Below are 72,089 nucleotides of genomic sequence, written 5' to 3'. Positions count from 1 at the left end.
CACAATTTCTTAGGTTTTAAGAATTTCTTTTAATCGGACACCAAAATTTTAATTGATGTTTGCCCTTACGTCTTCAAGCTTTGTTTGTATTCAATTTAGGGTTTTCAATGCATAATCTATAAGATCGTGGCCAAGTTCAACACATAAATGCCCGGCCGTTCGATGCAAAGGCGGTTTCCTTCGATCGCGTGGGTGTGACATTCGAATGAGGCGTTCAGGCTGCTCTCGCTCTCTCCCACTTCTCGCTGCTCTCGCGCTCTCCCACTTTCTCACTCGCAATCTCGCTCTCTCCACTCTCTCTCTCTCCAACTTTCTCGCTCAAACTCTCGCTTTCTCCACTCTCGCTAAGGATCTTGTCTCTCCAGCCATCTCGCTAGCTTGGATCTCGGCAGTGTCGCTCTCTCCCATTCTCTCGCTCAGCCAGTCTCGCTCTCTCCCATTCTCTCGCTCAACCATTCTCGTAAGCTACTGTGAATGTGGTTTATCTTCGTGCAACTTCCACACGAATTTTCACAAATAATTTTCTATATTTTCCTCAGTTCTTCAATCCTTTCTTCACTATTCAGGATTTAAGTCTTCAAGGTTTTCTCTTCATTTTATCCTTTTAGGGTCTTCTCTACTCATACTCCAGGATCCAATATGGTTATCATATCTATAATACCTAACCATTATAGTTCACATTCACTCTTACTAATTGTTGATCCACAGAAGGTGACAATTATTATAGTTATTATGACAATTGTAAAATTATTAGATTATTTACATAACATAGGATTTAACTTTCTCCTAATTAAAAATGTGTTCCTCGTCATTAATATGTTTGCTCGCGGTAATTGTGACCTCTCGGGAGAATCGATGACTGCATCAAAGATGCACTTGCTAGTACTAGTACATCTGAGAATTCTTAATTGGCTAGTTGTAAATAGACCCAGACTGTGGAACAAAATCCCTACCTGATACATTTTCTCAAAATTTTGGCTGGCTGGTATATTTACATAACATAGGATTTAACTTTCTCCTAATTAACCCCTTAATCACTTACTTAAGTAGGAAAATGGAGATCTGGGTTTCACAGTGTCTGCTCAAAATATGATGTCCTTATTAAAATTACAAAATATGATTACATTTGAAAGCAAAATAATGACAAAATGAAAATAATATTTGTATAGAAATTGGGAGATATATAAACGTAAACCATAGATTTTTAAGAGATAGAGTAAGAATGAAACAACAAAAATATTACAATTAAAAAGAAACATTATTATCAAAGTTTGTGTCTTAACACAAATTATTAGAGTCCTTTGTAATGGGAAAGAGTCATGTTATTAGAGATAACAAAGGATTTTGGCTTGACAAAATAAGACTCTCTTAAATTATTTTAAGAATACATCTCTAAAACTCCAAATCAACATGCTACCAAGAGAAGGCCTTTATGGAGATGATCCTAGATTTGGGCCAAAAGAGACCGGTTACTTCATTCTAATTGTCAATGGAGGGCTTTCTAGAGATGTTGCAGGATTTAGGCCAGTTGGAACAAGCCGCTTTGTGCTTAAAATTAATGGAGGACTTTCAGGAGATGTTATTGGATTTGGACCAGTTGGGACAAGCCGTTTTGTGCCTAAAGTCAATGGAGGGCTTTCAGGAGATGTTGCTAGATTTGGGCCGGTTGGGACGAGTCGCTTTGTGCCTAAAGTCAATGGAGGGCTTTCAAGAGATGTTTCTGGATTTGGGCCGGTTGGGACGAGTCGCTTTGTGCCTAAAGTCAATGGAGGGCTTTCAGGAGATGTTGCTGGATTTGGGCCGGTTGGGACGAGTCGTTTTATGCCTAAAGTCAATGGAGGGCTTTCAGGAGATGTTGTTGGATTTGGGTCGTTTGGAACGAGCCTCTTGGTGCCCAAAGTCAATGGAGGACTTTCGGGAGATGTTGCTGGATTTGGACCGGTTGGGACAAACCGCTTTGTGCCTAAAGTCAATGGAGGATTTTCAAGAGATGTTGCTGGATTTGGACCGGTTGGAACGAGCCTTTTGGTGCTCAAAGATAATTGAGTACTTTCAAGGGATGTTGCTGGATTTGGTTCGGTTGGTACAAGTCTTTTAAGATCCAAGGAAATCACATCTCTAGTTTCATCCCTCTTTGCCTCACCTCTACTTAGATATGAAAGCACAAGAAGAAAAGAAAGCAACAATAATACACGAATCATATTGAAATTGAAAAGCAAACCCATTTTGATTTAAATAAAGTATTCTTACTACCAAGTCCCATGTAACGACCGGATCCTTACACATTATGATCCGACCGCTACGACATGCATACTTAGACTTTTCTATCACGAGATGAGTTTTGGTGAACATTTCAAAGAAACATATCTAAATTTTATTAATTAGATAGAAAAACTATATAAAAAGTTTATTTATCATAACACCAGGATCCATAAAACATTAGTGTGGTGGTACAAAATGCATATGCCTATAATAGTGAGTTTGATGGTTGGCCATTTGAGCGACGTCTAATTCTACCATCTACGCTGTGTCCTTACCTACAAAGTCTGTAAAAATATAGGATGAGTATATAATATACCCAGTAAGTAGTTCTCACGTAGGGTAGTGACCAAATGCACAATCACAAGTAACATGTCATGAAAACATATGGTTGAGACCAAAAACGTAATAACATTTGGGGTCGGTATGCTTCCAACATCTCTTTCCCTGATAGGAAGATGAGGACCTAAGCGAAAACTAACCCATACGATGATTAGCGGGTCATGCAGTCAGTAGGGCCAGAGTCGCATCCAACATCAACCATTAGCATAAACGTAATATTGGACTAGAGGGGTGCAACCATACATACCTTGCTAGTCCCTAGCATAAACATAACGTAAGATTAGGCCTGGAGGGGTGCAACCATACATGCCCTGCCAGCCCTGGAAGCATAAATTTCTCCGCCCTGATAGGAAGATGAGGACTTAAGCGGAAACTAACCCATCTGATGATTAACAGGTCATGCAGTCAGTAGGGCCAGAGTCGCATCCAACATCAACCATTAACATAAACGTAAGATTAGAATGGAAGCATAACTTACACCTAATTAAAACTTGATTTTAACGTAATCGTGAACAAACATAATGCCTGGGGTCCCTTGTAAAGAAACGTGTTCTAAACATGTAATGCAATATAACAATTAACATAACCATGCAACATAATAAAGGTACCTTACCATAGAACATTTAAAGAGAGGGTGAGATAAACTACTTACCGTGATCTAGTTATTCCTTATTATTCTTTATGATTTGATCAGTAAATCTTTCCCTTTTTAAATTAGAAGGAAATTTGGGCAACACCTTACCCGAGCTTTTCTCTTTTAACCTCATAGAACTTCCTCACTCACATTTACTTTTTCACACGATTCTTTGTTACTGAGATTTGTTTGAGAGTGGGTTAAATCTTTAGGCAAAGGGTCCTATTTATAGTAGTTTTCAACTTTTCTCAGTGTGACAAATCATCGTATAGGTGGCTTTTTTAAAATTACTTAGGGTTTAAGGATTCCTCTCCATAAGACACCTAATCTTAGCTAACGTTTTCCCTTACGTCATCATTCTTGGTTTGTATTCAATTTTAGGGTTTTTCCATGTATAATCTATAAGATCGTGGCCAAATTCAACGTATAATCCATGCTTCTGTCCAAATCTCGCTCTCTTTGTTCTCAGAATCTCACTGTCTTCAGCTTTCTCGCTAGTTTGGCTCTCGTGACTCTCGCTCTCGCTCTCACTCCCACTCCCGCATTCGCTCTCGCTTCCGCGCTCGCTCCCGCTCCCACTCTCTCCCATTGTCTCGTTGAGAATCTCGCTCTCTTTACTCTTGCTCTCTTCAATTTTCTCTCCAATCTCGTTCTCTCCACTCTCGCTCTCTTCAATTTTCTCTCCAATCTTGCTAGTTTTCACGTGTGGTTGCCTTCACTGCTTGTGGATTCCATTTCCTCTTTTTAACTCTTTCAAATTTTAAGAGTATATGGGCAATTAATTCACCTCCAATTCTTCCAATGAGCAGTGCCCAAACAAAAAGTTATCTACTACCCGTTGTATTCTGAATTAGCTAGCGTCCAACTTTTAATTAATCCTCCCTGATTATGCTTCATTATTTTTGGATAATGAATAAATTTCCTATTTTTCCCCTTCTAAATTTCCACCCAATTTTCCTATTAAATTTATATATTTTTCATTCTTAATTATATATTTTATTTGTTTTCCTGCTTTCTAAATTAGGGTTAGGGTATTACATTTACCATCCCTTTAAACAAAATTTCGTCCTGCTTAATATTTTAATTTCCTGTATGCTTACAAATCTGGGTCGTTACATTCTTCCCCCTTAAGAACTTTCGTCCTCGAAAGTTTCTTGGTTATTAAAAAGATAAGGGTATTTGTCATTCATCTCTTCTTCTTGTTCCCATATAGCTTCTTCCACTTGCTGATTTCTCCAGAGAACCTTCACTAAACTTATTTCCCGATTACGAAGCGACTTCTTCTCTCTTGCTAGGATGCAAACCGGAGTCTCCTCATATTCCAAGTTTTCACTTATTTGTAGAGGTTCATAATTTACTACGTGTGATGGGTCAAACACGTATTTTCGATACATGAAAGACATTATGTATTGTAGAAAGTGTGGGTGGTAATGCCAATCGGTAAGTTACTTGGCCAATACATTCTAATATTTCAAAGGGTCCAATGAAGCGAGGGCTAAGCTTGCCTTTTTGTCCGAAATGCATAATGCCCTTCATTGGTGCTACCTTTAGAAATACGTGATCCCCTACTTTGAATTCCAGCTCTTTTCGACGGTTATCAGCATAATTCTTCTGTCTACTTTGAGCTGTTCGTATTCTTTCCCAAATTAGCTTAATTGACTCTGATGTTTGCTGCATTGTCCCGGCCATTGTAGCACGTGTGTCGCCCAGGGCATAAGGGGCATGATGACTTGACGTCATCCTCACCTTCCTCCAGAATTCAGGTCCTATTAGTGTTCGCTCCCCGACTTCATCCCAGTGTACAGGGAATCTGCATTTCTTTCCGTATAAGGCTTCGAAGGGAGCCATACCAATTGTCGCCTGATAACTATTATTATAAGAAAATTCTATAAGATGTATCTGCGAATCCCATGCTCCAGTAAAATCCAAAGTACATGCCCTCAACATGTCTTCTAGGATTTGATTAACTCGTTCTGTTTGGCCATCAGTTAGTAGTGTTCGCTCCCCGACTTCAGTTTGTGCTGTGTACCCATTGCTTTCTGTAAACTTTTCCAAAATTTGGAGATGAAATGAGGGTCTCAATCTGAAACAATTGATACTGGGATTCCATGTAACCGGATGACCTCTTTTAAGTACATTTGAGCTAGTGCTTCCGTAGTGTGAGTAGTCTTACATGGTAGAAAGTGGGCCGATTTGGTGAGTCGATCTACAATCACCCAAATCATGTTGTGGCCTTTAACAGTTCTCGGGAGTCCTGAGATGAAGTCCATAGAAATATGTTCCCATTTCCATTCTGAAACATTTAGAGGCTGGAGGAGTCCTTGTGGTCGTTGCCGTAGAGCTTTCACCTATTGACAAACCAAACATTTACTTACATAGTCGGCTATATCCTTTTTCATGTTACCCCACCAGTAATATGCTTTCAACTCTCGATACATTTTGGTATTCCCAGGATGTATTGAAAAGCATGATTCATGAGCTTCCTTCAATAGTTCTTTCTTGATTTTTTCATCATCTGGTACACATAGACGTCCATGATAGGGTAGTGCAGAGTCTGGGGCTGTAGAGAATTGACTGGTTTCTCCATTCTTTGATTGCAGTTGTTTGTTTAGGTATTTATCTATTTGTTGTGCATCAATTATCCTTTGCCTTAATGCAGGTCTTGCAATTAACTGTGCTATTTGAGTTGTGAAGGTTTCTAGTATTAGTGAGATCTCAGCTCTTTCAAGATCATCTATTATGTGTTTGGAGATGGTACTTAGAGCTGCTGTATGAGCTTGACTTTCTGCTAAGAGCATCAGCAACAATGTTAGCTTTTCCTGGATGATAGAGGATCTCACAGTCATAGTCTTTGATAATTCTAACCATCTTCGTTGCCTCATATTTAACTCTTTCTGGGTAAAGAAGTACTTAGTGCTGGAGGAAAAAGGTACAGACTTAGTTCCAGAGGTTGAACCTTTCTAGAACTTTTTGGAAGATGAAGCAACATTTGCTTCACCCTTCTACTCCTTTCTTTCTAACAAGGATTGGAAAGTCTACAGCTCGTTGAGCAGGATAGTCAGGTTGTAGTCATTCCTATTCAGAACAGTATTGCTACGGAGGTGCAGGAAAATTTTAGGTATAGATTCCAGTATGATGCTAACCTGGCAGGCCTAATCGATGCTTGACCCGTTCATCTCCGCCACATTGAAATGGATCATCATGTTGAGAATGTTTTCCCGAATAGATGCCCCCTCTTACTTACGAGCATTGAAGATGTACTAAAGCGCGTCATGCCTGAATTGTGCGGACGGTTGTCCATGAAGGAACTCTTAACGAAGAGAATCCATGAGTTTATTCGGATCTTTTCGATTTCATTGTGACCGAAATACGACATATACATTCCAACATATAGTTATGCAAATTAACACTAATTAACGGCATGCTTCAAATAATAAAAATACAAGGGAGAGAGTTCTAATACTATTTGAAAATTCTCTTCAAACGTCGAACTCAGAAGTAGTGGAAGCACCTCTACATGAATTCTATCGCCTAACAAACTAGTCGGCTGCAACAGCATGGTCGTCTACACGAATGACAGCAACTTGAACAAGCACGCACAAGTAAATAGCAGGGACGACACCACCAATTGAAGCCCCTAGTATTCTTGGAGTGAGAATCCAAAGTATGGTCTTTGGTGAATTTGGTATAGGTCGAAGAAAAGACAAATCGTGTAGACGATAAGCAAGTGGGAGAGAAAGAGCTATCGTATAGCAAGGGTGCTTATCGTTTAGAAGAAACTACACGATCATGTAGGTTTTACTAAGTGATCATTTAATAAAAGGTAGATGATCATTTAGAAAATGCGACACGCTATGCGATCGTTTAGGAAAGCTAAGCGATTGTTTAGGGATAGGCGTGCGATCGTTTAGGCGTTGGTATGCGATCGTTTAGACGATGAGCAACTATCGTATAGTATCTCAAACTAAGTGATCGTTTACGTTTCCACATCGATTGCGATTTTTTCAAACCTTATTGCAAAATGAAACAAATTTTCATTTTATTCTTCGGTTACAATAATCGACTTTGGATTCTCCCACTCTCGCACGATCGAGAGAAGTTTTCGGCCAATTATCATATAATTAACCAATTTAATAATTAATGAATATAATCATATTATATTCTTACCCTATTGTTTGATATCACATATGTACTATAGTAGTTTCTCCTCCTTTTGATATAAATCATATTTATATTTAATTTTCTCCAAAATAAAGTATCTCATACATTTAGTAAATTATATCATATATGAACCCACCAAGAACGTATATGTAATTCATTGCAACAATGAAATTGGAATATCAGAACCTGGCTCTGATACCAATTGAAGGAACTCTTAACCAAGAGCATCCATGAGCGCATTCAGATCTTTCCGATTTCATTGTGATCGAAATACAACATATACATTCCAACGGATAGTTATCCAAATTAACACTAATTAACAACATGCTTCGAACAATAAAAATACAAGGGAAAGAGTTCTTATACCAGTTGAAGACTCTCTTCAAACGTCGAACTCAGAAGCAATGGAAGCACCTCTACGCGAATTCCATTGCCCAGCAAACCAATTGGATATAGCAGCACGGTTGTCTACACGAATGGCAGTAACTCGAACAAGCACGAACAAGTAAACAGCGTGGAGACACCACCAATTGGAGCCCTTGGTATTCTCTGAGTGAGAATCCAAAGTGTGGTCCTTGGTGAACTTGGTAGAGGTCGAAGAAAGAAAAATCATGTAGATAATAAGCAAGTGGGAGAGAAAGAGCTATCATATAGCAAGGGTGGTTATCGTTTAGAAGAAGCTACACAATTATGTAAGTTTTACTAAGCGGTCGTTTAATAAAAGGTAGACGATCATTTCAAAAACGCGGCAAGCTATGCGATCATTTAGGAAAGCTAAGCAATCGTTTAGGGACAGGGGTGCGATCGTTTAGGCGATGAGCAACTATCGTATAGGCTCTCAAACTAGCCAATTGTTTACATTTCCACACCGACTGCGAATTTTTTGAACCTTTTTGCAAAATGAAACAAATTTTCATTTTGTTCTTCGGTTACAATAACCGACTTCGGATTCTACCATTAATGCACGACCAAGAAAAGTTTTCGGCCAATTATCATATAATTAACCAATTTAATAATTAATGAACATAATCATATTATATTCTTACCCTATAGTTTGATATCACATATCTATCATAGTAATTTCTCCTTTACTTTATATAAATCATATTTATATCTAATTTCCTCTAAGTTAATGTATCTCATACATTTAGCCAATTATATCATATATAATTAACCAGTCCAATTATATCATATATAATTAAACTTCCTCTTTTCAATTTGAACATTTCAAATTAACCCAAACACTGGTTCTCGACTTTATCCAAGCTACCCAGGTGACCTAATGGACCTATGGCTCGAAGCTCCAACGGTACGTGAATAGCTGACTAAACTCTTTAGCCACAAGATCCACCATCCGTTAAAAGTCAAGCATTCTACTAAAGACCAACAGCTAAACTCTTCTTACCACAGATATATATCTGTGTCCATTGAATATAACCAACCATGAATACAATGACCCTTCACAGATGCTCATAAGTACAGTTGGGTCAATTTACCGTTTTACCCCTGTAGTTACATCTCACTCTTTAAGTACCACTGATTCCTCTAATGAACAATACAACATAGTCCAACTATGTGTGAACACCTTACGGGCCAAGAGAAAGTGTTTGGCGCCACATCATTCAAACCCTGGACTCAGCCCTTAAGGGAGCTATCTATCTACTTTTCCCTACTTCGGGGAATGGGTGAATTCCATCTTGTGTAGCTAAGTTCTCAGCTCCCAAATCGAACGAATCTCTAAAATAGTAGGTTTGAATCGACGACCTGGCCACTCGCACCCAGACAAATCAAAGAACCGCCCCCAATGGCAGTGAGTTCCCAACTCACTCAGGATTGAGGTCATGTTACCTATGGTCATCCTAACGAAGTGAGGTCTCTGTTATGAACGGTGTTATATAACGAGATGTTAACACTTCTTGGTTAGGTCTTATACAAACTCTTTGTATAGGACCCCCCTGCTCGCATGTCCCCAACACAAATGATCAGGATCAAACCATCTGTGCCAAGTCACAATACTTATGACCATTCCATAAAGCGGACCACATTCGTTACCAAGATAAGGTTTCCCTCCTAAATCCATATACTACAGACCATTTTGGTTATCACTCAAGACATAATCCACTTGCATATCATCACATACATGCTTAAGTTACATACAGATAACCAGGGATTTTATGTTTATTGGTTTGTGGTCAAGCAAATAAAACATAGAATTGAACAAAATCAAAATGTGAAGTAAATGTCATATATTATACAACACAAGCATTCGTACAAACAGTTTACAGACTAAAAAACACAAGACTTTAGGGCATCAACCCCAACAATCTCCCACTTGTCCTAAAGCGAAGTGGGGTGTACATGAAACTAGTACAAAACAAAAAACTAGGGCATAAAAGCACAGTACAAGGAAATCTTTCACTTTCCCTAGCCCAGCCACGGGCGAACCTATAGACCCATGCTTCGTAGGTGACTCTCAAACACTATAGCCCGTAGAGCCTTCATAAACGGGTCAGCAACATTGTGCTCTATAGAGATCTTTGTGATGATCACGTCCTCCCGATACACTATCTCACGGATTAGATGATACTTCCACTCTATGTGTTTGCCATGCCTGTGACTCCTCGGCTCCTTGGAGTTCACCACTACTCCACTATTATCACAATATAGAGTAATGGGCCTAGACATATCTGGAACAACTTCCAATTCTATCAAGAACTTCCTGAGCCAGATGGCTTCCTTGAAAGCTTCATAAGCCGCAACGTACTCTGCCTCCATAGTGGAGTCAGCGATGCAGCCCTACTTAGTGCTTCGCCACACTACAACCCCTTCATTAAGAGTAAAGACTGGCCTTAATGTGAACTTGCGAGATTCCTTATCAGTCTGAAAGTCAGAATTTGTGTATCCAGTAAGGATTAAATCCCTAGATCCATACACGAGCATGTAGTCCTTCGTTCTCTAAAGATACTTGAAGATGTTCTTTACTGCGGTCCAGTGACTTTGGCCTAGGTTAGACTGATACCTACTAACTATGCCCACAACACAGCAGATGTCTGGACGAGTACAGAGCATAGCGTACATCAAACTACCAACGACAGATGCATATGGGACCTCCTCAACCTCTTGAGGCGTCTTAGGACACATGTCCTTAGACAATGTAACTCCATGTCTAAACGGCAGTAGGCCCCTCTTGGAGTCCTGCATTGAGGACTTGAGCAACATCTTGTCAATGTACGATGCCTGAGACAATGCTAGCACTTTGTTCTTACGATTCCGAAAGATCTGTATACCTAGAACAAACTGAGCCTCTCCCAAATCTTTCATTTGGAATTGGGTCGCTAGCCAGTTCTTAACTACAGCCAGTAGACCTACATCATTCCCAATTAGTAGTATATTGTCTACATACAACACTAAGAAGACTACTGAAGCGTTAATGATCTTCTTATAGACACAAGATTCATCAACGTTTTGGTCAAAACCATACAACTTGATCAAAGTATCAAACCATATGTTCCAAGATCTAAATGCCTGTTTCAGCCCGTAAATGGACCAATTTAGCTTGCAAACATTTTGCTCTTGACCTTGGACTAAGAATCCCTCGGGTCGCACCATGTAAACGGTCTTCTTAAGATTGTCATTCAGAAAGGTCGTCTTAATGTCCATTTTCCAGATCTAATAATTATAATAAGTTGTAATGGACAGAAGGATGCGGATCGACTTTACATGGAAATAGGCGAGAAAGTCTCCTCATAGTCGACTCCCTCTGCCTGGGTATAACCCTTTGCCACAAGTCAAGCCTTAAAGATCTGTACCTTCCCATCAGCACCCCGTTTGCGCTTGTAGATCCATTTACAACCTATAGGTCTTACCCCATCAGGTTTATCTACAAGATCCCATACTGAGTTGAAGTACTTTGACTCCATCTCGAGATCCATGGTTTTGACCCATTCATCTCGGTCTACATCCTCCATGGCCTTCTGATAAGACAACGGATCCTCGACATCACCATCTGTTACCAAAGCAAAGATTTTCGTGAAAACTAGATAGCAAAGGGCAGGTTCGCAACCCTCCCAAAACGTCGAGGTTCCCTCAACTCTTGAGGTGGAACCGACCTACTAGATCAACTCCCATTAACAACTCTTGCTGATGTAGTAGGCTCTACAAAAACTCTTGTTGAAGTTTTAGTAGTTTCATTGGAAAGCTCATGCAACATGACTTTACTTCGAGGACTGTGCTCCGTTATATGATTCTCCTCCAGAAAAGTAGCGTTTGTTGAAACAAACACCCTATTTTCCATTAGATCATAAAAATAACCCCACCGTGTACCTTTGAAGTAGCCTACAAAGAGGCATAACCTCAACCGTGGTTCCAACTTCTTGGGATTATCCTCAAGCACATGTGCCGGGCAACCCTAAATGCGGAAGTGACATAAACTAACTCTACGTCCGTTCCACAACTGTAGAGGCGTTCTCCAATGCTCTTGGGGGGAACACAGTTGAGTATGCATACTGCAGTCTCCACTACGAAACCTCAAAACAAGTCCGATAAGAAAGTGTAACTCATCATTGAGCGAGCCATGTCCAACAAGGTCCTATTTCTCCTCTCCGTTACACAATTTTGCTGAGGCGTACCCGATGCTGAGAGTTGGAAAACGATTCCATGTTCTACCAAATAGTCCTAGAATGCGAGTCCAAAAACTCTCTACCTCGTTCCGATCGAATTGTTTTAATCCGTCTATCCAATGTGTTTTCAACTTTAGCCTTGAACTCTTTGAATTTTTCAAAGGATTCAAACTTCCATTGTATAAGATAAACATACCCGTACCTAGAGTAATCATTAGTAATACTGATGAAGTACTCATAGACACCTCGAGCTTGCACATTCATAGTACCACAAAGGTTAGAATAAGAGGATTCTTGGCTCTTTAACCTTTTCAAGTAAAAGGTCGTTTAGTCATCTTCTTCAAGGCAAGACTCACACACTGGTAAAGAATTTTCTTCTAACTCACTTAGAAATCCATTCTTCATCAATCTCTCGATCCTATTGAGATTGATGTACCCTAAACGAAGATGTCAAATATGAGCATTTTCTTTTGGAGAAATATGTCAACGTTTTGATTGAGTTACGACAGTTTTAAAAAATTATGTGTTATAGAAGGAATTAATGGCTAACGGCCTTAGCACATATAAATTAGATTCCATATTTGTTGTACAAATAATAATACCATCTTTATCGATAAACGATTTATCCACATTAAAAGAAATAGTGTATTTACATTGCAATAAACACTTTACAGAAATTAGGTTCATCTTAAGTTCGGGAACAATATATACATCATTCAAAACTAGAAACCCATGCTGTAAAGCTAACTGGAGCCCTCCCACTACCACAGCTGAGACGACGTGTCCGGTGCCTACTCGCATCGTCATCTCACCAGCCTCCAGCTGTCCCCAAGATCTAATCCCCTGAAAAGAAGAAAAAACGTGATTAGTGGCACCCAAATCAATTATCCAGGCAGAATAATCATTCTCCACTAAACAAGTTTCAAGTACAAGTAAATCATATTTACCCTTATCTACCTTGGCTTTAGCCTTGGTGGCCTTCCTCTCTTACAGATAGCGAGGACAGTTCCTCTTCTAGTGTCTATCCTGATTGCAGTGGAAACTTTTTCCCTTTTTAATCGGTGGATGCCTCCTTGGGGCGACAAGCTGTGGGTTAGCAGCCGCCTTCCCTTTTCCCTTACCACTCTTCTTCTTCTTCCTCTTTGCAAAATTAGAAGTAGAAGGTGAGACTTCGTCCCTGAGGTCGAACCTCTATGGAACGTCCTGGAGAATGAAACAATATTTGCCTCGCCTTTCTTCCTCTCCTTACTTTTCTGTAAAGATTGATAGGTATGCAACTCCTTGAGGAGAGTCGTAAGGTTATATTTCACTTTGTTAAGAGTCATATTGCTAACAAAGTGCAGAAAGCTCTCTGGCAAAAAATGCAGGATTATGTTAACCTGGCTGCCATCATCAATGGTAGACCCATTCAACTTCGCCAAATTAAAGTGGACCATCATGTTAAGCACATGTTCACGAACAGAGGTGCCTTCTTCCATTTGGGGGTTGAACATATATTTAAGAGCCTCATGTATAAGCTGTTTAGACGGTTGTCCAAACATCCCCCCACAGGGACTCCATGATCTCACACATTGAGACCATATACTCATGTTTCTTGGCCAAGACTTCAAAAAGACTTGCCAAGATGTAGGCTAGGGCCTTCTCATTTGCTCGTGTCCTTCGCCCGTATGCCTCCCGAACATTTCGAGTAGCATTTGGAGCTGGAATAGGAGGACAGACCCCATAAGGGCGAACATAAGATACTCGATGATTAGGATCGCCGTGATCACCATGTCAAAAAATTGTATCCAGTTAATTTTTCGACACTTAGCAAAGCTATCGTGGCTATTGCCATTCTGAAAAAGTTGTTGCTGAAAATATGAACAAAACTTTATTAGATTTTTGATAAACCATATTTAACAAATTAGATTTGCAAAATAGTTTCAAGTACCCTAAGTTAAAGACTTCTACTTTGCAATGATGCCCCAATGAGGCAGGACAAACGTCACCGGTGGGATGATCAGATGCCTCTTCGCTGGGATGAGACATTCTCAACCATTAGGCAGAACCAACTCTTGGAACTGAACCTAACAACCACCATTTTTCGGTCCAGAACTGTTAAACTTTAACAATTCCTCGTAAGTATGACTCCTCGCTTTCAGTTCCAGAGTTCCGCCCTAATGAGCCCACGTAGGGAAGAAACAGATTAGGACAAGAGACTAGGTTACCTTATCCTTTTACAAGAGATCAAATAAAGAAATGTGCAAAACTGTCATCCTTTAAGGGGACACTCCCAGGGTGCCTCGAGGGGATGTGCAGTAACTTTATTCAATCCAATGAGGGAGACCGTGGACTATGCTATCGCACTTCCTACTCCCACTTACTATGAACATTCTCTCCATCCACCTTGATATTGACCTACCCAAACACCATCCGTTAGGGGGACACACCAAAAGTTCCTCGAGGCCAAGGGTAGATCTCACGGTGTGGACTATTTAGGAGAAACGTGAAAGGTTTAAGTGAAGCATTTTATGCCCTAAGAACCTCCCACTGAATGTTCTATCTAGGGGTTCATTAACCTAGACAATCTGGCTACTGATTTTGGTCTAAGTCGTCTTTTTAATTCCTGCTCATAAACAACATTTGTCTATGAAATATGAACAAGTTCAAGTAGTCACATTTAAACAATGTAATGGGCTATCCTTAATTTTCATGCATGCATCAAATCTATCTAATTCACCTTTTCAGGTAAGTTCCTAGGTAGGGGTGTTACGTTTCCGTCAACTTAAATACCCAGTGTAGACAGAACCCACCTTAGACAAAAGGTCCCTTATAGATAGATTTATTACACTTTAACCTTTTATTAGTCAATTTAATCCTATTAAACTGATTAAAAGATAGCCTTAGGGTTGCTAATCATATTAGAACAAAGATCTTAGGTCTATGTGATCCAAGTTTTAAACACTTTAAAATCATGAATTAAACCTAAGTGAGCATGCATGTCTTTCTTATTTCTTTTAGTTCTATTTCTCTTTAACTTTTAAAAAGAAACAACTAAAAAACATTGCGCATAACTAGGTGTTTATAATGCTTATAAAGAAACTTATGTGTCATGTTTCATGCATTGTCCGGTCATTACTATACATAACTTTTATATACACGTTATAACCAAGCAAACATGCTTTTCATTCATCCTTATAATATAACAATTATAATATAAAGATGATGCATGTCAATGTTTCTTATGCATGCATAAATATAACTTTTATATTATATGATGCATGAGCATGCTCTTACATAATTAAATCATGCTTCTCTAAATTATAACACTTACAATAAAGAGATGATGCATGACAAATGCATAACCTAAGGTGGGATTTACTATATGTGCATAACATATGACATATAAAAAACATACATCGCATGTATTAAACTAAGGATTAATTGACCGGGATGAGCCTTTACAAAAAAACCAGAATGAAATAACCCTATCTATTACATTTTTCATCAAGCAAACCGATTCACAGCCGAACCGGGTCTTGAACCGCCGGGAGGACTATCGTGTAGTAAACGCCCAAGGTAGACAATCACCCAGCGCGTACTAGATGATAGGCGCAAAAGCTAAACGATCGTTTAGATGACAACGAGGCTGCGAAGCCTGATCATCTAGGCAATTGCTTAACGCGACGAAAGGCAAATGATTTACCATGCGTTGCTAAGCGATCATTTAGTCAGTTAATAAGTGATGAAGCTTGCTGAGCTAAACGATTGTCTAGTACATGCATGTGTTAAACGATACGTGAGCATCCCATCGTCTACATGACCCGATACTCAGCGATCGCTTACCCCATCGTCTACACGATCTGATCAACCCTTAATCATCTCCTTCCTCAAAGAACTGCAACCCTTGCTCCGATCTTCACAAACGACTCAAGACTCAAACAGACTTTCAATTACATACTCGATAACAATTATTAATGCCCGAAAAACACAGGGGCCTTTATAATCAACCAAAAATGTAAAAGAATTAAATTAAATCGAGGGTAACATCCACGAAAACATCCATTACTCCGCACATCCATAGCAATTTAACGATTAAATAGAGTAGATATACACCCACCAAGAACCTATATGTAATTCATTGCAACAATGAAATTGGAATATTAGAACCTGGCTCTGATACCAATTGAAAGAACTCTTAACGAAGAGCATCCATGAGCGAATTCAGATCTTTCCGATTTCATTGTGACCGAAATACAACATATACATTCCAACAGATAGTTATGTAAATTTACACTAATTAATAGAATGCTTCGAACAATAAAAATACAAGGGAAAGAGTTCTCATACCAGTTGAAGACTCTCTTCAAATGTCGAACTCAGAAGCAATGGAAGCACCTCTACGTGAATTCTATCACCCAACAAACTAGTTGGCTGCAGCAGCACGATCGTCTACACGAACGGAGAGAGTGAGAATTGTAGCGAGAAAGCTGAGAGTAGCGAGAGCGAAAGCGGGAGCGAGAGCGAGAGCAAGAGCACGACCGAAACCAGCGAGAGCGAGAGCGTGACCAGCGACAGCTAGAGCGAGAGCGGAAGTCGTGAGAGCCAAACCAGCGAGAAAGCTGGAGAGAGCGAGATTCTAAGAACAAAGAGAGCGAGATTTGGACAGAAGCGTGGATTATGCATTGAATTTGGCCACGATCTTATAGATTATACATAGAAAAACCCTAAAATTGAATACAAATAAAGAATGATGACGTAAAGGCAAATGTTAGCCAAGATTAGGTGTCTTATTGAGAGTAATTCTTAAACCCTAAGTAATTCTAAAGAAGCCACCTAAGATGATTTGTCACACTGAGAAGAGCTGGAAACTATTATAAATAGGACCCTTTGCCGAAGATTTAACCCATTCTCAACCAAATCTCAGTAACAAAGAATCGTGTGAAAAAAGTAAGTGTGAGTGAGGAAGTTCTGTGAGATTAAAAGAGAAAAGCTCGAGTAAGGTGCTGCCCAAATTTCTTCTTTTGATTTAAAAAGGGAAAGCTCTACTAATCAAATCATAAATAATAATAAGGAATAATTAGATCACAGTCAAGGTAAGTAGTTTATCTCACCCTCTCTTTAAGTGTTCTATGGTAGTGTACCTTTATTATGTTGCATAATTATGTTAATTGTTATATTGCATTACATGTTTAGAACACGTATCTCTACAAGGGACCCATGCATTATGTTTTCTCACGATTACGTTAAAATCAAGTTTTAATTAGGTGTAAGTTATGCTTCCAATCTAATCTTACGTTTATGTTAATGGTTGATGTTGGATGCGACCCTGGCCCTACTGACTGCATGACCCGCTAATCATCAGATGGGTTAGTTTTTGCTTAAGTCCTCATCTTCCTATCAGGGCGGAGAAATTTATGCTTCCAGGGCTGGCAGGGCATGTATGGTTGCACCCCTCCAAGTCTAGTCTTACGTTATGTTTATGCTAGGGACTAGCAGGGTATGTATGGTTGCACCTCTCTAGTCCAATATTATGTTTATGCTAATGGTTGATGTTGGATGCGACTCTGGCTCAACTGACTGCATGACCCGCTAATCATCAGATGGGTTAGTTTTCGCTTAGGTCCTCATCTTCCTATCAGGGCGGAGAGATTTATGTTGGAAGCATAACCGACTATCATATGTTATTTTACGTTTTCGGTCCCGATCATATGTTTTCATGACATGTTGCTTGTGATTGTGCATTTGGTCACTACCCTACGTAAGAACTACTTACTGGGTATATTATATACTCATCCTATATTTTTACAGACTTTGTAGGTAAGTACACAACGTAGATGGTAGAATTGGACGTCGCTCAAATGGCCAACCATCAAACTCACTATTATAGACATATGCATTTTGTACCACCACACTATTGTTTTATGGATCCTGGTGTTTTGATAAATCAACTTTTCATATAGTTTTTTTTATCTAATTAATAAAATTTAGATATGTTTTTTGAAATTTTCACCAGAACTCATCTCATGATAGAAAAGTCTAAGTATGTATGTCGTAGCGGTCGGATCATAATGTGTAAGGATCTGGGCGTTACAATTATATAATATATAATTAAACAGTCCAATTATATCATATATAATCAAACTCCCTCTTGTCAATTTGAACATTTCAAACTGACCCAAACACTTATTTTCGACTTTATCCAAGCTACCCAAGGAACCTAATGGACCTGTGGCTCGAAGCTCCAATGGTACGTGAATAGCTGACTAAACTCTTTAGCCACGAGATCTGCCATCCTTTAACTATCAAGCATTCCACTAAAGACCAACAGCTGAACTCTTCTTACCACAGATATATATCTGTGTCTATCGGATATAACCAATCATGAGTATGATGACCTTTCACATATGCTCATAAGTACAGTTGGGCCAATTTTCCATTTTGCCCCTATAGTTACAACTCACTCCTTAAGTACCATTGATTCCTCTAATGAACAATACAACATAGTCCAATTATGTGTGAACACCTTGCGGGCTAAGAGAAGGCATGTGGCGCCACATCGTTCAAGCCCTGGAATCAGCCCTTGAGGGAGCTATCTATTTACTTGCCCTTGCGTTGAGTTCCTAACTCCTAAATCAGACGAATCCCCAAAATGGTAGGTTTAAATCGGTGACCTGGCTACTCGCACCAATACAAATCAAAGGACCTGTGATTGAGGTCATGTTACCTATAGTCATCCTAGTGAAGTGAAGTCTCTGTCATGAACGGTGTTATATAACAAGACGTTAACACTTTGTGGTCAGGTCTTATACAAACTCTTTGTATAGGACGCCCCTGCTTGCATGTCTTTTACATGAATGATCAAGATCAGACCATCTGTGACAAGTCACAACACTTGTGACCATTCCACAAAGCGGGCCGCATTCGTAGCGTTACCAGGATTAGGTTTCCCTTCTATATCCATATACTACAGACCATTTTGGTTATCACTCAAGACATGATCCACTTGTATGTCACCACATACATGCTTAAGTTACATACAATAACCAGGGATTTTATGTTTATTGGTTTGTGGTAAAGAAAATAAAACATACAACTGAGCAAAATCAAAATGTGAAGTAAATATCATATATTATACAACACAAGCGTTCGTACAAACAGTTTACAAACTATAGGACACGAGACTATAGGGCATCAACCACAACAATCCGAACATTCCCATCAGGGAGTCCATGATCTCATCGACGGTGAGAATGGGCTCATACTTCTTGGTCAAGACTTCGTTAAGGCTTGCCAAGATATACGTTTGGGCCTTCTCGTTTATCCTTGTCCAACACTCGTATGCTTCCCGAACATTTTGAGGAGCATTAAGAGGTGGAATGAGAGGACACTCCTCCATCAGGATGAAACATAGGTCATTGATGATTAAAAGTGTGTTGATCGTATTTTTCCAACTAGCGTAGTTCTCGCCAGTTAATTTATCGACGCCATTTTAAATTTCTTAAAAAGAACAAACTTAATTTAGTCTACTTGCATTAAACCACTTTTAGAAAACCAATCACGTTTTAGCAAAATAGTCTAGTGTACCCTAAGTGACATCTATTTTGTAATGATGCTTCAGTGAGGCAGGACAAAAGTCACCATAGGGTGATCAAGTGCCCTTTCACTAAAATGAGACATTCTCAACCATTAAACTCCTTGTAACTGTAACTAATAACCACCATTGTTCGGTCCATAATTCATTAACATCTTTAACAATTTTGTGTATGTGTAACCCCTCATTTTAGGTTTTAGAGTCCCACCTAATGAGCCAACCTGAGTGTAAAACTGATTGGAACAAGAGACTAAAGCAACCCTATCCATTTCTGGAGATCAAATAAAGCATCATGCAATATTGCATCCTTTAGGGGAACACCCATGATGCCTCGAGGCCATTCATAAAACTTTATCCAACCTAATGAGAGAGATCAAGGGATATATTGTCACAAGTCCCACTCCCACTTACTATAAACACTCTTTTCATTCACCTTGGTATTGACCTACCCAAATGCCATCCGTAGTGGGACACCCATACCTCGAGGCCGAAAGTAGGTCTCACAGGGTGAACTTTTAGGGAGAAACATGTAGAGGTAAAACAGAGTATCATATACCCATTTTCCTCGAACTGAGCGATCTACCTAGGGTTAATTAACTTAGGAAAATTCGACTACTGATTTTATCTAAATGTTTGTTTAATTTGCTAAAAAAATAACTCTTATCTTTGATGATTAAACAAATTTGATTTATATCTCATTAAACTCTTTAATAGATTTTCATCAAACTTGCATGTCTGTAACAAATCTATCTAATTCAACTTTCCAAGTAGGTTCCCAGGTAGGGGTACGACATTTCCATCGACTTAAGTACCCTAGCCTAGCAAGAACCAGCCTTAGACAAAAGGTCCCTTATAGATACATTTGTTAGATATTTAATATTTTAGTAGGAATCAATTTCATCCTATTAAACTGATTTAAAAGATTAAACTTAGATTTTTAATCTCATTAGAAATGTGATCTTAGGTCTATCTCAATCATATTTTAAAAGAATTTTAAAAAATAATTATAGCGTAAGATTTGCTGCAACTCTTTATTATTGATTTTAATTTTAATTTCATTTATTATAACAATTATAAGTAAATAAAACAATTAAAACCAACAATTGCATGCTAGACATACATAAGTTATTTATAACATTTATAAATTAACCTAAGGTAATGTCATGTTTCATGCAATGTTTATTCATTACTAATATATAACTTTTATATAACTAAGTAATGAACCATGCTATAGCATACATTCCATACAACCATTCAATCTTATATTATAACACTTATAACATAAATGATCCATGGATATGCTATAATGCATGCATACATATACTATAACTCTTATATTATATGATGCATGAGCATGCTTTATGTAATTTAAATCATGCATACTAGTATATTATAACACTTATAATATAAAATGATGCATGAAAATAAATGCATAACCTATGGTAGGTTTTAAAACTATATGACATACATTATTGCATATAATATAAACATACATCACATGTATATTTAATCTAAAAAATTGATAGACCATGATAAAAACTCTCTAAACAAGAAAAACTAAGGCTAACACTTACAAATTTTTGAGTTCACCGATTTGGAACAAGTGAATCGAGGCTTAAACCACTTGCCACGAACCACTCCACAAAGAACCCTTGCAGCGGATCAAGTAGGAAACACCTAATTTTCGAGTAGTGAGGCGTCGAGTATATACGATTGTTTATATGCGATTACGTAGCTTATGATTATGCGATGAGCATGAAAGTCTACGTGATCGTGTAGTAAGCATATGTGCGTTTGAGTATCAAATACTATGTGATCGCCTAGCTAATGACTATGCGATAAGCATGATAGTCACACGATCGTGTAGCACGCAAACTTGTGTCGAGTATCCAATACCACACGATCGTCCACCGAGCGAGCACCTACACGATCATGCAGCCAACGCAATATGATCATGTAGCAAACTCTACACGATCGCATAACAAAAGCTATCTGATCATTTACCTCTAGCTACACGATGCGGTAACCTCTGTTTCGTCTTTTCCATCGAGACCACTCCACTACAACCCTTCTCTAAAGCCTCATGAGCGTCTCAAAACTTAATAAATTTATAGACTTGATAGCAATATAATGTCCAAAAACACAAGGGCCCTTACAAATTAACTTTGTAAAATAAAGCCTTAAAACTGAGATTTCTATCCCATAAAAATCCTTCAACAATACATCCACAAAAATTTATCACATAAACGTAATGCTGATTATAAAACCCACAATTACTATAAACAAATTCAATACAAGAATGGAATTTGGAATCAGAAACCAACAACCTGGCTCTAATACCAATTGAAGGAACTCGTTTGAGGAGAACCTTGCTCGGAAGCGGATCATCCAAACTCCATTAATTATTGAAAACAAAATTTACAGTAAACATACAATAAATATGCATTCAAAATAAATTACAGCATGCTTTTACAAAAAAAAGGGTTCAAGATACATTACCTTTGAAGATATTTTTCTTCACGAAACCTCCCTCGAACAGTCATGAACTAGTAACTTCTTGAAGATCTTCTTCAAGATTTTCTCAAACAAAAACCCGGACATGACCACAAAGAGTCGTTGGTATTCTTGGTGTGAGAACCTAGGAGTGGTGGGTTCTGACTATTTTGGTTAGGAGGGATAAGATTTGGTGGAGGAAGAAGTGTGAAACTCGGATTTCCATTTTTCCTACTTAAGCAGGAAATAAAAGAGATTAACTAAGTGAAAGTTAAATCCTATGTTGAAGTGAAGGAAATTTCTAAATGTTTAAATAGATTGTTAAGTAGCTTTGAAATAAGCTTTAGCTGGTGAAAATTTGACTAAGTGTTGTTCCATGCGTTGGCTGTGTTGGTGTTGTGCCATGCGTTTGCCATAAGTATTTGAGAGGTTATTTTGGCATTGAAAAAGGCTATAGTATGGCCGAGAGGAAAGGCTATGCATGGACAACATGTGGCAGCCTATGTTTGAGAGGGTAGGGTAGCATGCGGTAGCCTCAAGTTGTGCGGACATAGGCGTAAAGCATTGGAGACACGCATGCATTGATCGTGTATGCGGTGATGGTACGCACACACATTGTGTATGCGACGACTGTACTCGCAAGCATTGATCGTATATGCGGTGATGTTACGCGAGGGTATGTGGCGATGCTACGCGATGGATGCGGCAGTGCTATGGGATGGTATACGCCCGCATTGATCGTGTATGCGGCGATGCTAGACGATGGTATGCGGCGATGCTACATGATGGATGCGACAGATGCTACATATGGATGCTGCGATGCTACGCGATGGTGCTATACGACGGCCTTGCTAAAGGATGAGCTAGGCGATGAGACAAACCTGGTGAGTGCATGGTGAATTTTCTTTGCATTGCTAAGGTTTGCGGTAATAAGGTTTATGAGGTGGGTTGCGTTGGTCTTGAGCAAGAGACTAAGGACGTTGACAAGCAACTAAGACATACATACAATGGTCATGAGGAATGAGGCGTTGAGCTGAGACTTAGCTTGACTCAAGAGTTGACATGCGTTGGAGATGTGCTATATGCGTTTGACATCTAAGGCATGTGGACACATAAGACAAGGCTTGAGCAAGTAGTATGCATTGGAAAAGGATGGTCAAAATCCTAGTTGAGCACATGGGGCAAGGGTAAGCCATGCAGTAGAGGGCATGCAGCCAAGGATGAGCCTTGCAAGCATCTAGCATATGCAACCAAGTTGCATCAATAGGATGCACAAGGTAAGATTGCATTGATTGGAAATGGCACAATCGAGGTTAGATCGCATATGGGGAAATGTGCTAGGCGGCAATGGCTTGAAGGGTGTTATGTTAAGATTTAAAGACACTGCAAGGGCACAAGGTAAGATAGGATGAATGCATATGAAGTTAGATGGACGCATATGAAGGATGGACGCATATGAAGTTGGATGAACGCAATCAAAGTCGTCATCCGGACACGTGGCTTGTTAGGAAGAAATCTTAAGCCTTAAGCAAATGAGGTTGATGCACAAGAAGACATCAAAATGTGAGGGCTATGTGTTCGCTAAAGGAAGAGGAAGACACCTTGGGTTGCGATGATGTAAGATTGCGGTAATAGTGTAAGGAAAGGACACTTAGACATGCGGCCAAATAGGAGGTGTCGGCCTTAGAGAAATCTTGGATGCCTATAAATACGGCCAAGGACTTTAAATGAGAACTCAAATTCTCTTCAAAGGACATACAAAAGAGTGTATGAAGGCCAATTGGGAGGAGATTACGAGTTTATGGAAGAACGCATGTGTTGGTAGCAAGACCATGCGTCGGTCATGAAGTTCCAAAAGAAAGAGATGTTGTCGGACAGGAAGGTCGAGAAGTAGCATCAACTTAGGATGAGGAGTTCTCCCAGAATACTCGTACGTTTAGAGTGATTTTAAAGCCACCTGAAAGCTATGAGAGTCTAGTTTTCAAGATAGGGCTTCCAGATAAGAAGCTCCAAGGAATCGGGCTGGAGAATGAGGAAAAGACCAAAGGGTCGAGCTGTCGGGTAAGTTTGGGCCAGCCTTGATGTTTTGATGATTCCGAAAAAACCACAAGAATTTCTGAGCTAATATATTAATATAAGCTTCTTGGGACATTTTAGAACATTTTTGTAGAAGAAAGTAGCTCGAGATAAAGCTTAGAACTATGAGTAATCTGAGCTTTAATTTGAATATGGAATTTAGGGTTCAAAAGAGGAGCCCGGAAAGAGCAAGGAACTTCTAGGAAGGAAGATTCCTACCTTACCAAGGTGAGTGGTACTTTCCTTTAAAGTCTTAAAGCATATCTTTTAGAGTAAATTGTATATTCTTATGTTATGAATGAGTATCTAGCATGAGAATGAGATTATGGGATCGGGATGGTCAGGGGGTCAACAGACCTAGTTCCTGAGCCCGAATGCAAAACCTCACGGGATGGTCAGGGGACCGAGAGGTCTAGTTCCTGAGCCTGTGGGAGGATCCTCGTATGGAATTGTTAGAGGGCCGACAGGCCTAACTTCTAAGCCCATGAGCGGGGAGCTATGTGCACATAGGAGACATTGGGAACAAAAGGGAACTCAACAGGATAAGCGTTCATGATTAGTATTACTTAACTATCTACCATGTGTGTAGGTAGAGAATAGACTCATTCTAAAATCGTTATCATTTTAGTTATCTACCGTGCGTGTAGATAGAGTTGAGAAAAGACTCATTCAAACTAAGGTTTGAATGTAATCTCGTATTTGTGATATGCTTGTTTTTATGAGTTGAAATGAACTCTAGAAGTTGCTTACCACTCACTGAGCTTTATGAAGCTCATTCTTTTCTTTCATATCTTTCTTCCCAGGTAGCGAAAGGTGAGGAGTTCCAGGGTGCTGCTAAGGTCAAGGACTGCCACAAGCCACAATTACACTTCTGGAAGGTTTTACAGTTGTTGTTGTAAACTTTGTAATTAAGTCTTGGAGTTGTATAAACGTTATATTGTTGTAATATAAAATGGGCCTACTTAATCATTTGTTGTTATCTCCTTGACTTAAAGTTTAATGAGTGTAATGAAGAGGTTAAGTTGGACAGCAGGTATCACTAAAGGGTGGTATCTACAGTCCCTCACGCCTCTCCTCGGGCTCAGGATTGTGGGCTCAGGGAGGGGTGTGACATTTAGTTCCTGGAAAACATTGCAAGAGGGAGAATTGACTCTTTGAGTCAGTACTAGTGAGGTTGTTTCAGTTGTTGCTATAGCCAGGCTGAAGTTATTTTTTGACAAGTGATAACGGGTAGAAATGCACATTATCACAGTGCAAAGTTATAAAACAATGAAGGATTGCGATGGTAAAAATATATAAAATTGCATCCAAAAGCATTAAGTTTATAACATTGCGATCGCATGCATCCATCGTATTAAAAAAAGCTAACTTATGTATTTTGTGCAGAAAATGCATTGGCGCAAGACAGAATTGCGATCGAAAGAAATTAACGTCCGAGCGCATTAAGAGATTGTGATTGCAAGGCTATGCGATCGTTTGCGTTCACGAAAATCTGCACAAGAAGGTGGCCGCATAAAGCCGATGCATCAAGGTGAAAGCTTAATAAATCATGATGGGACAGAAAGCTGATGATGGTCGATTCTGAATTAAGTTGACAAGCCATTAACGACACAATTTAGCAAGTACACTCAACTTTTCGGTGACAATTATTCGGCACATCAGAAAGAGAATTAATGACATCCCATCAGTGCAATCATTTGAGAGAAAAAGCTCTTCACCATGAAGCTCTATAAATATCGAAGGCCACCTTTGTTAAAGGAGTTCGTTCGTTCAGTTCGATTTTTCATTCCAGCTGAGCCATAGAAGATAGTTAGCCTTTGTTCATAACTTCCTTATACTTAGAAGGTAGAAGCGAGAGAAGAGAGAAGACGCCGGAAGATCGTCCTGGGCAGCTCGAGAGAGTGCCAGGGAGCATGGAAAATAGAGAGATGGTCGATTCTTGTGAAAGCAAGAATATCTTTTGAGCAGAGTAGAGAAGAATAGTGTAAAAGCCTTGGGAAGCAAGAAATTGCTACCAGGCTCCTTATCTTTATTTCACATTGTCATTCTGTATTTTGATTTCATATATAGAATGGAATTTGCATTTCTACATCTGTTCACTCTCTTTACAATACGCATGAGTAACTAAACTTTTGAATGGGTTGAGAAGTACTTAGCTAACATGACCTAGGATCTTCATTGCATGCGATCATCTTGTTTTATGTTGTGCCCATCACCCCTTTAGAGCTACTCAAGAGAGAGTCTAAAGAAATAACCTAAGATTTGAGAGAGCTAGGTTAGAATCTAGAATTGAGAAAGTAAGATTAAATCTGTATAAGCAAGAGATAGAGACTTAGAGATAAGCTCTGTTTGCCAACATGCATCGCATGCACCCTAGAAATAGGTTATGGTAGTATGCGGTCGCCTTGTGTGTGTGTGTGTGCGCCATTCATCATCGCATAGACAAGAATAGAGGCTTAGACGTAAGTCCTATAGACATCATCGCATACATCACATGCGTTCTAAAACTAGAAGCCATAGCATTTGTATTGAAAGATGACTTGATGTTGTATGTATGTAGCATGATCGCATAACATGAACACAATCTTAGGAAGTGTTAGCTAAGTCCCTTCTCAACCCGTTCCCTTGCATACTCATTATACTTTCGTATTATTAACTCTTTTCTCAAATCTGCCGCATAGTCTCTATACTTTAAACAACACACCAACCAACGCATTTTTTTATTTGTCACCGCGAAGAGATCTAAAATTACCATCGCATATTGTTTCATTAGTCCCTGTGTTCGACCCTGGACTTACCAGGAAACTCAGTAGGATTTATACTTGGATCTTGCTGAGAAAAGTTGCATACACAATGCACATTCCACTATCGCATTCTACACAATTATTTCATCGTATTAACCATGCATCAAGTTTTTGGTATCGTTGCCAGGGACTACGACAATACAGATTTTTGCTAACGGTAACTTTCTGATTTTCTTTGTAGACTCTTCGTCTCTATGCACTACTTCTCCTTAGGTAAGGGAAGAAGCGGGTGTCGTATGAGCGAAGGACAAAATCCTGAGCCCGATTACGACCCAGAGATTGGGAGAACTTTCCAAAGAAGAAGAAGAGGCAACCGCCAACAACAACAACAAGCGAAAAATCCAAACATGGTGGAACAACCAGAAAATGGAGCACCAAATGCAAATAATATCATAGAGAATCCCATCCTATTGGTAGACAACCGCAGTAGGCCCATCCGAGACTGTGTCGCCCAACCTCTATGATTTCTCACAAGGAATCATGAAGCCAGCTCTTGATGGATCGAGGTTCGAAATGAAACCAGTGATGTTGTAGATGATCCAAACTGTCAGATAGTTTGGCAGTAGGTGTCGCGAGGATCCGTACGCCCACCTCCGAAGTTTCATTAAGATCTGCAACATGTTTGTGTTCCCAAACATCTTTGCTGAGGAGGTTCAATTAACATTGTTCCCATTTTTGTTGTGTGACCAGGCACGAAAATGGGCTTATTCTCTCGAACCAGGGGAGATTACATCATGGGAACAAGTAATGGAGAAGTTCATGAAGAATTATTTCCCTCTGACGGAAAACGCCAAAAGGAGGAAGCTGATCACTAATTTTGAACAGGATATTGACGAATCGCTCAATGACGCCTGGGCGAGGTTTAAGAGGTTGGTAAGAGATTGCCCGCATAATGGCTTACCAGATTGCTAATAGATGGAAATTTTCAACCACGGATTGAACCCAGCGTTGCAGATGGCTACCAATGCGGCAGCAGCTTGTGGTCTACTCGACAAGACATATGACGAGACAAAAAATATACTTGATCACATTTCAAAAAATCACGAGGACTGAAGAGAAAGTGATAAACGACTGAGAATTAAAGATAGTGACGCAAATAATGGGGTCATCGCATCCCTACAGAACCAAATGACTACGATGATGAGTTTGATAAAAGGCATCGCAATCAATAGCACGGGAACGCATAAAGGGCAAGTCAATGCAATCGCTCAAACAACCATGAGTTGTGTCACCTGTGGAGAAGCATATCTGATTGAAGAATGCCCAAGGAATCCGCAGTCAATATGCTTCATAAAGAATAACCCTTTCTCCGATACGTATAACCCCGAGTGGAGAAACCACCCCAATTTCGCGTGAAAAAATCAACAACAAAGCTATCAACCTATGGCGTAAAATGAAGGGCCACAAGGATTTTTCCCGCAAACAAATGATCAACTGCAAAATCAAGCCAGCAGTTTGCAGGCACCGCAATATTCACCTTTAGAGAGCTTGCTGAAGCAGTATATTGAGAAGAATGAATCAGTGCTTCAGAATCAAGCGACGTCCATCTGAAATCTTGAAATTCATGTAGGATAGATTGCGGGCGAACTCAAAAATAGACTGCAAGGAGCGTTGTTGAGCTCAACTGAGCTCCCTCGCAACTCTGGGGTACAAGAAAGGAACAATGCTTAGCAGTCTCCTTGCTAAGCGAAAAAAACGACAGCAGAAGTAGGGGAAGAACCCATCATGACCAACCCAAATATGGTGACAATCAAGAACCCGTTGATAGATGACTCAGAAGAGCCTAAGAAGATGAACCCAGAAGTTGCATCCACCTTCAAGCCTTTAGAACACGAAACAGAAGTATAGCTACCACCATTCCCTCAAGGATTAAAAAAAAAACAGAATGATGAAGGAAAGATCGTTACAGTGGCAGTAACGCAAAATACTATGATTCCACCAAAAATGTACTACCCAGGAAGCTTCACGATACCCTGCTCAATTGGAGAGGTCTACATTAATCAAGCACTATGTGATCTCGGAGCGAGTATAAACTTAATGCCGCTATCAATCTTCAAATGATTGAATATGGACAAACTAATGCCCACGACAGAGACTCTCCTGCTTGTGGACAGATCCCAAATACATCCTGAGGGAGAGTTGAAAGATGTCGCAGTTTCAATTGACAAATTCATTTTACCAGCAGACTTCATCATTCTGGGCTATAAAGCGGACGAAGATGTCCCCATCATATTGGGACTACCATTCCTCTCGACTAGTCGCGCTCAAATAGATGTGCACAAGGGGGGAGATCGTAATGAACGTCAATAGGAGAAAAGCTCCAGATTGAGGCAATCAAGATCCTAGAAGATCGAGAAAAGAAGAGAAAGCCAACTTGGACGTAAAAAGCCCAGATTGAAATAAGCAGTCCTTGCGTTTCTATATGACTCAAACTCATCAGGGACACAATTCTTTTGGAATATCCTTTTTCCTCTCAATGATTCATGAACTTTCGTTACCCTTCTTTTATCTGTTATTTGACCCTCTCGATGTTTTCTTTGCAACGATCGTGGTGAACGATTACGGAGGAGCTACACGAAAGACGTAACCAGCTTATTCCATCACCGCAATCGAAGAAAGCAGTTCACCGCAAAGAAGAATGTGATCACACATAATGTGGGCGACAGAGCAAATTTGGGGGTTGTATCTTTCCTTGACTTTGTTTATTCCAAATTTTGCTCTATCGCATATCATTTTAACTTTGATAATTTTATCATCGCATTCTCTTTAGTCGGCGCAATCATTACATATTGATTAATTTAGTAAGTCACTTCATTGTTTTTCTTTGCCAATTATGATTTCAATGGTGAAACACATGCCTCTATTTTTCACATGTACTAGAGTCAACTTAATTTTAAGACAGTCAACTCATGAAATATTTCTAAAAGTTAGTGGTCCACCAGCTTTCTTTCAAACTGACTTTTACAAAACTTCCTAAGAGCATCGCATGAATTATTTCAATCTTTCAACAATGAGGACATTGCTGCCTTTAAATTTAGGGGTGCGGTATTCATTTTCAACCTTGCTATTTTAGGTTCTACACAAAAAAATCATAACATTGTGATCGGATCCTACTCGTAGTTGGATGTCCACATGACACACGAGGGGGCAAGCCAAAACGAAGGTAGGAATCGTGATCAACGCATAAATAAAATGATCGCAACTCCGCTGTCAAATGGGTCATGAGTTTAGACTGAGAAAGAGTGTCTTGCTCGTAGTTGGATGCTTGCATGACACACGTGGGGGCAAGCCAAAACGAAGGCTAGGTACTTAGATCAACGCAAGGTCATAGAAAAAAATATATCTAAAATATGCAAGGATAAAAATCATTTGAAAATACCCAGTTGAAAAAGTTTTTTATATAAAATAAATCATGCAATGCCCTGGAAACTAATAATGTCTTTTTGAAGGGTAAACTTGCGGTCCCTATATTTTAAGAAGAGACCTGTATAAGAATTAAGGAAATTTTGGTACATAGGATTTGAATAAGGAAACCTTAAGAAATCTAGGAAAGAAGAAGCTGGTCGACTTTCTAAAGAAAATCTTTAGTCTATGCTTGAAAACAAGCATTGTTTTAAATTTAGGGGTGTGATAACGAGTAGAAATGCACGATATTACAACGCGAAGTTATAAAACAATGAAGGATTGCGATGGTAAAATATATAAAATTACGTCCAAAAACATTAAGTTTATAACATTGCGATTGCATGCGTCCATCGCATTAAAAACAGCTAACTTATATATTTTGTGCAGAAAATGCATTGGTACAAGACGAAATTGCGATCCAAAGAAATTAACGTTTGAGCACATTAAGAGATTGCGACCACAAGGCTATGTGATCATTTGCGTTCGTGAAAATTTGCTCAAGAAGGTGCCCGCATAGAGCCGACGCATCAAGGTGAAAGGTTAATAAATCACGATGGGACAGAAAGTTGACGACGGTCGATTTCGAATTAAATTGACAAGCCGTTAACGACACACTGTAGCAAGTACACTCAACTTTTTGGTGACAATTATTCGGAACATCAGACAAAGAATTAATGACATCCCATCAGTGCAATCATTTGAGAGAAAAAGCTCTTCACCCTGAAGGTCTATAAATACTGAAGGCCACCTTCGTTAAAGTTGTTCGTTCGTTCAATTCTGTTTTTCATTCTAGCTGAGCCATATAGAAGATATTTAGCCTTTGTTCATAGTTTTCTTATACTTAGAAGGCGGAAGTGAGAGAAGAGAAAAGATGCCGGAAGATCATCCTAGGCAGCTCGAGAGAGTGCCAGGGAGCATGGAAAACAGAGAGAGGGTCGATTCTTACGAGAGCAAGAATATCTTTTAAGCAGAGTAGAGAAGAACAGTGTAAAGGCCTTAGGAAACAAGAAATTGCTACCAAGCTCCTGATCAGGTGATATTTCTGTTCTATGTGCTTACCTCGACGATGACTCCGAGGCTCCTTCGAATTTGCCACAGCCCCGCTGTTATCACAATAAAGAGTGATAGGCAAATCCATATTTGGAACAACTTCCAAATCTGTAAGGAACTTGCTCAGCCAAACAACCTCTTTAGCTACTTCACAAGCCGCTACATATTCGGCTTCCATAGTGGAGTCCGCGATGCATCTTTGCTTGATGCTTCGCCAAACTACAACCCTTTCATTCAGAGTAAACACTGACCCCGATGTCGATTTGTGAGAATCTCGATCGATCTGAAAGTCAGAGTCCATGTATCATGTAAGGATCAGATCCTTATCTCCATACACAAGCATGTAGTCCCTTATTCTTCGAAGATACTTGAGGATCTCTTGACCGCCGTCCAGTGATTAAATCCTAGATTAGACTAATACCGGCTGACAATCTCTACTGCATAGTAAATGTCGGGTCTGGTACACAACATTGCATACATCAAGCTTCCTACAGCAGAAGCATAGGGGATCCGTCCCATCTTCTCAACCTCTTGAGGTGTCTTAGGACATTGATCCTTAGATAGAACGATTTCATGCCTGAAAGGTAACAAACCCCTCTTGGAATCCTGTATCCTGTACCTTATCAACATTTAATCAATGTACGATGCTTGAAACAGGGCTAACTGTTTGTTCTTGCGATCCCGAATGATCTAGATCCGAAGAACATACTGTGCCTCACCAAATATTTCATTTGGAACTAGGCAGCTAGCCAACTCTTAATGTCAGTCAGATATCCTAAATCATTCCCAATGAATATGATATCGTCCACATATAGTACCAGGAAAGCTACTGAGCTATTGATGATTTTCTTGTAAACACAAGTCTCATCAACATTCTGGTCAAAACCAAACGACTTCACAGTAGTGTCAAATCTGGTGTTCCAAGATCGAGATGTTTATTTCAACCCATAAATGGACCTATTAAGCTTGCAAACTTTTTGCTATTGATTTGGACCCACGAACCCCTCTGGTTGAGTCATATAGATGGTCTCCTCAAGATTACCATTAAGAAAGGTAGTCTTGACATCAATTTTCCATATTTCATAATCATGAAATGTGGCTATGGACAGGAGAATCCGGATAGACTTAAGCATGACAAAGGGTGAGAAAGTTTCCTCATAATCAACTCCCTCAACCTGGGCATAAACCTTTGCCACGAGCCTAGCCTTAAAGGATTGCACCTTTCCATCTACACCTCTCTTTCGCTTATAGATCCACTTACACTCAATAGCTCTTATCTCATCAGGTGGATCAACAAGCTCCCAGACATTGTTGAAATACATAGACTCCATTTCCTGGTTCATGGCCTTAACCCATTCATCTTTGTCAATATCCTTAATTGCTTTCTTAAAAGACAATGGATCCTCGACCCCATCATTTGTAATGACGTTTTGGGCTTTAGTCAAACCCATGTAGTGATACGGTGGGTTCATAATTGTTCCTTGCTATGGTGATTCTCTCTAGGAGTGTATTGTATAAACTAAATTGAAGAATAAGTTCTAAATGTAAGTGATGCATTTATGCTTTGATGTGTTTAAGTAAATGTAACACGTTGGGGCGTCAGATATTTGCAGCAGAATGCACACAACTCTTTCTAATGACGTTCAAGTTTTCCTAAACCAGACCCAAGTATAAATCTAATTTAGGTTCCTGGTAAGTCTAAGGTCGAACTCAGGGATTTAGTTAACCAAACGCAGACCTTGCGTTGTATCTACTGTAGGGTTTTCCTAAATAAATGTGAGAAATGTGTTATTTACACTAAATTGTTGTGCCTGTGCAAGAGATGCAAAAGAGTTGAGTAGTCAGTGATGGATCATGTGAGAATAGAGTTTAATGTAAGTGGACGTGTCGGTCTAAGATAAATGTACATAAACTAGGATGTGATATGGATGAGATGGAGTGATTTGCTTATCTTTTGTTCATTCGTTAGACTTCATTCAACATTTCTCAATGCGAATAACATACAAAACCCATCTCTAGGATGCATGCGTCTAACACAGAATGCAATAGACACCAATAAGTCTATCTCTAGCTGTACTAGGCGTCCTACTTGATGCAGCTTAGTTATTCTTTCGAACAATCTAAGTTAAAGATGCTTTTTACCAATTTGTCAAGTTGGCTTGAGCGTTGGAATGAAGTTTGGCATAAAGTATTAATGCGTTCAACATAAACAAGAAATAAACAATGGCAAGTATGATGGATCAAATATATGAATTTTATAAAGAAACAGAGAGTCTTTACAAAAGTAATATTTAATCAAATGAACTGAAAGCGATAAATGAGAAGAAGGAAACTGAGTCAAGCCAAAGAATACAATCTCTTGTATTTCTTTAGCTCAATCTCGTTGTGTACAATCACTTGTATAGGAATTGGATGAAGTGTCTTTCTCAAGAGTGTCTTCCTCCACTCCCTGACCAGCGGTGGTGGTGATTCTCAACCCTTCTGATCATCTGGCACCACAGCACAACTTCTAAGAACAAAAACTATGACTACAATATACAGAGAGTAAGTATCTTGATAATTTCTGAACTTCTTCACTTTGGAGGGACTTCATCTATTTATAGGCATTGGTCACGTCCACTTGGTGAATGGGTAGCATTAAAGTCCATATGCTGGTCAGTATTAAAGTCCATGCCCTGATTAACCACCTGACTCTCAGATGCTTTTCGGACGCCGCCTGCTACGTGGAAGCTTTTTAGACGCCGCCTGCTGCAGGTGCCCATACTTGCAAGTGGTGATGTGACAATCAGCCTGGAGCAATGAATCTTCTCTACGTTGAACTCCCTCCGATGCACGGCCCATGCGTTAGAGCTTTTCTTGCGGCACTTGTCTAATGCGATAGTGTAAATCCTTGCATTGAAATCCTGCAATACAATGCGTTAATGCCGCGATATTTAGTAATAAAACTTCTGTTGCACGAGTTTGCTAATGTTTGAATAAATCCATGCATTTCTTCTAAAAATGAGGAGAATCTATCATTAAAAACCTTAGTTGTTCCAACTTAAGAGCAAAAATAACTTGTATTTCTACAAGTTATCACCACCCCCAAATTTGAACAATGCTTGTCCTCAAGCATTCCAAAATTGTTATCTCCTTTGTCTTAAGTGTGCAAAGTTCGCCTCTCATCATATTCAGTCATAAGCTTGAGATAAGAGTTTGGAAAATATAACTCAGATTGACTCTTTTCTAAAACATTCTCGTTTTTTTCTAGATTGGACTAATGTTTAGTTTCAGATGCAGTAGGCCTTTTATCACAACTCCTTTCATTTCTCAAAACATTCTCATTTTTTTCTAAACTAGCAATGCGTTAGATGCACTTTTTAATATAAATGTTGGATAAAAAAAAATTATGAATTTTTACTTTACCCATGCGTTGTTCCAAGTATCCCATTTTCGTTTTGGCTTGCCCCTACGGGTCTCATGCGAGCATTCAACTACAGGTGAGAACCCTTCAAAACTAAACTCATATCTAATATTCATGCGTTTCAAGATATGATTTCTTCAGACTAGATAAAGGAGTTATATGAGATGCGTTGGTCTAGGAGACTTAACTTCATTTTGGCTTGCCCCCACGGGTGTTATGTGAGCATCCAACTATGGCTAAGTGTCGATTCCAACTAAACTCAAGCCATTTTAAGGTTTTTCTTTTGAAGTAATGACAGAGGAGTTGCGTTTAACATTTTTCTTATTTTGTTCCCTTTTATTTGTGATGTATCCATTTGATGCGTCTTAACTCGGATTTCCCTCATACCCAAATTTAGAGATGAGCTACTCATCCCAAATTTGGAGACGAGCTAAATCCTCATTGCTAAAAGAGAAACAAAATTTCAAAAAGGCTTTGAGAGTCTAAAAGGAGTTTAAGACTTAAAGCTTGCACGCGTTAGAAGGTAAACATAACCTTTTTAGAGAAGTTCAGCCCTTATTGATTTTCCTAATTCCTACTCTATACTTATAGATTTCATATAGTTGATATCATTGAGGTCAGGCAAAGCACAAGACTTAAAAAATATCTAAAGAACAAAAATCAAGTATGCCAAGGTCAAACGCAAGGAACAAAATGATAGAAATTTCTCATTCATTTTCATAAATTCACATGAAGTAAACAAACAAGTCAAGTAGATACAAAAGAACAATTAAATAAAAATACAAAAATAACCGAACACCCCAACACTCTATTGTGCTGGCGCGTCATCTCTGCATTCTTCCTCAGGGTCTTCATCCATAAAACGTAGGGGGTTTCTAAGATGGGCAGGTAGTGGAGGCAGAGCAAACATTCCAACCAAGACCTGATTGATGTATTATGTTGTGTAAACAAATTGGTCTTGCATCTGTCTTGTTTGCTACCTTAGATAATCCCTTAGAACCCGATTCTGTTGCTGAAAACCTTTGATAGACAGAGCTAATAGTCTGAGCTGATCACTGATAAAAGTTTTCAACTCTTCTAAGTCTACACTGTGTTGAGGTGGTGTTGGTTCTTCATTTCTTCCAACTGGGTCTTCAAAATTTGCTGCGTTGTTTAACCCTAGCCCAGTTGGTTCAAAAATTATTGGAGGAGGCACAAAGTTTGGAATTGGACTTGGTGGGGGCGAAGGAAGGGAATAGGGGATTTACTGATCTACATGAGTTGGTTCTTGATGCGTTTGATCAGGACACCCTTCTGGCGAGGCCAATGGTGAGTCATGGAAAGTAAGATTGAGGGTTGGTTGCGCTTCTTCAGTCGGAAGTTCACGTTCAGCTTCATGTTCTTCATGCTCTGAAGCTTCATCGCTATGTTCAACAATCTGGACGTGTCTTCTTTTGGGGGTGCATTTGGATGATCGAGGCTTGGTTTCCACTTCCTTGGCAGGTAAGGCAGGTTGACGCGGCAAAGCGCAAAGTAGACACCTCACTAACTTTATGTCTATCAAGCAATCGATATCTTCATGATCATCCCCCAGAGGGATGCCTCCGCGTTCGCATAGTGCACAGATCAGCCATGGAAAGTAGAGTTACCCTCGTGGCTTAGTCTTGATGGCTTTGATCTGATCTCTTATAATTCTTCCAATGTCCAAAGGGATGCACTGCATGACCCAATAGGTAGCCAGGACGCAATCCTTTGATAATGTCTCATCATGCATTGTAGGCACGATGCTCCGTTTGATCAAGTAATACCACAAATTCGCGTCTGGAGTTAAATTCCTGGAAGCTAACATTTTTGCCCCGTTTCTCGATGTTTGCCATTTGCTTCTAGGTTTGGCTACCGTCCTTAATGCATCTTCTAATTGGCTTGGCATTGGCTGCTCCAAGATGCGATTTCCTTCTGCATCTGGATTACTGTCAATGTTAAACACTTCGTTTATTTTGTCAGCTGAGAAGCGCACTAACACCCCATCAACAAAAGTTGTGTTCTTCTCCATATCAAACTCACTATTGTAGAACATGCGGACGAGGTTGGGCCAAATACGGGTGTGCCCAACGCAGAACTGATTCCACCCCAATGCATTTATTGTTTCTGTGATGTATATTGACAGTGGGTAGCACTCGGGAAAGAAGCCCTTTTCTACGAGTATGTCACTAAATTGACGCTTTCTTCCCGAGGTCTTCTTAGGTAATGCGTCGATTACCTTGCATTTTTCTGCCGCGTGCTCTTTGTCTTCCTTTGCCAGCTCTCTTAGTTCATTCTCCAATTCCCTTTGGAGAGCTGTCTTCCTTTGCCCTTGCCTTGCGGGCTGATAGTCTTCCAATTCCTGCTCTAGTGCATCGTGCCTTGAGCTATTTCCATGCGTTGCATCCTCAGGGCCGGATGCAGATTGCTCATCTTCTTCTTCCTCCAATATTAACCTTCTTTTCCTTGTTACTCTTTTTAATTTTAAGGGCCCTTCATTCGCATTGGATGGTCGTGATTGTGACACGTCAGGGCCAATTCTCCCTTCTCTATCTTCTTCTTCCCTTTCTTCTCTTAAATCTTCTTCTAGTTCATCTTCAAGCATCATAGCATACCGCTCCACTTTGTCTAATTTAAGTGATGCGTTAGGTGGGTCTAAACGCATCACCTGCTCTTCCTCTTGGCTTTGATTGAGAGACGCCAAGATCCCACCAAAAATCTCTTACTCGTCCAGTCGAGCCAATTCTACCAACTCTTCAAGATTGCGCTCTGACGCAAGACTGTCAGAGGGGGGTATGGGTGGAGTAAATGGAGGGGTGCCTACTGGTATGAGGCATCCCAATGAAGGACATGATGATGGGCGAATGAGGTGGTTGGCTCGAAGCGTCGGATTCCACTAGATAAATGGTGACTAAGTGTTGGATCGAAAGTGGAGGTGGTGGATGCACGGCTGGTGATGGTGCGTTGTGGATGTAGGCTGGGAGTGGATCATGCGTTGCACCCACCATAGTGATGTTTGAAATGACTGGTGGTGGGGCAGGCTTGGTGTAGGGTTTGGAGGTAGCCATAGATGACGGACGCGTCCTTGGTTTTGCAAGTGTTTTGGCCCTTGGTTTAGGGGTAGTTTTAGATTTTGGTTGAAGGGTCTTAGGTTTAGGTTGAGGGGATCTAGCCGAAGAGGTAACGATGGTTTTGGAGGTTTTGGAAGAGATTTTTGTGGGTGCTGTGAAAGGTTTCAAAACAGACGGCCGCTGGGAAGAGGTAGCTCCGCCGTGTGTGGGATTGGTTTGGGCAAGAGTTTTGGTGGTTTTTCTAGGGCTCGGGGGAGGTGAAATCGAAACAGAGGACGAGGAATAAGAGCTTACCGGTGAGTCGTTCCCAAAGCCCACTATAATGACCCAACCCCCTAGGACTTAAGTTAGGCCGTTACTAAATACATGCATGCATGGAACTCAAAACGACACTCGGTTATGGCGAAATAAATGCTAATTAAATAAGTAAGTTCAAAAGACTTTCATTAAATTCAAATACTAAAATAATAGTAGGGTACCCATAATTCATGAAGGATAATAAATAAGTCTGAAAAAAAAATTCTTAAAAGTATGTTTTAAACATCAAAACTAAAAGTTAAGAGAAACATGAAAAGAACTCTAAATCTAATGATACGAAAGCGTAAAAACTAGTCCCAGTGGCTCGATCACGAATTCTGCTTGTCCATCACGAGTGCATCTCTACCCTTACCTGAAACAACAACATGAGAAAGAATGAGTATAAAATACTCGGTAAGTAACCCCACTACTAGGGTCAGCTGGGCATCTATATCCTCTAGATACCCACCTCTGGTGAAAGATATAACTGCTCTAATCCTTATGGGACACATATACACATAAAATAAGAAGAAGACTGAGTCTTATCCTACGGTAGTTAAGTATGCCTACTACCTCGGTGAATCCCGAAGGAAGCACAAACTGGTGAATCCCGAAGGAAGCACAAACTGGTGAATCCCGAAGGAAGCACAAACTGGTGAATCTCGAAGGAAGCACAAACTGGTGAATCCCGAAGGAAGCACAAACTGGTGAATCCCGAAGGAAACAAAAACTGGTGAATCCCGAAGGAAACACAAACTGGTGAATCCCGAAGGAAACACAAACTGGTGAATCTCGAAGGAAACACAAACTGGTGAATCCCAAAGGAAACACAAACTGGTGAATCCCGAAGGAAACAAAAAATCTAATGGGCATCTAACTAATCATTAAGGACATTTGCACAGTCTCAACATCATAATCATCACTGTACGAATCTATGACATACATATAAACCTCAACATCATGGCTCTACAACATACACATATACCTCAACATCATGGTTCTACAACATACATGTATACCTCAACATCATCAGATCAAATACAACCATGGAAGCACATACCATCTCATATTAGCATTCAAGTGTCTATGTGCATAAATAATAATTCGGATCTCGTAACAGAACATACTTTAATCATATTATACTATCAATCTTTCATACTATCATTCTGCCATAACCTTCATTTAACATGCTAGCATACATCTAATGCCTGGCCCGTGGGCAGTTCCAGTAGTAAGATTACTTATCTTGATATTAGGTCAAACCAAAAAGCAATTGAATCTTTGTGAAATTCTTGAATCCTTAATCAAGCTTAAACATAAACCAAGCTTTAAAATTAATAGTTAAGGCCAAATTCCAAGCACCCAAATATTACAAAATATTTCCAGATAATCTTACTTAAGGTGTGGTCCAATTCGAATTCACCTTCCAAACCTCCAATTTTATGTCCAAATAATTTGCAAACCAAACTCTTCTTCATCTTGAATGAAATTCTTGAATCAACCCCCTAATCATAATTTGAAATTAGGCTTACATGATTAAAGTTTGAATCAAATACATACTTCACTACCAATGTCTCAAATAAATTATCCACATATTGCTTCGTCAAAAAAATCACTTCCAACTTTACCAAAATTTCTCAACAACCAAAATTAATCCACAAGAGGGTCATCAAAGCATAAAACTTACCAAAACTTGCTAAAACAAACTCCAACTTCACTGAACAACATCTCGATACCATCACAAACTTGAATCCAAAGTTGAAACACAATGGGTATCAACCAATTGATGTCAAAAGTAAATGAGTATTCAAGAATCAACCGAAAACAAACCCAAACGGCAGAAATCTTACCCAAATCGATAGATCTAGTGATGGCAAAAGCGAATGACGCTTGAGCAGTGGTGGACAGAGGTCATGAAGAAGAAACTGACGCAGTGGCTTTGGGCAGCGTCGGATGGGCCCACGAACGTGAGGAAGAAAAGGGGGGTGGGGTATGACTTTTTATAAAAAAAAAAAAAAAAAAAAACAATAACAATAATAATAATAATAAACCAAAAAAGGAAGTAAATATAATTACATTTAATTCCTTTCCATTTTATACTATTAAATTCCTTTCCGTTTCAAAAGAAATTAATTCCTGCCATTAATTTTCCATTTGAATTTCAAATTGAATAATTTCACACCAACAATTAAATTCCCGCACTTATACTTGAAGTCCAAAATTCCAAAAATGACCTCCAACTAATAACAATTACTGAAATTCCAAATAATAAAGTTACTGAAATTATATTATTACTAAAAAAAATGTACGGGGTGTTACACTCACAATCTGGTTCTGGCTATCTGAGGCGGACGACATTGTGGCCGGAGAAGCTCGAGCGAATCGGAAGCGAGGGAGACAGAGAGGTTTTTTTTTTCTTTCTTTTGTTTCAGAGAACTCGAGAGTGAAAATGAAGAAGAAAAAGGCTTCGAATCGTTGGGACCTTTTATAGGCTGAGAGAGAATTAGTGGCTGACGTCAGGCGGCGCCTGACGTCTGTAATGAATGTAAAGCTGAAGAGATGTCTCAGATTTCTAAATACTCGAGTGTTTTTGTGTTCTCGAGATACGTCCCTTCAATTGGGCCATGCATTAGACTTGCGTGTAATGTGTCCATTATTCCCAACTCGATTATACACAACTTTTAACAAAAAACAAACAAGTTTCAAACTTTTATAAAATCAAAAACAAAGAACAATCTTAAAACAACCAAACATATAAATCAACAAACTCAAACGCATTGTAAAATACAAAATGCAAAAAGATAAGGATAGAGGAAGCGTCCCTGGAATATATGGCGATGCAAACATAGGGATACTTCAACGCGGGCCTCAATTGGCTTCGCGTAGTGCGAGAGATAACTTTTGGCGTTCCAGTCCATCTTCAAAGTAAGGCTTCACTCTCTGGCCGTTGCATTGGTGCCATCTTCTCGCGTTATTTCCATAGATCCATATGGAAAGATTGTCTTAATGATAAAGAGAACTGACCAACTGGATTTTAGTTTTCCTGGAAATAAACGCAAATGTGAATTGAACAATAGAACTTTTTGGCCCACAACAAGTTCTTTCTTACTAATGCGTTGGTCATGCCAATGCTTTGTCTTTTCTTTGTACAGCTTGTTGTTCTCATACGCGCTCAATCGCCACTCCTCGAGCTCATTGAGCTGAAGTTTGCATTGAGCGCCCGGGGCGTTCAAGTTCATGTTTAGCTTCTTAACTGCCCAAAACGCCTTGTGCTTCAACTCTAAAGGTAAGTGACAAGCTTTTCCAAATACAAGAGAGTATGGAGACATTTCCTTTTCAGTAGTGGTGTAATGTTCCTGAGAGTCATTTAGTGTTTTGGACGCGTAGGAGATGGGATGTATCAAATTACCCTTCTTCTACCCTAACATTGTTCCTACTGCCACATCACTCGCGTCGCACATGAGAATAAAGCGTTGCGTCCAATCCAGTGCTATCGGTACTGGAGCTGTCGTCAACGCATACTTCAAGGTTTCAAATGCATCAGTGCAGTCTTCATTAAAGTCATAGGGTCGGTTTGCCTCTAGTAATACACTCAGAGGTCGCGCAATCTGAGAGAATCCTCTAACGAACCGTCTATAGAAGCCGACATGCCCTAGAAAACTTCGTAAAGTTTTAACATTTGATAGTAGTGGAAGTTTTTCTATAACATCTATTTTGGCTTCATCTACTTTCAAGCCAGCCTTAGATACTTTGTGACCTAAGACAATTCCTTCAGTCACCATGAAGTGACATTTCTCCCAATTCAGCACCAAGTTTGTTTCCTCGCATCGAGCGAGGATGACCTCCAAATTATCTAGGCATGACTAGAATAAGTTTCCAAAGACTGAAAAGTCATCCATGAAGACTTCAACGGTATTTTCTAGGAAGTCAAAGAAGATAGCCATCATACATCTTTGAAATGTCCCAGGTGCATTACACAGCCCAAAGGGCATGCGTCTGAATGCAAATGTTCCAAAGGGACAAGTAAACGTAGTCTTCTCCTGATCTTCTGGATCTATCAGAATCTAGTTGTAACCAGAGTATCCATCGAGAAAGCAATAAAATTCTTTGCCCACAAGTCTGTCAAGCATTTGATCGATGAAAGAAAGGGGGAAGTGGTCTTTCTTAGTTGCTGCATTGAGCTTCCTGTAATCCATATAGATGCGCCAGCCCGTGACAGTCCTCGAGGGTATGAGTTCATAATTGCTGTTGACTATCACGGTTGTTCCCCCTTTCTTGGGAACGCATTGGACTGGACTTACCCAGCTACTGTCGGATATAGGATAAATAACTCTCACGTCCAACCATTTTAAAATTTCTTTCTTGACCACTTCTTTCATTATGGGGTTCAGCCTTCTTTGAGGCTCGATTGACCCCAACTTCCCTTCTTCCAGCCTAATCTTATGCATGCAATAAGATGAACTAATGCCACGGATATCCGCAAGCGTCCAGCCTATTGCACGCTTGTGCTTTTTTAGCATCTATAAGAGAGACTACTCAATAGGCTCTGTAAGATTTGCGGAAATGATCACAGGTAAAGTGTTGTTGGTTCCAAGGAATGCATATTTCAAGTGTCCAGGTAACTGTTTCAAATCAATTTCTGGTGGTTCTTCAAGTGATGGACGCGTTAGTTTTGTCCGTCGCTCACTCAGACTTGGCGGCTCTAATTCTTTCAGGTTCTTCTCCAACGCGAGGACTTTACATACATGAGTCTCTTCTTTAGGCAACTCAATACTGTTTAGTTGACAATCTTCACTATCTAGGAACTTTAATGCATTGAGCACATTAAACTTCACCTCTTCATTGTCCACGTGCATAGTTAATTCGCCTTTATGCACGTCAATTAAAACTTTCCCAGTAGCTAAGAAGGGGCATCCAAGGATAATTGGTACCTCCTTATCTGCTTCATAGTCCAAGATAATAAAGTCTGTTGGGAATATGGGATTGTCAACCTTCACCAGAACGTCTTTAATCTTCCCTTCTAGGTACTTAATTATTCTGTCAGCAAGCTGAAGAGTAACAAAAGTAGGTTGTGCTTCGCCAATCCCCAATTTCTTAAAAATTGAAAGTGGCATGAGATTAATGCTGGCTCCTAGATCGCACAACGAATGACCCACATCCAATCCTCCTATCGAACAAGGAACTGTGAAACTCCAAGGGTTCTTCTGCTTCTTTGGTAAACTGTTGCTTACTAACGCGTTACACTCCTGCGTTACTGCTATTATTTCCTTCTCACTGACTCTTCTCTTCTTTTTCAAAATGTCCTTAAAAAATTTGACATATGTTGGCATTTGATTCAAAGCCTCTATCAGTGGAATGTTGATATGCAACTACTTTAGGAGCTCAAGAAAGCGCTTGAATTTTTGTTCATCATTCTTCTTCATCAGACGCCTAGGAAATGGTGCGTTCAAAGTCACTTCAGGCTTTCCCACGTTAGATGTACTGGGTTCTGAATGGCTTGTAGTCTTGGGCGTTCTTTCTTCTTGATCCATTGAACGTGTGATGCGTTCTTTCAAAGGACTGCTATTTCTTTGATTCATTCTTCTTTCTTCAAGAGCTCTTCCAATTCGCAACGTCACCGTGTGACATTGCTTCTTTCCATTATTGTTCCCAGGTGTTTCAGTATTGCTAGGTAGAACTCCAAGTTGCCTGCTTTTCAACTCACTTGCTATCTTCCCTACCTGGATTTCCAGGTTTCTGATAGATGACGCCTAACTTTTCAGCAATGCGTCATTCTGGGCTATGTACTCCTTCAATAGGTTCTCGAGCGGAGATCCTGAGCTCGACGCCTGTCCTTCTCTATTAAAGGGCTATTGATGTTGCTGATGCGTTTGTTGAAATGCAGGCGGCGGTCCGTTCCTTTGCTAATGGTTCGCCCCAGGGTGGTGCTCCTGATGATTTCCTCCTGTCCAAGAAAAATCTGGATGGTTTCTCCATCCAGGATTATATGTATTAGAGAACGGGTTATTTTTTATGAAACATACTGATTGAGGGTTTTGTGGACATTCAGCATAGGAGTGAGGATCTCCACAGCCCACACAGCTAACCATGGGCTGCCCAAACGCCTCTATCTGATTCACCTTCTACTGATTTGATGTGTTTCCCACTGTTATGTTCTGTAAAAGGTTGGTCATCATAGCCACTTGAGCAGAAAGTGTGGCTATTGCGTTGGAATCAATAGAATTAACGTTCTGAGATCTTTTCTTCCTGTCAGCTCTTCCATCATACATATCATCTACCCATTCCATATTGTGTTTAGCAATGCGGTCTAGTATCTCTTTAGCCTCAGTGTAAGATTTGTCCATAAGTCCACCAGCTGCTGCTGCGTCTGCTGCCATCTGCGATGCTCTATTCAGTCCTCCATAAAACGTCTCCATTTGGATAGTTAGAGGCAGTCCATGGTTCAAGCAATTCTTGACCAAGCCCTTAAAACGCTCCCATGCGGCGCTTAAGGTCTCAGCATCTTCTTGTTCAAAGTTCAAAATCTCTCCCTACTCATAAATGTTCACAAGCTTAGGCTTAACTTGTAATACTCCCTCGATCAAAGTGTTCTTACAACAAATACAAACAAAATTTCTGGTTAGTTTTGTTTCTGAATACCCGGCAATGGCGCCAAAAACTTGTTCCTTGCTATGGTGATTCGCTCTATGAGTGTATTGTATAAACTAAATTGAAGAATAAGTTCTAAGTGTAAGTGATGTGTTTATGCTTTAATGCGTTTAAGTAAATGTAACGCGTTGGGGCGTTAGATATTTGCAGCAAAATGCACACAACTCCTTCTAATGACGTTCAAGTTTTCCTAAACCAGACCCAAGTATAAATCTAATTTAGGTTCTTAGTAAGCCCAGGGTCGAACTCATTGAATCAGTTAACCAAACACAGACCTTGCGTTGTATCTACTATAGGGGTTTTCCTAAATAAATGTGAGAAATGTGTTATTTACACTAAATTGTTGTGCCTGTGCAAGAGATGCAAAAGAGTTGAGTAGTTAGTGATGGATCATGTGAGAATAGAGTTTAATGTAAGTGGACGCGTCTGTCTAAGATGAATGTACACAAACTAGGATGTGATATGGATGAGATAGAGTGATTTGTTTATCTTTTGTTCATGCATTAGACTTCATTCAACATTTCTCAATGCGAATAACATACAAAACCTATCTCTAAGATGCATGCGTCTAACACAGAATGCAATAGACACCAGTAAGTCCATCTCTAGCTGTACTAGGCGTCTTACTTGATACAGCTTAGTTATTCTTTCGAACAATCTAAATTAAAAATGCTTTTTACCAATTTGTCAAGTTGGCTTGAGCGTTGGAATGAAGTTTTGCATAAAGTATTAATCCGCTCAACATAAACAAGAAATAAATAATGGCAAGGATGATGGATCAAATATATGAATTTTATAAAGAAACTGAGAGTCTTTACAAAAGTAATATTTAGTCAAATGAAGTGAAAGCGATAAATGAGATGAAGAAACCTGAGTCAAGCAAAAGAATATAATCTCTTTTATTTCTTTGGCTCAATCTCATTGTGTACAATCACTTGTATAGGAATTGGATGAAGTGTCTTTCTCAAGAGTGGCTTCCTCCACTCCCTGACCAGCGGTGGTGGTGGTTCTCAACCCTTCTGATTGTCTAGCACCACAACACAGCTTCTAAGAACTAAAACTATGACTACAATATACAGAGAGTAAGGATCTTGATAATTTTTGAACTTCTTGACTTTGGAGGGACTTCATCTATTTATAGGCGTTGGTCACGTCCACTTGGTGAATAGGCAGCATTAAATTCCATGCCCTAGTCAGCATTAAAGTCCATACCCTGATTAGCCGCCTAACTCTCAGAAGCTTTTCAGACGCCGCCTGCTGCAGGTGCCCATACTTGCAAGTGGTGATGTGACACAATCAACCTGGAGCAATGAATCTTCTCTGCGTTGAACTCCCTCTGATGCATGGCCCATGCGTTAGAGCTTTTCCTGCGGCACTTGTCTAATGCGTTAGTGTTAATCCTTGCATTGAAATCCTACAATACAATGCATTAGTGCTGCGATATTTAGTAATAAAACTTCTTTTGCATGAGTTTGCTAATGTTTGAATAAATCTATGTGTTTCTTCTAAAAATGAGGAGAATCTATCATTAAAAACCTTAGTTGTTCCAACTTAAGAGCAAAAATAACTTGTATTTCTACAAGTTATCAATAACCCTCCCACTACGTCGAGGCAGTCTCAACTCTTAAGCTGGTTGACTAGACGTCCTGACCTCAACAACTCTTGTTGATCTGTCGGCCTGCTCAACAACTCTTGTTGAACCCTCAGTAGTCTCAGTCTCACTAGAGATCTCACGTAAAATAAACTTACTTCGTGGCTTATGATCACTCACGTGATCTTCTTCCAAGAAGATAGCATTAGTGGAAACAAACACTTTGTTCTCACTTAGATCATAGAAGTATCATCCTCTCGTTTCCTTGGGATAGGCCACAAAGAGGCAAACCTTCGAACGTGGTTCCAACTTCTTTGGGTTGGTCACTTGCACATGCCAGGACAGCCCCAAATCCTGAAGTGGCGTAAACTACCTTTACGGCTTCTCCATAACTCAAAAGGTGATTCAGAAACACTTTTCGAGGGAACGTTGTTCAGGATATAACATGCAGCCTGCACTGCATAACCCCAAAACGAGTCTGGAAGATGAACATAACTCATCATAGACCGAACCATATCCAACAAGGTCCTGTTTCTCCTTTCTGATACACCATTCTACTGAGGTGTACCTGGGGTCGAGAGTTGGGATGCAATTCCATGTTCTATCATATAGTTCTGGAATTGGAGATCCATATACTCTCCACCATGATCAGATCGTAGTGTTTTTATCTTCTTACATAACAAGTTTTCAACTTCAGCCTTATACTCTTTGAATTTGTTAAGGGCTTCAGACTTATGTTGCATTAGGAAGAGATACCCAAACCTTGAATAATCATCTATGAAAGAGATAAAATATTCATACCCACCTTGAGCTTTAACATTCAGCAGACCACAGAGGTCTGAATGTACAAGATCCAAGGTTTCCTTGGCTCTGTAAACTTTTCCAGTAAAAGGTCGTTTGGTTATCTTGCCTTCAAGGCATGATTTACATACCGGCAAGGAGTTTTCTTCTAAACTTTTTAGAAGTCCACTTTTCACCAACTTCTCAATCCTATTGAGGTTGATGTGACCTAACTTCAGATGCCAAAGATGGGCATTTTCCTTTGGAGAAACCTTTGGTCTTTTAGCTGTTGTTGTCCTACTGAACATTTCAGTGTTAAATAAGGCTTTTATGAATAACAGCCTTAGTACATATAAGTTATTTTCCATCAAACCCAAACATTCCATTCTTGAAAATAAACACTTTATTCTCAGAAAAGAAGACAGTATAGCCTTGTTCAATGAGACACGAAACCAAGATTAAGTTCCTCTTAATATGAGGAACTACAAAAACATTACCCAGTAGCAGATAACGTTTCTTGTCAACAACTAACTTCAGCCTGCCTACAGCAACAACTGAAACAACCTCACCATTATCGACTCGAAGAGTCATCTCTCCATGTGGCAACGTTTGCCAGGAACTAAATCCTTGGTAAGAGGAATTGACATGATTGGTAGCACCTGAATCAAGGATCCAGGCAGAATCATCATTCTCTACCAGACATGTTTCTAAGACCAATAAATCATATTTACTGTCTTGTCTTCTCTTTTGGAGAGTAGTGGGATGGAGGTTGTTTGCCACGAAATTTGTTTCACACGATTCTTTCCACTATAATAAATCGGTCATTTTTAAAAGCTTTAAACGGAAATACTAATGAGTTGCTGAAAAGAAAAACACATTGATCTACGTTAGGTTTTAAGCAAATACCCGTTGTAAAAAAAATATCATCAAATAAGGTTTTAGCAAAACTAACATGAACCCCGTGTGACATCTACTTTCGCAATGATGCTTCAAAGGTTTAGGATAAAATCCGTCGAAGGGAGGTTAGTTATCCCTCCTCTGAATTGAGAAGATCTCAACCAGTCATTAATACCAGACAACTCTTGTTCCTATAACGACTAATCACCATTGATTTGGCCAAGAGATCATTAACTTACTTAACAATCTCCCGTAAGTGTGACCCGCCATTTTAAGCCATAGAGGTTTGTCCCAAAAGGCTAATCCGAAGGGGAAAATCCGACTGGGGCAAAACCTAATGTGACCCTATCCATTTCTAGAGTTCACCTTGATATTGACCAACTGCACAAAACCCATCCGAAGGGGGCCACATCGAAGGCAACTCGAGGGCGTACAGAATGATCTCATGGTGTGAACCAATGACAGAGACCATAGGACGTGTTGGCACACATCCTTCACCCACTTACTATAAATACTCTCTCAGTCCACCTTGATATTGACTCATGCAAACACCATCCGAAGGGGAATGCATCCTGGGGCATCTCGAGACCAAGCATGAATCTCATAGTGTGAACATACAGGGAGAAACGTGAGTGGAATCATAGACATATCTGATACGCCTCCTCCTCCCACAGAGTATTTTATAACCTAGGGTTTAGCTTACTTAGAAAAAACACGGCTAAGGATTTTAACTAAGTGACTTTTAGGTTTTCCCAAGAGTAACATTTAATTTGGATAGTTGAACAACTTTTGATCATCATCCATTAAACTCTTTAACGGAGTTTTTAACCAAAACGTCGCATGCTTGTTGAAAATCTATCCAATTCACCTTTCCAGGTAGGTTCCTAGGTAGGGGTGTTATGTTTCCGTCAACTTACGAACCCGCCTTAGACAAAAGGTCCCTTATAGATAGGTTTACAACAAATTTAATCTTTTATTCCAACCAATTTAATCCTATTAAACCGATTTTAAAAGATTAATCTAGGTTACTAAACTCTTTAGAACCATTTGAACTTAGGTCTATCTCAATCCAATTTTAAAACCCTTTTAAAAAACTTGAGTTCACCCAAAGTCCGCATACAACTCTGAATTATTGATTTTAGGTCTAATTTCCTTTATAACACTTATAAACGGAAACAACCACCACAATGCGAAGCTAACACATGCAAGGCATTCATAACGATTATAAACGGCTTAAGTGTTATGCTCAATGTATTGTCCATTCATTGCTACTTCTTTTATATAACACTTATACAAAAAAAAACACAATGAAACAAGCAAGACATGCTTCTATTTACCCTTAGACTATAATACTTATAATAAAAGGATGATGCATGATAATGCTCAATGCATGCAAAATATAACTCTTATATTTCATGATGCATGCGCATGCTTTCAAGTAATTATGCTAGATTATAACATTTAAAATACATGATGCATGAATAATTGCACAACCTAAGGTGGGTTTTTAACTATATGACAAACACTTTGACATATAAGAACCATAATCACATGTATAAGTTATAAAAGTTGATGAACTGGGTAAAATTGCCTTAAAACACAAAAGAAAAGCTAACTATTACAAAGACAAGGAGTCTTCGGTTCAAACAGGTGAACGGATCTTGAACCGCTCGGCAAAGCATCGCTTCTCCAACCATACATCGTGTACTAAGCACCCCGCGATCGTCTAGACGATAAAACAAACTTTTTGCTCTATCGTTTACCAACGCTTCTAGAGTTAAACTATCGTTTAACTTTTACTATATGATCGTCTAGAAAAATCCAAACGATCGTTTAGCTATTACTACATGATCGTGTATCTTTATTAAGCGATGAAGCCTGAAGTATACGGTCGCTTAGCGCGCTCCACACGACGTCCGCCTTCCACAATCGTCTAAGCGACTACGATGCCGTGAAGCACCATCGCCTAAATGATCGCTTAGCTAGCGTCTCCATATCGTATACGTACGATCGCATAGGTAGTAACTAAGCGATGAAGCTTGCTAACTACACGATCGTCTAGCACGCACCTTCTACTAAACGACGAACATCGCATGCTCCTACTACGATCGCCTACCTCCAGTGCCTACGCAATATGGTAAATGATTTACCCATCGCTTAGCAAAGCTAAACAATCAATTAGAAAATACTACACGATCATCTAAAAAAAATCTAAATGATCGCTTAGTAAAATCTCTACAATCATTTACCTGGGGCTACACGATTCAATCAACGCTTGTTCTTCTTCTTCGTTGAAAACTGCATCGCCATGTGCAGAAGCTTCATCTCGAACAACTCGACAAACTCGAACTTTTCGAAATATAGACTCGATTGCAAAGTTAATTTCGCCCAAAAACACAGGGGCCCTTACAATTAACACTTTGTAAACACAAAGGCCCATATACTAGTAGGGAAATTAGGGTTCAAGGTTTACAATGGTTCTCTTGTTTAAGAGTTCCTTCAGGCATCGGGAAGCAATTCAAGAAATTGGGATGCTAACCACGGGATCTCAATCTTGAGCCTTTCAAATCATTTGGTAGAATGCCCAAGAGCTCGTCACAAACAGTTTTCCAATCATATTGTAATGAACTTGTCAAAGGTTCTCGGTCCACTCGAAACCCAAACTGAATAAGAACATTCTGCAATGTAATTGTACATTCCCCACAAGGCAGGTGAAATGTGTGGGTTTCTAGTCTCCAATGCTCTACTAAAGCAGTAATGAGGTGTCAATCAAATTGGATAAATCCAATCTGTGCAACCCCAAGAAAACCACCCTATTCAACTTAAGGAGTAATCCATGGATCAAATGGGATAGGATGTTGTGTAGATGTCTCCCTTCTCCGACAACCTAAAACCATGGTAGAAGAACTATCCCATATCGATTATGAACCATGGGTATTTTGTTGATATAGTTGCATAGGATTAGAAGGACTGGACTCCATTACCTACGAAGTTCAAATTACATTATATAACAAATAAAGTTCCATTACATAAAAATAAAATTCCATTAAACAAAGTCATCAAGATCATGTTCCCCACTTCTATCGTTTCCAAATAATTCATCAGGTTCAACATCAATATCACTGTCTCCATCATTTTCAGGTTCAAGAATGACTAAATCTTTAGGATGCATCGACATATTTACTTAAATTTTGACAACTGTTATAGTTGACAAAATATGTTAATATGAAAAAAAGTTTTAAATCCAAATAAATAAATATTCCAAACTTTTAAATCCTCTTTTTGTCACAACTTTTAGTTTTCAACTTTTATAAATTTTCTTTAAAAAAAAAAGTTTGTTCCTTCTTTTTAATAAAATCCAAATAAATTAATATTTTAGAAAATCTAAACATTTTCTTAAATCACCCCAAATAAATAAATAAAAAAAAGGTAGATCTATGAATCAGTCTAAATAAAAAAAAAAAATAGATCTATGAATTAGCCTAAATGAATATCTATGAATCATACACTTAAATAAGCCCAAATAAAATATGAATCATACACTTAAATCAACCCAAATGAAAACAAAATCGTAGATCTATGGAATAAATTTCAAATACTGGAACAAAAGGGTAGCCCAAATGTACAAATTTTGGAAATAAGTAAATAAATAAAACTTTTACCTAAGGCAGGTGGTAGATCGGCTCACGGTGGCGGAGTAGGATGGCAAAAACAGCAAGAAGATCGGAGATGGCGGGGGAGGAGGCAGAGGAGGTGAGATGCGACTGTGCAAGAGGAAGGAAGATGAAAAGTTTTGGATGGAGGAAAGGGGGGTCATAAGGTTTATTGGGACTACTAATTGTGGACACTATCTACAATTACGTGATCAACGACTGTCTATATGGACAATCTGCATGCCAAGTCATTGCCACTTCACAGGCTCTGAAGGAAGTCATGTATTGGATACATGATTAAGGGGTAATCGGGTACCGGGTACACAATTTCAAAACCTATTTTTGCCAATACTTTCAATCCAACTCTATTTTTGTTAATAATTATTAAATAACATTATTTTCAAAAAAATTCTTGAAAATATTAACTTTAAGAAATGATAAAAAAGAAGGAAAACAAATATAATAAGAAAGAAAAAAATAATACAAAGAAGAAAGAAGAAAGTTGGTCGAAGAAAGGACGAAGCCTGCAACCACGCATCAAGCACCAAAGTAATTTGCAGTAATTGGTTCTTGACTAACCATCGACTGGCACATGATCTTGTGACTTTGAGAATATACTTGAATGATTGGAATGAAATATTTTTTACTAATGATAAATTGTCACATCATTTCTCAAACTAATAACAAAACTACAAATTGTTGAGTTTGGACTAAATAAGAGTTGATATGTGTCTCAAATTAAAATTAAAGACTTAAGCTGGAAAATCTGAAGATGCCACGTGTTTCATTGTGACAACTGGGTCAAATAGATTTTTTGGTTCAAGTTGGTATTAATATTTGGATTCAAGTCCAATTGAACTAAGAAATAGGCTTAATTTGGCCCAAAGGCCAACCAATCCCATAATCCAATTAGCTGGGCCGAACGGCCAGGCTTATAAGCCAACCAAGACCAAGCCCACAAATGTCACACCCCGTCCTAGAGTACTCTCTTAGCCTGAGAAAGGGCGTGACTGCAGCAGTTATCAACCCTTTTTTTGACACTTACTGCCTAAAAACTCTTGCGGAAATAACTCTGATACTAATGAACGAATTCAACAACCAACCGATTAAGTCAAGGAGGCAATCAACAACTGATTAAGTATGCCCATTTTATTACAACAATGTAACGTTTATACAACTCCAAGACTTAACAACAAAGTTTAAAATAACTATAAAACCCTCTAAAAGTGTAACTGTGGTTTGTGGCAAACCTTGACCTTAGCAGCACCCTGGAACTCCTCACCTTTCGCTACCTGGGAAGAAAAACATGAAATAATAGAATGAGCTTCACAAAGCTCAGTGAGTGGTAAGCAACTTCTAGAGTCTATTTCAACTCATTAATAACAAGCATATCATAAATACGAGGTTACATTCAAACCTCAGCTTTGAACATGTCTGGTCTCAACTTCTATCTACACGCACGGTAGATAGCTAAACTGATAACTAACTATAATGAGTATGTTGTCTACCTACACACACGGTAGATAGGTAACTGTTACTAAACACAACGCTTACTCTTTATGTTTCCTTTGTCTCCTATGTGCACATAACTCCCCACTCATGGGCTCAGAAGCTAGGCCCGTCGGCCTCTGACCATCCCATTTGAGGATCCTCCCACAGGCTCAGGAACTAGACTTCTCGTAAGGTTTTGCTTACGGGCTTAGGAACTAGGTCTATTGACCCTCTGACCATCCTGATCACATAATCTCATTCTCATGCAAGATACTCATTCATAACATAGGCATATACAATTTACTCTAAAAGATATGCTTTAAGACTTAAAGGAAAGTACCACTCACCTTGGTCGTTTAGGAACCTTTCTCTCTAGAAGTTCCTTGATCTTCCCGGGCTCCTCTTTTGAACCCTAAGTTCCAGATTCAACTTAAAGCTCAGACTACTCATAGTTTAAGCCTTTATCTCGAGTTATTTTCTTCTACAAAAATTCTCTAAAATGTCTCAGGAAGCTTACCTCAAACTCTTAGCTCATAACTTCTTGTAGTTTGGCCGAAAATATCAAAATATCAAGACTGGCCCAGCTTACCCGATAGCTCAACCCCTCTGTCTTTTCCTCATTCTCCAGCCCAATTCCTTGGAGCTTCTTCTCCGGAAGCCCTACCCTGAAAACTAGGCTCTTTTAGCTTTCAGGTGGCTTTGGAATCACTCCAAATGCATGAGTATTTTGGGAGAACTTCTCGTCCCAAATTGATGCTACTTCCTGTCCTCTCTATCCGATAGCATCTCCCCTCTTGGAACCTCTTAACCAACGCATGGTCTTACCATCAACGCATAGCCTCCTCCCAATAACTCTTCTTTATGTCCTTTAAAGAGAATTTGAATTCCCATCTGAAGTCCTTGGCCCTATTTGTAGGCGTCCAAACTCTTTATAAGGTCGACACCTCCTACTTGGCTGCATGTCCAAGTGTCCAAGTAGCTCATCACCATCGCATAGCACATCACCAATGCATAGCGCATCACCAACGCATAGTACATCATCAGCGCATAGTGTAGCACTGCCGCATCCATCGCGTCCATCGCATCCAACTCATCCATCGCATCCACCACATCCACCGCATGCCCTCCAATGCATCCATCGCATCCAACGCATCCAACGTCCAGCGCCCTTGGATGCGCAACTTGAGGCTGCCACATGCGTTGTTCTAACCTCTTCAAGACCTTGGCTGCTGCATGCACTACTAACCTCCCAAATAACCTCTCAAAGTCTAATGGCCAACGCATGTCACATACTAACACATTGTCAAATACTTAGTTAAATTTCACCAATTAAAGCTTAACTCAAAACTACTCAAGGAAATTATATTCAACACTTAGAAATTTTCTTCACTTCAACATAGAATTTAACTTTCAGTTAGTTAATTTCCTTAACCACTTGCTTAAGTAGGAAAAATGAAAATCTGGGTTTCACAACAAACCCACATCAGAACTCTATAAATAGAGGAGCTTTCCTTGTTTTGAAAGGTTTATATGGTTTATAAATTTTACACTTTGGAAAACCCTAAAGAGAACTCCTCCAACAATTAGAAAACTCCTTAAACCATCAATCCTAGCCATAAGAGAGCAACAAAAAACCAGAAAAACTGAAAAACCAAACCAATCCAAATCGATCCAATGGTTTGGTTTGGTTTTTAGTATAAAAATGGACATATTGGTTTCTACTTGGAGAAAACAAAAAATTATTGGTTCAGATTGGTTTTTTATTTGGAAAATCAATCAAAACTAAACTGAACCGAGGGTGTATATACACCCTTAAAAATAAACTCGAAGTCTCTAACATTAATTATTTTTTGATATTTTAAAACCATTAGTTTAGTTTGGTCTTTGGTTGGCTGTAAAATCAAAAAAATCGAAATCAACCATCATTCCTACCTAGCCAGTATTCAATTCCTAAAGATTTATTTACACTTGAAGACTAAAGTTTTTTTAAAAAAAAAATACAAACATTCCTCCAATACTCCAGTTTCAAAAACATCGACGTATTTTGTTTCTCTAAATCAAGTGTATGCATTCAATAGAGCGAATCAGAGGATGGATCAAGTATTACAAATCGAACCACATCTACATAAATCAACATAAACTCAAGTTCAATTCCACGAAACAAGTTTCTTTGAAAAGCTCGACGAACAAAAATTTCTTTCTTTAAAAAAAAGTTTTATAACTATGTATATTAGATTGAAAATTAACTTGATTTTATTTTTATAAAAATATATAAAACTAAAAAATTCATCAAAAAATTATTTTTATTTTTTTAAAATGGAAATAACTATCAAACATGTTTTATTTTTTAAGAAATAGAAAATAAAAAAAATTACCAAACGTGTTTTTGGTTTTTTGTATTTTAAAAACCAGAAAACCAAATATAGTAATCAAATATGTATGACTTTTGTTGTTTAAGAACTAAAACCAAAAACAAATTTTAAAAATACTAAAATATATATTAAAAAAATCAAATAGTTATCAAACTGTATCTAAAATTTTACTGAGAAATTATTATTTAAAAAAAACACTCAAATTTTAATGGGTATGAATCGGTAATCTTTAGTGGTAAAAATTAACCGCAATTAAAAAATAGACCTCTTTTTATTCTTTCTCTCTTCCCCTTTCTTCCCCTCTCTTGCCTTCTCTTCGATCTTTTTTCAACTCTCTTTTTCTCTTTTGTTCACTACAATAAATAATAGATACGATAGCTAAAGAAAAATATTATAGTAAAATTTTTATAGCTTTTTTTTTTAAGGTTTTGATAGTTCATGTTATTAAAAGTCTAAATTTTTTTATAGTATTTTAGTAAAGCTATAATGGATGTTATAATAGAATATGAAAGTATAGCTATATACATTGTTATAAAAATATTCTATAGGGTATTTTATAAAAACAATAATATGTTTATATAGTTAAAATAATCTGTTATTCTTTAACTTATAATAACATTTTTTAAGGCTGTAACATAATATTTATAGCTATAAATTTATTGTATAACAATATTGTTAGTCTTTTCTAATTACTATAATTATTCTAACAAACTTTTGATAGCATTTTTTCGCTATATAAAGTTTTAATAGCTTTTACTCATAGATACAAAAGTATAACATTGTTCTCAACAATATTTTTCCTTACATAATTTACTTTTGACGCTATTAATAAATTCATTTTATTGTTTTAAATATCATTCAAATAACTTGATTTTGTTACATTTTACTTAAAATACTCATTTTTAGTTAAATCTACACACAATCAATACTTCAAAACACATTGAATACCATGACTTCCATTGATAATTGAAATCTCATGATCTATTAACATTACAAAATAAAATATTAAATAATTTTCTATAATAAAAAAGTTATCCAAACGATATAAGATAAAGTTTTCACTGAATGTGATTACCAAGAACATAAATTAGTTCTCAAGATACAAAATTAACTAAGTGTTTAAGATTATAATATTATGTAGTTGAGTTGTCATCCTTAATTCTTTTGTCTGGTTATGATATCATTTCCTTCACCTACAAAAATTTATAAACTATATATAAGGATATGATTATGTGGATACTAATAATAGTGAATTAGGTAACTAAAAAAACTTACCTCTTTCTTTATAAGGCAGGAAAACATATTGATTTCATTTCTATCATTTTTTCCATCTTCAAATACTTTATTAAAAATTGTATACTTGTTATCTTGGTGAGACGAGAAATAATTTTGAATGAATAACACCAAATCACACATTATTTGTTGAAGTTATGCATATCAATAGATCACAACAAAGTCACGGAGATAGAGTTAAGATTCTAACGAGAAAAAAAATCATTGGGTGTTATTCTCAAATAGAAGGAACGGTTGTGAAATCTACTTCACATATGCATAAAAGGAAAAAAAAAAACATTACTTAAATAAACAAAAACATGACCAAAAAAAATGCATAGATCATAGTCCAAGAGGGGAATTAGTAGAATATTGAAAATTAGAAAGGGAAGATTACCCAAAAGAAAATGTAACAAAAAGAGATGTTGAGAACAACAAAGGGTTTAAGAGCTTCGCACCTTTGTAGCACAAAAAATTGCAGCAAAGTTAAAAGAAATTATAAATCTTCAATCAATGCAAGAAATAAGATACCTATCAACAATAACACTTTCGGAATTAAACCAATAAATCACATATTTGATGTTTTCTTTAAGAAAATTCAAAACTTTAAGTTATTTAAGTTAAAACATTCAAAATAAAAATATATATATACTATCAACTAGAACTTCATGTAATCCATTGCAATTGATTGTTGGCGTTTTAAAATAAATAACTGCAAAAGCTTGAATAATGCAATAAATTTGTCCCTAAGCTTTTGAATAATGCAATAATGAACCACTAATTACATGGATGGATCTAAATATCTGAGCTAGATGACCTTCTTCACTTGATAACTCCTTTAGTTTTCTTGTCTTTACTTTTCAAGCTATTTACTTTTATCTTGCAAAACAAATCACAAAGCCCCATTTGGTTATATGTTAAAAAAGTTGAGTATTGATCCGAAGAAAATATATAGATCTTTGTGGATCGACTAGATCTTACTACTAATATTACATAGTAGTAGAAGTTCTTAATCGTTTTTATAAATTTATTTGGATTTTTGCATGTAGACCCTTTCATTTAAAAAAATTATTATTATTATTATTATTATTATTATTTTGTGTCCAATCACACTTAAAATGAATTGGTGTAAAGAGGGTGTTGGCTACTCACATGGTAGGACACGAGACGACATTTCTTCTAAAATAATGTAGCGATAAAATAAATAAACAAAATACCATTAATGTGTTACATGAAATTATTTCCTCCAAAGCACATTCTTAGAGTCCCCTTCTTGTGAAGTTTGTATGAGTTTAGACATTAAAGATAACAAGGGACCTGGCCGAAAATTAATAACAGGCTCTCTTAAGGTATTAAGTTTGTAACAATGTTGTGAGGAGTGCCAAGAGAGTACGCTTGATTTGGACTTCCAAGAACAAGGTGCTTGAGACCTAAAATAAGTTTACTATTCCGAGGAGGAGTTTCAGGAGGAAATGCTTGATTTGGCCCCCCAGGAACAAGTCTCTTGGGACCCAAAGTAAGCCTACCAATATTATTTTTTGCTGTTGTGTACGTAATAATATTGTGAGGAGGAGTTCCAGGCGGGTATGCTTGATTTGGCCCTTCAGGAACAAGGTGCTTGAGACCCAATATAAGTTTACTATTGCGAGGAGGAGTTTCAGGAGGAAATGCTTGATTTGGCCCTCCAGGAACAAGTCTTTTGGGACCTAAAGTAAGCCCACCAATACCATTTTCTGTTATTGAGTTTGTAACAATATTGTGAGGACGAGTTCTAGGAGCGTATGCTTGATTTGGCCCTTCGGGAACAAGGTTGTTGAGACCCAAAATAAGTTTACTACTACGAGGAGGAGTTTCAGGAGGAACTGCTTGATTTGGCCCTCCAGGAACAAGTCTGTTGGGACCCAAAGTAAGCCCACCAATACCATTTTTTGCTATTGAGTGAGAACGAGTTCCAGGAGGGTATGCTTCATTTGGCCCTTCGGGAATAAGGTTCTTGAGACCCAAAATAAGTTTACTACTACGAGGAGGAGTTTCAGGAGGAACTGCTTGATTTGGCCCCCCAGGAACAAGTCTTTTGGGACCCAAAGTAAGCCTACCAATACCATTTTTTGCTATTGAGTTTGTAACAATATTGTGAGGACGAGTTCCAAGAGGGTATGCTTGATTTGGCCCTTCGGGAACAAGGTTCTTGAGACCCAAAATAAGTTTACTACTATGAGGAGGAGTTTCAGGAGGAACTGCTTGATTTGGCCCCCCAGGAACAAGTCTCTTGGGACCCAAAGTAAGCCCACCAATATCATTTTTTGCTATTGAGTTCGTAACAATATTTTGAGGACGAGTTCCAGGAGGGTACGCTTGATTTGGCCCTTCAGGAACAAGGTTCTTGAGACCCAAAATAAGTTTACTATTGCGAGGAGGAGTTTCCGGAGGAAATGCTTGATTTGGCCCCTCAGGAACAAGTCTCTTGGGACCTAAAGTAAGCCCACCAATACCATTTTTTGCTATTGAGTTCATAACAATATTGTGAGGAGGAGTTTCAGGAGGAAATGCTTGATTTGGCCCCCCAGGAACAAGTCTCTTGAAACCTAAAGTAAGCCCATCAATACCATTTTTCGTTATTGAGTTTGCAATAATATTATGAGGAGTTTCAGGAGGGTATTCTTGATTTGATCCTTCCAGAACACGGTGCTTAAGACCCAAAGTAAGTTTGCTAATGTCATTTGTAACTCTTGAATTCATAATGAAGTTGTGAGGAGGAAATGCTTGATTTGGCCCTTCGGGTACAAGGTGCTTGAGACCCAAAGTAAGTTTGCTATTGCGCGGAATTTCGGAAGTGAAACCTTGATTTGGCCCTCCCCGAACAAGTCTTTTGAGACTCAAAATAAGTTGATCACTACTTTCATCTCTCTTTGCCTCAACACTTTTTAAATCTGATAGAACAGCAAGAAGCAAAAAGAAGAAGAAAACATGCAACATGTTGGCCCTTGAAATTAGACCCATTTTGTATTCACAATATCCATCTTCAAACTTCCAACTCTATAATATAGGTTGATTTAGAACAATAAGAACAGCTGATATAGTAACATAATAATAGCTTTTATATAGATGTATATACACAATGATACAAATAGATATTGTAAAAATTAAAGTTGGAAATTTCCTATTTAATCACGCCAAAACAAGGAACACGTTCTCGAGATAGATATAATTTTTTTGGTTTACAAATACCTTGATAGTCTATATATTTTTCTAATTTAAAAAAGGATGATTACTCATCTTTTTATTTCATTTTATTTGTGTTATTTTTCTTAATTAACCAATTACCTTCTATACAATATAATATTTAACATTAGTTGAAAACAATTTTGTAATAATTTAGACTTCCAACTTTAATGAGTAACAATTTAATCTCAACTGAGGAAAAATTATTAAGATTTAATGAGATTTTTTGAACATGGTAGATTGACATTGATTGAATATCAAATTTTTGCTTGTAAAATATAAAGACAAAGTCATTAGGTAACAACAGATGTCATTTAATTTTAATGAGATTTTTCACGATAGTGATAGCTTTTGGAAATGTTCCATCTTTAGGACTTTATTTGTCTAGTTTTATGCTTAATTCAAACACTTTGGTGCTGTTCATTGTTGTTTTTGTAGAAACTAAGCTATTGAAGAGAAATTGAAGACTTTTTCCATTAGAGCAAGTGTCTCGACACTTTCAAAGAAGGTCTCCCGACATTTCGACACTGTCCAATCTCACCACACTCGACATTATAGGTCGATAGTACGAGCATTATACCAATTGAGATGCTCCTCGCCTGATTCTATATATATTTTGAGACATTTCTGAACCAAAGTAAAGAGAGCGCACTACTACAAATACTATAGTGACATTTTTTTAATGTCAACTAGTGATAGTCTTGATACTTTTAAAAAATTCAAGTGATCCATTGTCGAAAATAAAAAGACAACTTTGGCATTTGTGACATGTTAAGAGTATTAATTCTTGATATTGATTATGTATTATATGTTCTAACTCTGGACTTTTTTTTATAGGTCAAATTTACTGTTATCTTGACATTAAATAGATTGACAAGATATTTAGTTCTTGAAAGCAATTTTGTAACAGTTTTCTTCACTTTTTGCAAAAACAAAGAGCCCAGGTTAGTAAATCAAAACTACAAATTAGTTTTTGAATTGGTCTAGTCAATTTCTAGTTTCTAGGAAATAGTTGAAGTTATTTTTAGTTGTAGTCAAGTCTAAGTTCCTATTCTTGTGAAGTTAGTGGGATTAGTTGTTAACATTGTGGAATCTATTTTTAGATTCAAGATATGTATTTATATGGAGTTTTCTAGAATGAAATTCACACACTTCCCATTTTTCTCATTTTCCTCTCATTAGTTAGAACGAAAGTGGTATCAGAGCCCTCAATTCTTAAGAGATCTGTGAGTGAGAATAAGTGAAATATATCCGAGAGAAACTGAGTGATATACCTATGAGAGTTGTTAGATATGGAATTAGGATCAAACAGTCTTTCTTCATTGGCTCCACCTGTGTTTGATGGTGAAAACTACCAGGTATGGGCTATCAGAATGCAAGCCTACATGGAGGGTTGTGATTATTGGGAAGCAATTGAGCAAGATTATGAGATTGCTCCACTTCCTGATAACCCAACAATACATCAGATCAAGACTCACAATGAGAGGTTCACTAGGAAGGCAAAAACTCGAGCTTGCCTATATGCAGTTGTGTCTCCCACCATGTTCAACAAAATTATGACCTTGAAGTCGGGGAAGGAGATCTGGGAGTTCCTAAAGTGAGTATGAAGATGATGAGAGGATTAAAGGCATGAAAGTGTTGAACTTTTTGCGAGAATTCGAGAGAATGCAAATGAAGAATTCTAGGTCCATACTCAGATAAGTGATTGGGATTGCTAACAAAGCAAGAGCATTAGGAACCAATTTATCTAACAATAGATTGGTTCGAAGATTCTAGTTTCAGTACTTGAGAGAGATGAAGCAACCATTACTTCCTTAGAAAATACTAAAGACCTCTCAAAACTCAAGGTGATAAAAGTGGTTAGTTCTTTACAAGCACAAGAGCAAAGGAGGTTGATGAGACAAGAAGGAAGCATTAAGGGGGCATTCAAAGCTAGAGTACAGCAGGGAGAAGGTGGAAGAGAGAAGAAGGAAAATGGCAGCAATAGCTCAGAGTCTGCTGCAAAGGATGGTGGTAGTACATGCAAACACTGTGGGAAGCAGAATCATCCACATTTTAGATGCTAGAGAAGGCCATATGTGAAGTGTAGAGGATGTCATTTATTGGGGTATATTGAACGATTCTGTAAGAAAGCAAAAACTTAACAGCAAGGAAGAGCACATGTTGTAACACAGCAAGAAGAAGATCAACTCTTTGTGGCTATTTGTTTCTCATCAATCACTCAATGTGATGGTTGGTTGGTTGATAGTGGGTGTACTAATCACAAGAAAAGTGACAAAGATTTGTTCAAGGACCTTGACAAGTCATTCAAATCAAAGGTGAAGATAGGAAACAGTGAGTATCTAGAAGTAAGTGGAAGGGCATAGTGTCAATAGAGAGCTGTGCTAGAACCAAGTTGATTACTAAAGTGTTGTTTGTCCCTAAAATTAAGCAAAACTTCTTAAGCATTGGTCAATTAGTAGAGAAGGGATTCAAAGTGTTGTTTGAAGAAGGAAAGTGCCTCATTTCTGATTCCAATGGGAATGAGTTGTTCAAAATATAGATGCAGCACAAGAGCTTCTCGTTGAATCCACTCGAGAAGTAGCAGATAGCTTTTAAGTGTCAAGTAAATGACACTGAGTTATGGCACAAGAGGTTGGGGCATTTTCATCAAAAAGGGTATGCACAAGTCTGGAGAATTGATTTTTCTGAGACTTTTGCATTAGTTGCAAGAATGGACACAATCAGGTTACTACTGGCTATGTCAGCCCAGCATGGATGGAAGATGTATCAGCTAGATGTGAAGTCAGCATTCCTAAATGGAGTGTTGGAAGAAGAGATCTATGTTGAGCAACTAGACGAATTCATCATACCAGGACAAGAGCAGAAGGTTTATTTGTTGAAGAAGGCTCTCTATGGGTTGAAGCAAGCTCTTAGGGCATGGTACAGCAAGATGGATGATCACTTGCTGAACCTGGGCTTTGTGTGAGTCGTTTTCAAGCTCTTAGGAGCAAGTTAGGTGTTTGTAGTATTTGAGTTAGGAAGAGAATGTTAGTAACTCGAAACTGCAAATTAGTTTTTGAGTTGGTTTAGTCAATTCCTAGTTTCTAGGAAATAGTGGAAGTTATTTTTAGTTGTAATCAAGTCTAAGTTCCTATTCTTGTGGAGTTAGTGGGATTAGTTGCTAACATTGTGGAATCTATTTTTAGATTCAAGATATGTATTTATATGGAGTTTTCTAGAATGAAATTCACACACTTCCCATTTTTCTCATTTCACTCTCATTAGTTAGAACAACATCCCAAAATGAAAAACATGCTTTAAAAGGACAAAAGTATAAGTTATGAAAAATGTGGAATGTAAGAAAAGATTGCCCTTTCACTTTCATGACTATGATAAATTTGCACTTCAAAGGCGACAATCTACGAGAAAATCACAACTATTTTCTTCACACGATTTCAATACTATCTTTACAAGGTGAACAAAATGAGATTTATGTGGGTAAAATATACTGATGGGGTTTTCTTCTGTAATAGGTGCCAAATTGAATTATATGTGTTGGGAATTTATACAAAGTATAAATAAATGCGGCATAAACTAAATTATATCTCAAACTCATTTTACACGTTAGAGTCAAATAAGTAATTGATCATAAGGTAATAAATTATAAAGAGTAGGAAAAAAGAGAATGACACCAAAATAAATGTACAAATTCGCCCCAAACTCAAGATTATGTGTCCAGCTTTCTATAACTGCATGTTCTACTCTAATGAAGATTACAAAAAATCTTTAAACTCATGCTTTAAGTCTTTTCTAAATAGCCCAAAACGAACTAGAAAAAGATACTCACAGTATTTTTTGTTTAATAATTATTTATGTTTTTTTTTTTTTTTTTTGGGCAAAGGTATCATAACTAAAGTGTGGAGAGGGAGAATCGGTCGATAGTACGAGCATTATACCAATTGAGCTATGCTCTTGTTGGCATTTTTTATGTAATTTTAATATTTTCCATTTTTATCCTTTTTATGACATATTAAGTAGAGTATGATGCCATATACATGAGAGTTCCTTTTTAAAGGAATGATGTCATATATGTAAGATTTCCTTTGTTTTAAAAGGAATTTACATTGTTATGTTGGGGAGGTTAACCTTGGAAGAAATCTTGTACAACAATAGTTTCCTTTCTACAGATTGTGTGGGTAAATTTCAAAGGCAAGTTTCCGTTGGAATGATATTTGAGACTTTTTCTCAATTTTCATAGAGCCAAATTCAACGTTGTGAATATTGAAGACAATCGTCCTTTGCTTTCTCAATATGTCTCTTCAAGATGGTGTCCTAGATAGTTCATATCATCTTCTTCTCCTTTTGAAAGATTCATCCTCAAATCCAAATCAAAGCCTTGAAAGCAGTTTTAAAGTCATGAAAATAATAGAATGTTACTTTTTTTGGATTTCTCTTGGATGGTCTCCATTATAAAACAGATTTGTACTCATGTGATGTCAAATTTTTACACTATCTGCATTCCATCTATTTGGGAAAGAATATCATTTTTTTCAATCCTCGTTCAATTTGTGATTATTGAAAAGTAGAAGAGAAGAAAAAACAAAAATTTACGTGGAAACCCTAGATCAGGAAGAAAAACCACGATAAAAGATTTTTATTCCTTTTAATTTTCTGATACACAGTACTCAACACAGAACAGGTATAAATAACCAAACTGAGAGAAACCTTAGACAGTAGACGCTAAGTAAAAGACTAAAATGCCCTTAGGACTAAAACACTATTTCAACACTCCCCCTCAAGTTGGGGTATAAATATCAATGAGGCCCAACTTGCTAATACAAGTGTCAAACGTCTGTCTAGGTAATCCCTTGGTCAGGACATCCACAATCTGTTGATTGGATGGGACATAAGGGGTACAAATGCTACCGTTGTCTAGTTTTTCTTTGATAAAATGTCGGTCAATCTCAACATGTTTGGTTCTGTCATGCTAAACAAGGTTATTAGCAATATTAATGGAAGCCTTGTTGTCATAGTAGAGTCTCATGGGGTCATGACTCTCTTGACGAAGATTTACTAATACATTCTTCAACCAAATTTTCTCACAGATACCCAAGCTCATAGCTCTGTATTCAGTTTCGGCACTACTTCTAGCCACGACACCCTGTTTCTTACTCTTCCATGTAACTAGATTTCCCCATACGAAGGTATAATACCCCAAGTTGACTTCCCATCAGTAACGAAATCAGCCCAGTCTGAGTCTGTGTAGGCTTCGATGCATCTTCTATCATTTTTCCTAAACATCAAGCCTTTTTCAGGTGTTGACTTTAGATATCTCAGAATTCAAGTAACAGCTTCCATGTGTCTCACATACGGGGCTTGCATAAACTGGCTTACCAAACTCACTGCATATGAAATATCAGGTCTGGTGTGTGAGAGATATATTAGCTTCCCTACAAGTCGTTGATATCTTTCCTTGTTCACTGAGACGTCTTCTACTGACTTTACCAGATTATTGTTAACCTCAACTGGAGTATCTGCAAGTTTACATCCAGTCATCCTAGTCTCTTGCAATAGGTCTAATGTATATTTTCTTTGAGACACTGAGATCCATTCCTTTGATCTTGCTACCTCCATGCCTAGGAAATATCTCAAAGTATCGCGATTTTTAATCTCAAACTCTTCTGCCATCTTCTGTTTCAACTTGTCAATTTCTACAAAATCATTCTCTAACAGAATAATATCGTCAACATACACAATTAACATAGCTACTTTCCCTAGTGTTGATTTCTTAGTGAACAGGGTGTGATCAGAGTGACCCTGAATGTATCCCTGGGTTTTGACAAAGGTAATGAAACGATCGAACCAGGCTCTTGTGCTTCAAACCCTGTAGGAGGAGTCATATAAACCTCTTCTTCCAACTCACCATTTAGAAATGCATTTTTTACGTCCAACTGATGTAGAGGCCAGTCTAGGTTCACGACAATAGATAGGAGAACCCGAATAGTGTTGAGTTTTGCCACCGACGAGAAGGTTTCTGAGTAATCCACCCCATACGTTTGAATGAATCCTTTCGCAACCAATCTGGCCTTATATCTGTCGAGAGTCCCATCGAACTTGTATTTGATTGTGAATACCCATTTGTACTCGACTATTTTGTGACCTCTGGGAAGAGCAACTAGATCCCATGTTTTGTTGGTCTTGAAGGCTCGCATCTCTTCCATAACTACGGTTCACCATTCAGGAATTTCCAGAGCCTTGTACACATTTTCTGGAATTATCAAGGTGTCCAGACTAGTGGTGAAGGCCTTGAATCTTATTGACAAGCTACTACTGTAAGATAAGAAGCTTTTCATAGAGTGCTTGGTGCATGACCTCGTGTCCTTTCGTAGAGAAATCGGTAAGTCTAGAGTAGCATCAACCTCACTGGTCTTGTCAACCTTTTCCTCTGTATTCATCTGTTGCACATTTTCAGTCTCTTGAACATCACCAAGAGAAAATTCATTACTCTCATCCTCACTAATTTCGTCAGAGTTTTCTGCATCGCCAGTGTTCACTGCATTACTTTCAACAGATTTATTATTATTAAGAGTATGGTTACCTTGAGCTGGCTCTGGTTCTGACTCTTGAACACCTTCCGGCGGAGCAACAGGGGGAACTATTTCGGGAACTATTTCCTTTCGTAGATTCTTCCAATAGTAGGTTATCCAAGGAACTTGTTTTGTAGAAATGATAGGATTGTCAGGAATGGGTAGGCCAAGATCATTAGTGTCTGGAATGGGTTCAAGAAACAAGTCTATGGGAATGGAATAAATGGACGATGTAATAGCCTCTTCACTCGGAGTCTCCCCCCTGAAGAGGACTAACAGGGAAGAAAGATTTATCTTCTTGAAAGGTGGCATCCATGGTGACAAAGTACTTTCGAGAAGAAGGCTGATAACATTGTAGTCCCATTGATAGAGTGGATACCTAAAAAAGACACATTTTTGGGCCCTAAGAGCAAACTTACTCTGGGTACCATGATTATGGACAAAAACCGTGCACCCAAACACCCGAAGAGGAATATCTAGGAAAAGACAGGTAGAAGAGAAGGACTCTTTAAAATTAGTTAAGGGAGTCTAGAACTTGAGAACTCGGGAAGGAATTCGATTTATGAGATGGGTTGTAGTGAGTATAGCGTCTCCCCATAGGTACGAGGGTAGGGATGCAAGGATCATGAGTGCCTGAGCAACCTCAATAAGGTGATGATTTTTTTGTTCGGCCATCCCATTTTGTTGTGGTGTATAGGCATAGGAGTTCTGGTGGATGATACCTTTAGAGTTTAAAATATCACGGAGGGATTGGTAAACGAACTCATGGCCATTGTCACTCCGAAGGATAACAATTTTGGTATTGAACTGGGTTTCGACAGTGGTGTAAAATTGCTGAAAGACTATAGTCACTTCGGATTTATCCGTAAGAAGGAACACCCATGTAAGATAGGTGTGATCATCTATGAAGGTGAAAAATCACAGTTTACCCGACACGGTTGTGATATTAGATGGACCCCACACGTCACTATGTATCAGGTGGAAAGGTTGGGAAGGTTTGTAAAGCTGGGACGTAAAAGACACCCGAGGTTGTTTTGCACGAATACATACATCGCAAGATAAAGATGAAACATTAACATTACGAAAAAAATATGGAAACAGATACTTCATATAATGAAAATTTAAATGTCCAAGAAGAAAATACCATAATAAGAAATCAGTTTTAGAAATAGTAAGAGAAGACAGTAAACAAGTGTTAGATAAACTCCTAGAGGAAGCATCCTCCGAGAGAAAGTAGAGCCTCCTATTGTGCCTGGCAGTGCCAATCATCTTCCCTGAGCTCAGGTCCTCAAAAAAAACATTGTCCGGTGAGAAAGCAACATTGCAATTCAAATATCTGATTATTTTACTGACAGATAGCAAACTATAAGATATCTTTGGCACATGCAAGACATTCTGTAAAATTAACCCTTGAATTGGAGATAAGTGACCTTTCCCAGCAACGGAGGCAAAGGACCCATCTACAATTTGTATTCTCTCGTTTCCCACACTTGGATAATAAGACAGGAATGGATCAGATGATCCAATTAGGTGGTCTATTGCTCCTAAGTCAAGAATTCAAGATTCACTTCAACCAAGAAGCTAAAAGACTGAGAAGTACCTGATTGCGGGACATTGTCGGTTCCAACCATACTTGACTCTACCTGGTTGGTGACTGATGATGTACCATCCCCTGTTTCACTGACAAGGGCCCGACCAGTTTTAGACTTATCATTCATAGGCCGTCACTTGCCATTCGGTGGGCGACCGTGTAACTTCCAGCATTGATCTTTGGTATGCCATGGTTTCTTACAGTGCTCACAAATTGGTGGTGACTTTCCGTTTTGTTTTTTGCTTTCTGGTCCCGAGGACTTGGCCCCAAACGCAGCAAAGTCTAAGTGGGTGATGCTAGTTCCACTCATAGCACTGGTTTTGTCCTTTTATAACCTGACTTCTAAGCATACTTCCATCAGAGACGGTATTGGTCTCTGTCCAAAATCCGACTTCGGACACCATCAAATTTAGGGTTTAAACCAGCAAGAAAATCATATACCCAGTCCGCCTCCTCAATCTTTAAGTACTGAACTCTGTCGACAGGAAAATTCCACACGACTTCGCAACACAAATCCATTTCTTGCCACAGTAGGGAGAATTTATTGAAATAAGATGTTACGTCAAGAGTCTCTTGTTTGCACTCGTGAACATGGTTCCTCAAGGTATAGAGATGTGAGACCTTTTGCCTCTTCGAATAGAGCTTCTAGACAACTTCCCAAATATCCTGAGTGGAAGCTGAGTATAGAAGTGGCTTCCCAATCTGGGGTTCCATGCTGTTTATCAGAATCGAGCGAAGAAGGGAATCCTCTCCTTTCCATATACATTCCTGGGGATCACCGGGGTTCAGTCTTGGTATTTCTCTAGTTAGATACCCGAACTTGTGTCGTCCCTCAAGGACCATTTTCACCGATTGGGACCAAGAGAAGTAATTTTGGCCGTTAAGTTTCTCACCAATAGAAATCCCTGCAGAGTTTCCCATAGAACCAGACATAATATTTGCTATAGGTAAAGTAGAGTAAGAATTTACCGGTGTTTCTGAGCATAAAGAGAAGTCTGAATGTGGATGTGGATGAAAACCAGTCGAAGGACTTGTCGTAGATCTAAGAGTCGATATTTGCTGTAGTAAGTTTGCCAATTGTTGTTGAAAGCCGACGGTTCCACCAAAATTTGCCGTAGGGTGGTTTTGCCCATAAATCCCCGAAAAAGTAGCCTTATTTTGGCTAGAGGAAGGACCAAAAGAAGATCTGGGAATGGTCTAAACATACTAGTTTGATTTGATCAGCTGGACCGGCTAAGATGGCAGAGGGGTTGGGTCATCCACGCAGTAGAGGACCAGTCCGGCATGGGTGCTATGGCTGGTGGCTGACTCACGAACAGAGGCTGAAGATCGGTGGTCACCATCTGGGCCACAAAGTCGGGTTGTGCGAAAATGCCCGTGGCTGGTGGCTTTCTTTACATCGGATGATTCTGAGGAAAAACAACGCGTGGGAGCTCGGCTCGATCACGGATGGCGAGATCTCGATCGACCGTTGTGTAAGAGAGGGATGCTGGCAGCTGAATCGCGGCACTGAAGCTCGGATTTGTGCGTCGATCGGGTCTTGGGCTTAACCGGTCGGGTCTGCTGAGGAAGTTCACCGATTGGAGTTCGGATCTGACACAGATCGGATGATTTGTGGCAGCGCTGCGTGAAAATAATGCTCAACGGCTTCTCGTATGGTTGCGGCAACTTCAGCGTTCATGGATCCCCCTTTTCCAATGGATGTTGCTATTAGAGTCTCTGGTTTGTTTTCATCAATGACGGCCAGGGTTTCGTCACCATGCTCTGATACCATATTGAAATGTAGAAGAGAAGAAAAAACATAGATTTACGTGGAAACCCTAGATCAGGGAGAAAAATCACGATAAGAGATTTTTATTATTTTTAATTTTCTGATACACAGGACAAGTATAAATAACCAAACTGAGAGAAACCCTAGACAATAGATGCTAAGTAAAAGATTAAAATGCCCTTAAGGCTAAAACACTATTTCAACAGTGATCATCAAAAGTGCTAAGGTCAATTTTTGAGTTTTGCTTCAAAGTTAATGTTTTAACATCCTGCAAAATCTCAAAAGTAAACTTGGAAAATTTGGGTGAAACCCACCTATTAAAAAACAAAATATTTTATTAAAGATGCGAATGTTTAGTTTTGAAATCAAGAGAGAATATTTTACTTCACAAATGTCGACTCACATTCTTGGCTTTTCTCTCATTTTTATCTACAGACTGAGGACATTCACATTCTTGGCTTTTCTCTCGCATTTATGTGTGCCCACTTTTTTCTTTATATATTTCTATTGCTTTTGTCCAGGTCCCATGCATTTTGTTTTTTAACTCAAACATACATCAAGTTTTACTTCTCTTCGAAGTAATTATATAAGAGTAGGATCAAATATTTCTTTGGGGTCTAAGAGATTAACAATTTTGACACAAAGTATCATAGTTCCATGGTCACTTCCATCTACATTTTCTACCCTACTAATACTAGCACATGCATCTCTAAAAATAAGTGATTCAACAGAGGTAGTAAGATTACAATAATGTGATTCTTTGCTAATTAATAACCTGGGAAAAAGATCATATCATGCATTGGTACGATATTAGCAATTTTCTCTTTATACTTTTTACCTTATCAAAGTTGCTCATACGTGGTAGGTAAATTAATTTTTTCTACCAATGTGTTGTCAATGAAACTAGATTTAGATTTAGCGTACCTTGAATATCTTCTTTGGAGTCGTCTTTTTGTCTTGATGGCAACATTTACCATTTCTTTTAGATCATCACAAGATCAAATTTCTTCTCAATCGACAAAAATCTTAACAATCTCCCCCATTAAGTTCTTTATAGAATCAATTCTTTGATAGTATCCTCATCCTCATAGAGGTTAATCTCCTTAAATAATAGCAACATCTCTTCGATTTTCTACTAGCAGTTTTAACTATAACCTCAGCTCTATTTATCGGTCTGAACAAGATACAACTTATTTGATTAAAATGAATTGAATGCACAATTCAAAAAAAGAAACATTTCGGTGGGCTTCCTTGTTTTAAAGTTTGTAATTTGTGGAAAGCCATAGGAACAAAACACGCTTTCTCATGAGAAGCACGATTTCTTTCTATTAGGTTATTGTATGGTTTCCGTTTCTCTTCCGTTTTGACAACAAAAGATTCCACCATGTTCCTAAGATATAGAAGTAATTAATTTTACCTTTCTTTCACTATAGAAGTGGTGATCAAACATGACATCAATTTTCTCCTCCTAAAAAAGATACTCGTATGGGTTTGAAATACTTCCAAAGAACAATAGAGGCATGTTTTGGTCTGATTACTTAGAGCTCTTCTTTGTGTATACTTGAAATTCATGAAAAAAACACCAACATAAATCCGCCTACCTACTTAACATGCTTGTTTGACGTGTCATGCTTGATCATTTTTTCGCTATCCTTTTTTCTTCCAATCGACTTTCACCAACGCTAACTTTTATTATTATTCTTTTTCCACCTTCAGTTGATTTTTTTTTCACGCCTTAATCAAATTGATCCACTTCTGCTACTCTTTTTTCACTCAATTATTTTCTCAGCCCCAATTCTTTTTTTCTTCCCATTGAAACAAAACTCAATGCAGTCAAAAAAAAAAAAAAAATCAAAGAAATTTTTTTCTTTTAAGAAGAAAACAAGAACAAAATCTAAAGATTAAATTTCTAAACTCAATCAAATAAAGATTATACACACAGGATATAACCAATCTAAAGTGTTTGGACGAATTAGAATTAGAAACTCCTTTGGTATGAAGATCCCTAATTCTCAATAGCTAAAACTCTCATATCGATTTGATTT

At 38.4% G+C, this 72,089-nt stretch overlaps 1 protein-coding gene and 2 non-coding genes across 3 annotated transcripts; 1 reads left to right on the top strand and 2 right to left on the bottom strand.

Annotated features, from left to right (window-relative positions):
* Positions 1-27,753: 27,753 nt before the first annotated feature.
* On the bottom strand, positions 27,754-27,860 carry LOC120087453 (small nucleolar RNA R71). The gene has a single exon (XR_005484595.1). It is a non-coding gene; the product is annotated as a small nucleolar RNA R71 (small nucleolar RNA).
* Positions 27,861-42,719: 14,859 nt separating this feature from the next.
* Positions 42,720-43,517, bottom strand: LOC120084743 (uncharacterized). The gene has a single exon (XM_039040565.2). It carries the CDS (start codon positions 43,515-43,517, stop codon positions 42,720-42,722), a length of 798 nt encoding a protein of 265 aa, XP_038896493.2.
* A 1,102-nt stretch (positions 43,518-44,619) lies between these two features.
* Positions 44,620-44,725, top strand: LOC120087420 (small nucleolar RNA R71). The gene has a single exon (XR_005484560.1). It is a non-coding gene; the product is annotated as a small nucleolar RNA R71 (small nucleolar RNA).
* The last annotated feature ends 27,364 nt before the right edge of the window (positions 44,726-72,089 follow it).

This window comes from Benincasa hispida, chromosome 9 (genome assembly GCF_027475165.1).
Source record: "Benincasa hispida cultivar pf3 chromosome 9, pf3_genome.v1.1, whole genome shotgun sequence".
Classification (NCBI taxonomy): Eukaryota; Viridiplantae; Streptophyta; class Magnoliopsida; order Cucurbitales; family Cucurbitaceae; genus Benincasa; species Benincasa hispida.
The sequence above is the reverse complement of the archived record's forward strand: the minus strand, read 5'-3'. Positions and strand labels throughout refer to the sequence as shown.

Coding starts and splice junctions, on each gene's coding strand:
- LOC120084743 (XM_039040565.2), bottom strand. CDS start 43,517: ATGCCAACATATGTCAAATTTTTTAAGGACATTTTGAAAAAGAAGAGA.